General features: G+C 46.5%; 1 protein-coding gene across 1 annotated transcript; it reads left to right on the top strand.

Moving 5' to 3' along the window:
* Nucleotides 1-20160: 20160 nt before the first annotated feature.
* On the top strand, nt 20161-68611 carry DCTN6 (dynactin subunit 6). The gene is made up of 7 exons (XM_063919448.1): nt 20161-20266; nt 20701-20765; nt 31294-31399; nt 31703-31791; nt 52270-52317; nt 62742-62884; nt 68328-68611. Exons 1-7 carry the CDS (start codon nt 20229-20231, stop codon nt 68424-68426), a joined length of 588 nt encoding a protein of 195 aa, XP_063775518.1. The 5' UTR covers nt 20161-20228; the 3' UTR covers nt 68427-68611.
* The last annotated feature ends 3478 nt before the right edge of the window (nt 68612-72089 follow it).

Here is a 72089-nt window from a genome sequence, read left to right as displayed (position 1 = left end):
AAAAACCTAACTGAGGCTTGGAGGAGGGTCATAGGGGGAGGAGCCAGTGCACACCACCTGATCCTAAAGCTTTATTTTTGTGCCCTGTCTCCTGCGGAGCCGCTAATCCCCATGGTCCTGACGGAGTCCCCAGCATCCACTAGGACGTTAGAGAAAAAGGTATATATTGCTAAAGCACACTGCTTTATGCTGGCGGGGGTATGGGACACAGTGCCCAGGCACCGCAAATGCTTTTTATGCCAGCCGTTTTAAGAAATCAGTAACTTGCTGCCCAGGGCGCTCCCCCCCCAGCGCCCTGCACCCTGTGAGTGCCGTTGGTGTGTGGGAGCATGGAGCGCTGCGCTTACCTCCGTTACCGAAGTCTTCTGCCATCACTGAAGTCTTCTGTTCTTCACATACTCACCCGGCTTCTTTTTTCTGGCTTCTGTGAGGTGGGAGACGGCGCGGCTACGGGAACAAGCAGCTAGGCCAGGCTTTTTCAACCAGTGTGCCGTGGCACACTAGTGTGCCGCGACCAGTTGCAAGGTGTGCCGCGGAGTCAGAGACGCTTCCTGCACCTTCAGAGCAACCTGTTGGCCCGGGCTCTACTTAGAGGATTAATCGTGCCCCGGTCGTGACCTATGCCTTGAAGACGCGTCAGTGTGACATCATAGGTCACAGCCACCACGTCTCACCAGCCAGCCCACCCGCCTGCATACACATCTTCCAGTTCCCACCCGCATACAAAACTTTCCCTGCCCACCACATCCACTCCTGCCCGACCACCCGCTGCTCAGTATTTGCTCTCCACTACGAACAACTGAGGGAGAGGGAGGACAACAGCTGACTGACAGGGGCTAATATTAGTTATCTTATTTCTCCTGTGTGGAGCAATAGGATTTATGTGGGGAGCACAAAGTGAATAATTTAATAGGATTTATATGGGGAGCAGTGTGATATTTTTTTCTGTGTAGGCCAATGTATGTGTGGATTTTTTTTTTTACTGTGAGGGCCAATGTGTGTGTGTTTTTTTCCCCCATGGAGAACTGATGGTGCGCCTTGGCAATTTTAAAATATTGTTCGGTGTGCCGCGACTTAAAAAAGGTTGAAAATCACTGAGCTAGGCGAACCAAGTGATTGAACCCTCTGGAGCTAATGGTGTCCAGTAGCCTAAGAAGCAGAGCCCTTGAACTAAGAAGAAGTAGGTCTGACTTCTCTCCCCTCAGTCCCACGATGCAGGGAGTCTGTAGCCAGCAGGTCTCCCTGAAAATAAAAAACCTAACATAAAGTCTTTTAGAGAAACTCAGTAGAGCTCCCCTAGTGTGTGTCCAGTCACTCCTGGGCACAAAGTCTAACTGAGGTCTGGGGGAGGGGCATAGAGGGAGGAGCCAGTTCACACCCAGTCAAAGTCTTTTTAGTGTGCCCAAGCTCCTGCGGATCCCGTCTATACCCCATGGTCCTTACGGAGTACCCAGCATCCTCTAGGACGTTTGAGAAATTTGAATTGCACCTCCAGTGTTTAGAATTCAATAAACTCCAAAAAATAAGAATTTACTTACCGATAATTCTATTTCTCGTAGTCCGTAGTGGATGCTGGGGACTCCGTCAGGACCATGGGGTTTTAGCGGCTCCGCAGGAGACAGGGCACAATAATAAAAGCTTTAGGATCAGGTGGTGTGCACTGGCTCCTCCCCCTATGACCCTCCTCCAAGCCTCAGTTAGGATACTGTGCCCGGATGAGCGTGCATAATAAGGAAGGATATTGAATCCCGGGTAAGACTCATACCAGCCACACCAATCACACCGTACAACCTGTGATCTGAACCCAGTTAACAGTATGATAACAACGAAGGAGCCTCTGAAAAGATGGCTCACAACAAGAATAACCCGATTTTTGTAACAATAACTATGTACAAGTATTGCAGACAATCCGCACTTGGGATGGGCGCCCAGCATCCACTACGGACTACGAGAAATAGAATTATCGGTAAGTAAATTCTTATTTTCTCTAATGTCCTAAGTGGATGCTGGGGACTCCGTCAGGACCATGGGGATTATACCAAAGCTCCCAAACGGGCGGGAGAGTGCGGATGACTCTGCAGCACCGAATGAGAGAACTCCAGGTCCTCCTCAGTCAGGGTGTGCCCCTGACCAAGTAGCAGCTCGGCAAAGTTGTAAAGCCGAGACCCCTCGGGCAGCCGCCCAAGATGAGCCCACTTCCTTGTGGAATGGGCTTTTACTGATTTTGGCTGTGGCAAGCCTGCCACAGAATGTGCAAGCTGAATTGTACTACAAATCCAGCGAGTAATCGTCTGCTTAGAAGCAGGAACACCCATCTTGTTGGGTGCATACAGGCTAAACAGCGAGTCAGATTTTCTGACTCCAGTCGTCCTGGAAACATATATTTTCAGGGCCCTGACAACGTCAAGTAACTTGGAGTCCTCCAAGTCCCTAGTAGCCACAGGTACCACAATAGGTTGGTTCATGTGAAAAACAGAAAACACCTTAAGGAGAAATTGAGGACGAGTCCTCAATTCTGCCCTGTCAGAATGAAAAATTAAGTAAGGGCTTTTATATGATAAAGCCGCCCATTCTGACACACGCCTGGCTGAAGCCAGGGCTAATAGAATCTTCACCTTCCATGTGAAATATTTTAATTCCACAGTGGTGAGTGGATCAAACCAATGTGACTTTAGGAAACTCAAAACAACATTGAGATCCCAAGGTGCCACTGGGGGCACAAAAGGAGGCTGTATATGCAGTACCCCTTTTACAAACGTCTGAACTTCAGGCACTGAAGCCAGTTCTTTCTGGAAGAAATTCGACAGGGTCGAAATTTGAACCTTAATGGACCCTAATTTTTGGTCCATAGACAGTCCTGTTTTCAGGAAATGTAGGAAACGACCCAGTTGGAATTCCTCTGTAGGGACCTTCTTGGCCTCACACCACGCAACATATTTTCGCCAAATGCGGTGAAAATGTTTTGCGGTTACATCCTTCCTGGCTTCGACCAGGGTAGGGATGACTTCATCTGGAATGCCCTTTCAGGATCCGGCGTTCAACTGCCATGCCGTCAAACGCAGCCGCGGTAAGTCTTGGAACAGACAAGGCCCCTGCTGGAGCAGGTCCTCTCTTAAAGGTAGAGGCCACGGTTCTTCCGTGAGCATCTCTTGAAGTTCCGGGTACCAAGTCCTTCTTGACCCATCCGGAATCACGAGTATCATTCTTACTCATCTCCTTCTTATGATTCTCAGTACTTTTGGTATGAGATGCATAGGAGGGAACACATACCCTGACTGGTACACCCACAGTGTTACCAGAGCGTCCACCGCTATTGCCTGAGGGTCCCTTGACCTGGCGCAATATCTGTCTAGTTTTTTGTTCAGGCGGGACGCCATCATGTCCACCTTTGGTTTTTCCCAACGGTTTACAATCATGTGGAAGACTTCCCGCTGAAGTCCCCACTCTCCCGGGTGGAGGTTATGCCTGCTGAGGAAGTCTGCTTCCCAGTTTTCCACTCCCGGAATTAACACTGCTGAGAGTGTTATCACATGATTTTTCGCCCAGCGAAGAATCCTTGCAGTTTCTGCCATTTCCCTTCTGCTTCATGTGCCGCCCTGTCTGTTTACGTGGGCGACTGCCGTGATGTTGTCCCACTGGATCAATACCGGCTGACCTTGAAGCAGAGGTCTTGCTAAGCTTAGAGCCTTGTAAATTGCCCTTAGCTCCAGTATATTTATGTGGAGAGAAGTCTCCAGACTTGATCACACTCCCTGGAAATTTTTTTTCCTTGTGTGACTGCTCCCCAGCCACTCAGGCTGGCATCCGTGGTCACCAGGACCCAGTCCTGAATGTCGAATCTGCGGCCCTTTCATAGATGAGCACTCTGCAGCCACCGCAGAAGAAAACACCCTTGTCCTTGGAGACAGGGTTATCCGCTAATGCATCTGAAGATGCGATCCGGACCATTTTCCCAGCAGATTCCACTGAAAGGTTCTTGCGTGAAATCTACCGAATGGGATCGCTTTGTAAGAAACCACCATTTTTCACAGGACCCTTGTGCAATGATGCACTGATACTTTTCCTGGTTTTAGGAGGTTCCTGACTAGCTCGGATAACTCCCTGGCCTTCTTCTCCGGGAGAAAACATCCTTTTCTGGACTGTGTCCAGAATCATTCCTAGGAACATTAGACGTGTCGTCGGAAAAAGCTGCGATTTTGGAATATTTAGAATCCACTCGTGCTGTCGTAGAACTACTTGAGATAGTGCTACTCCGACCGCCAACTGTTCTCTGGACCTTGCCCTTATCAGGAAAGCGTCCATATTTCTTTTAGGAAGAATCATCATTTCGGCCATTACCATGGTAAAGACCCGGGGTGCCGTGGACAATCCAAACGGCAGCGTCTGAACTGATAGTGACAGTTCTGTACCACGAACCTGAGATACCCTTGGTGAGAAGGGCAAAATTTGGACATGTAGGTAAGCGTCCCTGATATCCAGTGACACCATATCGTCCTGGTTCGCTATCACTGCTCTGAGTGACTCCATCTTGATTTGAACCCTTGTATGTAATTGTTCAAATCTTTTAGATCTCACCGAGCCGTTTGGCTTCAGTACCACAATATAGTGTGGAATAATACCCCTTCCCTTGTTGTAGGAGGGGTACTTTGATTATCACCTGCTGGGAATACAGCCTGTGAATTTTTTCCCAATACTGCCTCCCTGTCGGAGGGAGACGTTGGTAAAGCAGACTTCAGGAACTTGTGAGGGGAAGACGTCTCGAATTTCCAATGTACACCTGGGATACTATGTGTAGGATCCAGGAGTCCACTTGCGAGTGAGCCCACTGCGTGCTGAAACTCTTGAGATGACCCCCCACCGCACCTGAGTCCGCTTGTATGGCCCCAGCGTCATGCTGCGGACTTGGCAGAAGCTGTGGAGGACTTCTGTTCCTGGGAATGGGCTGCCTGCTGCAGTCTTCTTCCCTTTCCTCTAACCCTGGGCAGATATGACTGGCCTTTTGCCCGCCTGCCTTTATGGGTACGAAAGGACTGAGACTGAAAAGACTGTGTCCTTTTCTGCTGAGATGTGACTTGGGGTAACAAAAGTGGATTTTCCAGCTGTTGCCATGGCCACCAGGTCCGATGGACCGCCCCTTTATACGGCAATACTTCCATGTGCCGTCTGGAATCTGCATCACCTGACCACTGTCGTGTCTATAAACATCGTCTGGCAGATATGGACATCACATCTACTCTTGATGCCAGAATGCAAATATCCCTCTGCGCATCTCGCATATATAGAAATGCATCCTTAAAATGCTCTATAGTCAATAAAATATTGTTCCTGTCAAGGGTATCAATATTTTCAGTCAGGAAATCCGACCAAGCCCCCCCAGCGCTGCACATCCAGGCTGAGGCGATTGCTGGTCGTAGTATAACACCAGTATGTGTGTATATACTTTTTAGGATATTTTTCAGCTTCCTATCAGCTGGCTCCTTGAGGGCGGCCGTATCTGGAGACGGTAACGCCACTTGTTTTTATAAGCGTGTGAGCGCCTTATCCACCCTAAGGTGTGTTTCCCAACTCGCCCTCACTTCTGGCGGGAAAGGGTATACCTCCAATAATTTTCTATCGGAGGAAACCCACGTATCATCACACACTTTAATTTATCTGATTCAGGAAAAACTACAAGTAGATTATTCCCACCCTACATAATACCCTTATTTGTGGTACTTGTAGTATCAGAAATATATAACACCTCCTTCATTGCCCTTAACATGTAACGTGTGGCCCTAAAGGAAAATACGTTTGTTTCTTCACCGTCGACACTGAAGTCAGTGTCTGTGTCTGTGTCGACCAACTGAGGTAAATGGGCGTTTTTACAAGCCCCTGACGGTGTCTGAGACGCCTGGACAGGTACTAATTTGTTTGCCGGCCGTCTCATGACGTCAACTGACCTTGCATCGTGTTGACATTATCACGTAATTCCTAAATAAGCCATCCATTCCGGTGTCGACTCCCTAGAGAGTGACATCACCAATACAGGCAATTTGCTCCGCCTCCTCACCAACATCGTCCTCCTACATGTCGACACACACGTACCGACACACAGCACACACACAGGGAATGCTCTGATAGAGGACAGGACCCCACTAGCCCTTTGGGGAGACAGAGGGAGAGTTTGCCAGCACACACCAAAAACGCTATAATTATACAGGGACAACCCCTTATACAAGTGTTTTCCCTTATAGCATTTTTATATATGTAATCATATCGCCAAATAAGTGCCCCCCCCTCTCTGTTTTAACCCTGTTTCTGTAGTGCAGTGCAGGGGAGAGCCTGGGAGCCTTCCTCACAGCAGAGCTGAGCAGGAAAATGGCGCCGTGTGCTGAGGAGAATAGGCCCCGCCCCCTTTTCGGCGGGCTCTTCTCCCAGAGTTTGTGAGATCTGGCAGGGGTTAAATACATCCATATAGCCTCAAGGGCTATATGTGATGTATTTTAGCCATAAAAAGGTATTATACATTGCTGCCCAGGGCGCCCCCCCCAGCGCCCTGCACCCTCAGTGACAGTTGGTGACTGTTGGTGAAGTGTGCTGACAACAATGGCGCACAGCTGCAGTGCTGTGCGCTACCTTATGAAGACTGAAAGTCTTCTGCCGCCTGTTTCTGGACCTCTGGACCTCTTCAACTTCGGCATCTGCAAGGGGGGTCGGCGGCACGGCTCCGGGACGAACCCCAGGGTGAGACCTGTGTTCCGACTCCCTCTGGAGCTAATGGTGTCCAGTAGCCTAAGAAGCAAATCCATCCTGCACGCAGGTGAGTTTACTTCTCTCCCCTAAGTCCCTCGTAGCAGTGAGCCTGTTGCCAGCAGGTCTCACTGAAAGAAAAAAACCTAACTTAAACTTTTATTCTAAGCAGCTCAGGAGAGCCACCTAGATTGCACCCTTCTCGGCCGGGCACAAAAATCTAACTGAGGCTTGGAGGAGGGTCATAGGGGGAGGAGCCAGTGCACACCACCTGATCCTAAAGCTTTTATTATTGTGCCCTGTCTCCTGCGGAGCCGCTAAAACCCCATGGTCCTGACGGAGTCCCCAGCATCCACTTAGGACGTTAGAGAAATGTTCCTGTTACTTTTTACCGTATCTGCTACGGGTGCTCCTCGATAATGCCCCAAAACATGGATTCATATTTAATATTTACTTATATTAGGACATCTCAAATTTACATCCCTCTCATTTATATAACACTCATTTATATGTACAACTGTGAAAATCAGAAACTCCCATGAGAAGAACAGGTAGAACAGCTAGTGTGTCTATATATATATATATATATATATATATATATATATGTAATAATCCTCACCACCAGGCTCCAACCGGGGCTATGATCAGGAAGAACCAGCACTCCATAATTCACAGAAGAAACTTTAATTGTCCTTATTCTTTTAAGACAAGTCACATATGCGTAAGCGTGAATAGTTACTTATCATTCTCAATATTCAGCATATTCAGCATAACCTGGGGAACATGATCCAAACCAGGAGTGGCTCCCAACAGCCGTTTCGGGCAAAGCCGTCATCAGGGGAGAATCCAAACATCTAATCACAGATATGTCCTTATCTACCCTACACAATTATCCCACACTGCGTTCACCTGTCGTATGGTACTTTCAAACATTCCCGCCACTCAGCTTACCTCTCACGTTCCACGAGAAGCCCGCATCCCCGGAGCACATCAAGATGACGTCCCAAAGTGCGCCGCTCCCGATGACAGCTGCGGGTTGCTAGGCAACACGTGGTGAGACACCAGTGTCCAGACGACGCCGCGCCCGCCGCCGCCGTCATCACGTTGTGACGCGGCCGCGATGGCAACCGCGTCGCTAGGCAATGGGCATACTCAACACAGAGAGGCACGTCACTAAAAGACACAGTGACGTTGAGGGTGTATTCCTCCCCGCTGCAAAGTAACAGGGCCAAATTCACCCTGGCTGATATGTGGAAAGGCTCGAAAGTCACAAATACCATTATATTTGGTTTTTATGGTGTTGGTTTGTTTAGTATTAGTGATCTGTCATGAATTGACAGGTAGGCTGCACACTGGAAGCTTAAAGCATTTCGAGAGATTTTTTATTATTATTATATTAATATTCCAGTGCATATCTACAGTTCAATTCCGACATGGCACACATATTTCGATCGGCGCTTGTGGCTGATTGGAAGAATAGTATATAAGCCCAAGTTCAGTACCGATCTGATTATATGTGAATTTTTATTGTGGTTATATAATGGTATTTGTGACTTTCGAGCCTTTCCACATATCAGCCAGGGTGAATTTGGCCCTGTTACTTTGCAGCGGGGAGGAATACACCCTCAACGTCACTGTGTCTTTCAGTGACGTGCCTCTCTGTGTTGAGTATGCCCGTTGCCTAGCGACGCGGTTGCCGTCGCGGCCGCGTCACAACGTGATGACGGCGGCGGCGGGCGCGGCGGCGTCTGGACACTGGTGTCTCACCACGTGTTGCCTAGCAACCCGCAGCTGTCATCGGGAGCGGCGCACTTTGGGACGTCATCTTGATGTGCTCCGGGGATGCGGGCTTCTCGTGGAACGTGAGAGGTAAGCTGAGTGGCGGGAATGTTTGAAAGTACCATACGACAGGTGAACGCAGTGTGGGATAATTGTGTAGGGTAGATAAGGACATATCTGTGATTAGATGTTTGGATTCTCCCCTGATGACGGCTTTGCCCGAAACGGCTGTTGGGAGCCACTCCTGGTTTGGATCATGTTCCCCAGGTTATGCTGAATATGCTGAATATTGAGAATGATAAGTAACTATTCACGCTTACGCATATGTGACTTGTCTTAAAAGAATAAGGACAATTAAAGTTTCTTCTGTGAATTATGGAGTGCTGGTTCTTCCTGATCATAGCCCCGGTTGGAGCCTGGTGGTGAGGATTATTACATATTCAATTACACTTACCGAGCACCCTTGGATTGATCTGAATGAACTTGGTGTTTGTGCGGTCTATTGACTTATATATATGTATATATATAAAATCTATCTATCTAGAGATATATGGGGGTAATTCCAAGTTGATCGCAGCAGGAATTTAGTTAGCAATTGGGCAAAACCATGTGCACTGCAGGGGAGGCAGATTTAACATGTGCAGAGAGAGTTAGATTTGGGTGTGTTATTTTATTTCTGTGCAGGGTAAATACTGACTGCTTTATTTTTACACTGCAAATTAGATTGCAGATTGAACACACCACACCCAAATCTAACTCTCTCTGCACATGTTAAATCTGCCTACCCTGCAGTGCACATGGTTTTGCCCAATTGCTAACTAAATTCCTGCTGCGATCAACTCAGAATTACCCCCTATATGTGTTGCATACTTTATCCCAGTAGTCATAATGCTGGTGGTCACATGATCAACTTTCTCTTAATTTATGATTTCCGCCACCTGTTTTAAACAGGTTAGTGCATAGGTTCTCAAACTCGGTACTCAGGACCCCACGCAGTGCATGTTTTGCATGTAACCCAGCTGGTGCACAGGTGTATTCATTACTCACTGACCCATTTTAAAAGATCCACAGGTGGAGCTAATGATTTCACTTGCGATTCTGTGAGGAGACCTGCAAAACATGCACTGTGTAGGGTCCTGAGGACCGAGTTTGAGAACCTGTGGGTTAGTGGATAAGAAAGGTGTTTCAGCACAGGTGTGTCAAAGTAAAAAAATATTACACAAAGAGAACATACAAAATACACACATTTAAGCTGCTATACTTGCAAATATGCGCAGCGAGCATAGCAATATATGGTAACACACGCATTTACGCGGACATGCCACAGAGATGGATTCGACACTTATTTCATACAGTACATAATTATAATAATATCAAGCGCCAGACATCATGGTCATTTAAAATCACCTAATGAATTAATGTCATGAATGTGTATTATTTGAACGGAACCAGATACACCTGTCATGTTTACTATTAAAACAAGCAGATTGGTGTGTAGATTAATTTGATACTTGTTATTAAGTTGTAGGACATTGCAGCGGATAATTATGATTGAATGTATAAAAGCTAAAATCATTTTGTTAGAACAATGAATGATACAGTGGACAGAGAATTCAGGCCAGCCCCTTTGGCAGTCTTCAGGGCTGAACCTGATCAGCATATACAAAGAGAATAGTGACTCAATCATGAATGAGAGAGACCCCTCCCCCAGGAACTAGTCACACAGGAAGGTAGTTCCTGTCTCTTGTGGGCTCAGAGTTAGTTGCTTTTGGTCTGAGAGGGAGATGGAGGACTTGCTGGCAGATCAGTTCCTGTATTTATTTACAGAGAGAGGGAGACATAAGCTACATTGGAGGGAATGGTAATTGTATTGCTGGCATGTAACTGAAATTGTATGTAATTGTATGTAACTATGTATTAACTGCTTACTGTATGAGTTGTAACTATAGGTATACTGTACTTTGTAATATATATTGAATCCATATCCTTTTTAATAACAAATATATACTCCAATGAGCTTTGGAACTCAGATAATGTGTGGGTGTATTGTTTTCTCTTATGGGATACAGTGTTGTGCGATGTACAGCGCACATTTATGGGATTTGGTAATAAGATGTGCAGGCATTTACAATATATATTAAAGCGGGCATTTTAAATATTTGTGAGAAATCAATTTGGCATTCTTAGATGGGGACTGGTCCGCGATATCACGTTCTTAATGATGCACTGTACATTATAAACGCGACACTGTGGTCGATCAGCTTGTGATGGACACATCATAAGAGCCGAGAAAATCATCATATCCGTGTGTATTGTCGTGTTATTAGTAAGCCGCTGGTATGAAATTCAAGGGACAATGCGTTTCTCATAATATTTAAGATGCTAAAATGTATTTTTATTGTTGCAAAACAACGTTCAAATAAGTCATATTGTGTTTGATTGGATTACTTATCTGTTAAGTAGGTTTAAAAGTACATTTAAAAGTTGCTGCATAGCATTGATATAGTTTTTATGTTTAACTCAGGCCTAAAATAACTTCAGGGGCTTGAATGATATGTGATTTCTTTGTGACAAAGGAAGCCGCATGGTCTGTCCTCCATTTTGGACTAAACACATGGCCTGTCCACCATTTTGTGTAACCCTCATGGATGTGGAATGGGGAGGAGCAGCGGCCATTTTGGAAGGTCATTTTTCTAAATGGCTGATTTTCACTGCACAGAATAATCAGCTTTCCTTGGTCACATGAAACACGATTTATGAGTTACCAATGCATTTATTAAACCCATGCCATAGTCAATTACAAATAGTTTCAGCTGGGCCTAGTGAAAGTTAATAGTGAGATGAATACTTGATGAATACTTGATGTAAGAATTACACACAGATATAAAAAAGGTTTGCTTTTTTTCCTTTACCTGTAGGATTCAATTAACTCTGCTTTCTATAAGAGCCATTGAAACGCAAATTAACCTGTGTAACTGTTTTTTCCTAGCAGTGAAAAACCACCTTTACAGACAGCCAAAAGCACATAGCATTCATATGCAAATTAGAAGCACTGAATGGGTAAATGGGTCTCAGGAGACCAGTGAATGGTACATATATATAATATTATAATTATGTGTGTGTTTATATCAATGTATGTTCTGCAAGATAGCTATCCAATCTGAATCATACCATTTAAATTATTGATTACTGCTAGAGTCATTATAGATCTGTGTGAAATAGGATACATTTGTTGCAATATAGGTAAATATATAGGTAAATTTGAAATAAAAGTATTTAAGGAAATAAGTGTAAGACACAAACGCAGTTCTGCATAAAGGTTTATACAGAAAGAAACTGTGTGGCGTGTTAAATGAGCAATTATAGTTAATATTGCTCCCATTTATAGATATTGTGTGAGTTGTTTTATTGCGTACGCACATTGGTACACGTGGTACGGAACGTGAGGACAGCGTACACAAAAACGCACACGTGGCACAGAGGTACGCACGGTTGCATAATTACCAAGCTTGTATAGCATTGTGTGCGCAGAATAAAACCATACAATAGTGTTGTTTAGTTCAAAGGTGGGATAGTAGACATTTAATACAATAGCACATAACTATCAGATTTCAAAAGCAGGTTACTCTAAATTTAGTTTAAAAAAAACTGTATTGCCTCTGGGGTAAAGCTGCCAACTTGAATGAATCTTAATTTTCTGTACAGAAAAGAAAAATAAAGTGTATTTGAGTGAGCGAATGCAGGACTGAGTGGATACTGAACCCAATAACTAGGTGGTCTAGGTGGTCGAAGCTAGGTGGTCTAGGTGGACACACTGGGTTAGTAGAGGCCCTGTGGCGTAGGGTTCCCTACCCTGTGTTACTAACTAAGTGGACTAGGTGGTCTTGGTGGACTGAGTGGTATCCCATACAACTCTAGGTGGTCTACTAGGTGGTCTACAGCAGTCGTAGGGCATATAGATAACTAGTATCTATAGGCTGTGCTATTGCATCACATGTCCGTTTGTTCTGCACAGAGCAACGTGATATTATTGTGTCACATGTGCTGTGGAAGAGCATACGCAGACGTGATTGTATAGACAAAGGGGTTTTTCTTTGATAAACTTCGGGAAATCTCCCTGGTGGGCTTCACTGGAAAGGGTGAAGGATAGTTATCTAATTTCTCTGTTTTTCACCCTACAAACAATTACAGTTGAAAGATACCGAAAAGGAAATTTTCACTACCTCTCAGGAAAATATTCCAAACAAAACTTCCACCGAAATAAATTACGGTGTTTTAAGGTCTGATAGGAGCCCTAAGTTGGGTACATTGCCTTCGCTATCAACAGTGTATGGTAGTACTGGCCAGCGTGGGTGCGAGCGAGTGGAAGGCGCTCAGGTATACTTCCACCGTCTACTTATATTGAGTATTTTGGTGTTTGCGGGAATTTTTTTAAAGATATTGGAAGAGACCCACAAATATGGGAGCCAGTTGCTCAAGTAAGAAACGTTTAGACAGGGTTCAGGCAGAATTGTGGCCAAAAGGCTCGGCAAGGTTTATCATGTGTGAAAAATATGGTTCACACACAGAAGTTTTATGCAATGAGTGGATATGTATGACTAACAAAGATAGGGTGAGCAGCTTTGAACCAGGGGTATTGCAGAACTTAAGGATAAGAATATGTTTGATAAAATCCAAGAAACAAAGGGTCAGACATACAAATTGTTTAAACCTGTGACAGCAAGAGGGGTTAGTGAGTTTGATCCTAAGGTATTGCAGGTGGTATGTTTAACCAAAGTCATATAAGACAAGAATGGAAATATAAGAACTGTTTGAACTTTTAGCAACAATAAATAGTAGGAAGAAAAAAAAAAACCAGAATGCAAGTACACCGCCTTATGTAGATGTGGAAGCAGTTTCGGCCAGCATACAAACTATAGAAAATAATAAAAATATTAAAAATATGACTGTAACCTATATATGTACTAATGAATGTTGAAGTTTTATTTAGGAGGAGAAGGTGACCTGATCGTTTTCAGCCATTTCTCATGCTATCAGAGGAGTATCCAACCGGTAAAAGAAGAGCAGTAGCCTGTGGGGGAAGTGGCTGAGACCAGTGGAACAGGTAAGTATGGTATCATTCGTGTACATATATAGTAAAACAAATAAATAAATAAAACTAAAACAAAATCAAGCAAGCAACGTCAGAAATGGAGAAGAAAAACCTGTCCGCACATTAGTATTTGCCAGTAGGAAAGCGGACAGAGACAAGGTAACCCCAGGGTATTTCTTTCAGTTACCACATAAGAAGTATGCATTCCTAGTAATGCCCCTAGTAAAAATGAGCTCGGAAATGTTTGTTGGACCACGTACAGTCCCTTAATACGGGATGAGAAGGATTGAATGAATACTTCGCATGACCTAAAAGCTTGTTAAACTTTTTTTTTGTTTTTGTCTCTTGCCGAAATAGAAAAACTCTCCATCATGATAAGACCACTGGTAAACACTAATTCGGCAAATGGGAGGTGGCTGTCTCTGTGCAAATGGACGTGCTCAATAAGGCATTGAGTGTCAGGGTGCAGACTTCTTTGCAAAATTGGAAAGGTCACAGTAGCTAATCTTAGATAGTGTGCTATTGAACATCACAAGAATAGTGTTAGGCGCAGAGATCAACAGGTGGTCAATAATATGTAACACTTGTAGGAAGGAAGGGCATTTTGCCAGAGATTGTAGGAGTAGTAGGACAGATAGTCAATATAGATACCCTAGACAGAAAACACAAGCCACATTAGTAAACACATAGACGGGACCAAGGGACATATAGTAAGGAATCATAAGCCATATAGAAAAAATAGATTCGGTTAATGGGAAGAACAGAATAACACTAATACTAATGTTACATTTCGCTGTTCTAGATGCATGTCCATCAAAGGTAGAGAAAAATTAACTCACAGATACCGGGTTCCCTATGAACTTAGGATGGACAGGACACTGGATTGATGGCTGGGATAGTCCCAGTAGAGATAAGACACACAGAATTTTTTTTTAAGGAGTAGACCAAGTAGAGAATCATTTCCCCGTAGTGCCCAATCCAGTTGTTAAATTTTAATAAAATCTTTGGCGACCCAGGTGGGACTTGAACCCACAATCCCTGTGTCACCAACCTCTATTCTGTTTCTCTACAGTTTCCTCTTCACCTTTTGCGTTCACACAGGGTGGTACAATACATGGACCCAAGTACAGTTCAAACTCCACATGCCTAGGTCCTTCAGAGTTCTGCCCAAACCCAGTATATCTCAACAGCTTGATGACACCAGTATTACTGCAGTGTGCCTTGTCATGCACAAAGGGTGGAGAATGGGAATACTGGTGAAGAGAAATTTTGTGTAGATACTGATATGCCTGTTGGTGAATGGCAAACCTGACATTTTCTTTTCCATTTTCTTCTTCCTTCTCTCCTCTAGAGATGTTTCTTTTTTTTTTTTTCTTTTTGAGTTATGCTCATGGTACTCTACATTGCAAACACACGATAGTTAAATTAGGATACAAAAATTTGTGTTCCCTGCAGGAAGAGGCAGTCTGGAGGACAAAGGGGTGTGGCCAGGAATCCTCAGGACTGTGGGCAGGTGGACACGGTAAGCCAGTAGCCCTCAGAGCATACCTTCCAAGTCTAGCTGAGGTGGCACATGGTCTGACTCATCTAGGCAAAGAGGGTAGGTACAGGCTGATGAGAGCCTACTGGTGTGCGCCAGGATTCTATTCTCATGCAGGTAAGAGAGCAATGACCTGTCTTATTTGCTTGAGGAAGAATATTGGTAAAGCAATACCAACAGAGCCATCCCATATCCCTCCTGCAGACAGATCTTTTCAGGAAATACAAATCGACTTCGTACAGTCAACACCCTTTAGGAATTATTGTTATGTATTGGTGTGCACTGATGTTTTCTCAAACTGGGTAGAGGCATTTCCTGCCGCCACGGATGCTGCTGTGTTTACCGCAAAGAAAAATTGTGCAGAAATTTGTATGTAGATAATGGTACCCCTAAAGGTTTAGCAAAGCTTGAAATTGTACTATTGTGATCATAGATACTGCCACTAGTATTATGTAGCTTCAGAACCACTCTCAGATCTTCACTCGACGAATCACCCTCTTCGAAATTTGTTTTTGTTTTGGTATTTGTGTCTTTTTGGGTTGTTTTTGGAAGACAACCTCATGTCATGATTGATCCGCACAATGATCAGAAATACACCAATGAGGTGACCGTACAGTACCTTGTTGAGATGAGCCAGCATTTGAGAACTTGACAAAAGAACTTGAAACTGTTGATTGCTGGTATGCCAAATGCTAACTGTATTGATTATGAACCAAGAGACTGTGTGATTGCTCTTACGCTCAGGTTGCCTAATAGACAGGTGGGAAGGACCATACCAAGATTTGTTGACAGCACTAAAGGTCGCCAAAAGAAAGACTTGGGTCCACTCGTCCCACTGCAAGAAGGTCGCTGATCCGGAGAGAACTCGTGACAAAGTAGTTTATTGCTCACATTCATCGAGTTTGTGAACTGTGTGTTTGAAGTGAACTGTGTGTTCCAAGTGAACTGTGTGTTCAAAGAGCAAGGCGGAGAGCAAAGTGAACTGTGTGTTCCAAGTGAACTGTGTTTTCAAAGAGCAAGGCAAAGAGAACCTCGTATCACCAGAGACTCTGTTCCGTGAAGACTGAGAGGCGGCACTGTTGGACACTACCTGAGCGTACTAAAGGATTACGGAAAGACCAGTCATTGTAATTGATTTGTTATGAACAAGAGTTGTTTTGTTCTATTTCTCTTTTCTCTCTTTCCCGCTGACAAACATTTTCTTTCAGGATATTCTATGTTTGCGAGTGTGGTACTGGAACTGGTTCTGTAGGAAGGAGTGATTTCTTAAAATCAGAGAAAAATCAAAGGTCTAGTAGTTATGGAGTTCAGCGGTAATCAGGAACAGTCAGACAATGGCTATTCACACATTGCAGATAAAGAGCTCATTAATATATGTGGAAGAAAGGTTTATGAGTGGCTCTCCCCGAACTCCGAAGGGTTACGTTATTTAGGAAGGACACTACTTATAACCCTTGCTCAATGATTAAACAGACCTAGCATACGTTCCAGAAATGGAAACAATGTTCAGAAAATGATAGGAATATGTAGATCACGAAAATTTTATATGTCACTTTCACAATTTGTTTGTGTCTTCTTCACCTACCCAGCAGAACCTCAATTGAATCCAAACATCAGTGTACAAAGACGTAGGTACATGTATGTGTGAAATGTTCGTTGCAAATCAGACATTATAGGCCAAAGCACTGTCCCAGCATACTCTATAGGTTGAATGTTGTCCCACACCCAACCAGTGGTCCCGTGACCGCCGAGTGCATATAGAGGATGTCTCGTCCTCCTCCCTGTCTTCCCCAAATATAGTCAAGTGTCTGATTTGCGAAATGCATACATACTTGTGTCTAGGTCACCGATTATGGTATGAAATATTTTTTCTTATGTTAATAATTGATGGCAGTTGTTGTTTACTGCCAAAGGGTGGACTGTCAAAGTAAAAAAATATTACATAAAAAGAACATACAAAATACACACATTTAAGCCGCTATACTTGCAAATATGCGCAGCGAGCACAGCAATATATGGTAACACACGCATTTACACGGACATGCCACAGAGATGGATTCGACACTTATTTCATACAGTACATAATTATAATAATATCAAGCGCCAGACATCATGGTCATTTAAAATCACCTAATGAATTAATGTCATGAATGTGTATTATTTGAACGGAACCAGATACACCTGTCATGTTTACTATTAAAACAAGCAGATTGGCGTGTAGATTAATTTGATACTTGTTATTAAGTTGTAGGACATTGCAGCGGATAATTATGATTGAATGTATAAAAGCTAAAATCACTTTGTTAGAACAATGAATGATACAGTGGACAGAGAATTCAGGCCAGCCCCTTTGGCAGTCTTCAGGGCTGAACCTGATCAGCATATACAAAGAGAATAGTGACTCAATCATGAATGAGAGAGAGACCCCTCCCCAGGAACTAGTCACACAGGAAGGTAGTTCCTGTCTCTTGTGGGATCAGAGTCAGTTGCTTTTGGTCTGAGAGGGAGATGGAGGACTCGCTGGCAGATCAGTTCCTGTATTTATTTACAGAGAGAGGGAGACATAAGCTACACTGGAGGGAATGGTAATTGTATCGCTGGCATGTAACTGAAATTGCATGTAATTGTATGTAACTATGTATTAACTGCTTACTGCAGGCTTTTTCAACCAGTGTGCCGTGGCACACTAGTGTGCCGCGACCAGTTGCAAGGTGTGCCGCGGAGTCAGAGCAGCTTCCTGCTGCTTCAGAGTGAACTGTTGGCCCGGGCTCTTCTTAGAGAATCAGTCATGCTCCGGCCGTGACGTATGCCTTGAAGACGCGGAGGTGTGATATCATAGGTCACGCCGCTGCGTCTCACCACCCAGCCAGCTCACCCACCTGCATACACATCTTCCAGTTCCTGCCTGCATACACAGCTTTCCTTGCCCACCCACTTCCACACCTGCCCGACCACCCGCTGTTCAGTATTCGCAGCACTCCACTATGAACAACCCCCGCCACTGAGGGACAGAGAGGAGGACAGCTGACCGGTAGGGGCTAATATTTGTTGTTATTTTTTTCTCCTGTGGTGAACAAAAGGATTCATGTGGGGAGAATAAGGATTTATGGATTTATGAGGGGAACAATGTGAATAATTCATGTGGGGAGCAATGTGATTTTTTTTCTGTGTAGGCCAATGTGTGTTTTTTGTTTTTTTTCTGTGGGGAACTGATGGTGTGCCTTGGCAATTTTAAAATACTGTTCGGTGTGCCGTGAGTTAAAAAAGGTTGAAAATCACTGGCTTACTGTATGAGTTGTAACTATAGGTATACTGTTACTTTGTAATATATATTGAATCCATATCCTTTTTAATAACAAATATATACTTCAATGAGCTTTGGAACTCAGACAATGTGTGGGTGTATTGTTTTCTCTTATGGGATGCAGTGTTGTGCGATGTACAGCGCATATTTATGGGATTTGGTAATAAGATGTGCAGGCATTTACAATATATATTAAAGCGGGCATTTTAAATATATGTGAGAAATCAAATTGGCATTCTTAGGTGATGGCAATCATAAATTAAGAGGGAAGTCCAGGAGCAGAGCATTGTGTTCCCAGTAGTGGATCTTGCCACGGGCAAGCAGGACTTTTGCCCGGGCGCCGCCTTCCGGAGGGCGCCGCACCATGGCAAGATCCGCTACTGCCCCAGCTGCCAAGGTAGTTTCCCTTCGTGGAGAGGACCTTTACTGTGCGGTGCGTGATGACGTCATCGCGCACCGCACAGCAAAGGTCCTCTCCACGAAGGGAAACTAGACGCTACGCGTCTAGTTTTCCTTCATGGAGAGGACCTTTGTTTTGCGATGCGCGATGACGTCATCGCGCACCGCACAGCATTTCTACGGCGCTACTCTACTCAACAGGGGGCGTAACTGACCACACCCCCTGCATGAAGCCACACCCCTATCTCCCGCCCGGGGCGCAAAAAGCGCTGGAACTGGCCCTGTGTGTGCCTCCTGGAGAGGGTCATGTTGGGAGGTATGCATTGCAGGCCAATGTACAGCCATGTCAATTCTGATTAAAGAAAAAACAAAACGCGTAAAAAGCATATAATGTGCGCAATAAAATGCACACTGAAAATGAAAACATTCTCTCATCTTTATACATATCTCCCAACATAACCCTCTCCAGGAGGGACAGAATGCTCTGCCCCTGGACTACCCTTCTAATTTATGGTTGCCATCACCTGTGCTGGAACACCTTTCTTATCCACTAACCCACAGGTTCTCAAACTCAGTCCTCAGGACCCCACACAGTGCATGTTTTGCAAGTCTCCTCACAGAATAATTTACTCCACCTGTGGACCTTTTAAAATGTGTCAGTGAATAATGAATACACCTGTGCACCTGCTGGGTTACCTGCAAAACATGTACTGTGTGGGGTCCTGAGGACCGAGTTTGAGAACCACTGCACTAACCTGTTCAAAAGAAGTGCTTGCAATCATAAATTAAATGAAAAGTCCAGGATCAGAGCATTATGTCCCTCCTGAAGACTGGGGCACGGGAGGTATAGTTAGAGAGACTCCATAAAAAAAAACTGTTCAACAAATGTATGCACATTTTCCATCAGGAATGATAACATGGTAACTTTCTAGTGTTCTAATTCTTTAGTAGCATGTACAAAACGGGACAATGAGTCAAAATTATGTGGGAAAAAGCCAGTTATTGTTCCCTAACTCACTTATTAAAATTAAATTATAGTGTATATAAAAAGAAGACAACACTGTACCAAGCGGGGGGGAAATAATTTACTTTAGGAACAATAAAGGTTCCTCCACATAGGAAAGATTTCAAATGTAAACTGAGCGCTGTTTCCATGTTAACGACCGGCGTCACTCACTCAGCTTAGCTGTCCCGTTCACTGCTTCTAGTCGCAGCGCTGATTACGTACATCGGCCATTCGTCTTTTTGGCGTTCCATCATTCTTCTTCCGCGTTCCACCTTTCTTTTTCCGCGTTTCAAACGATTTATCTTGCCTTTCCTTTTGGCTATAGGATCTTGATTAGGACACTCAATCGATTTCCGAGCCATCGTTCATTCCCCTAAAAATGGCGGATCTGATCAAACAGGCACAGCTGCAAAAGAGGTGACACATGACTATAAACACACAAACACCTACAGTATAACATTTTGTATTCATATACACTGTAGTTTGGCTAACACTGGGGAAAGAGCGGCACCGTGTGTTATATATACTGTACAGGCATAGATGCGTTTATCTGGCAATCATTGTACCTGTCCGGTGACACGCCAGTGACCTAATCCTATTTATAATTGGTTATTCAAACCATAATCAATTGGCATGTGATTGTTTATATAACTAACATCACTAGGGGCAAATGTACTAAGCACTGGAGAAAGATAAAGTACCAGCCAATCAGCTCCTGTCATTTTTAAACACAGCCTGTAACATGGCAGTTAGAAGCTGATTGGCTGTTACTTTATCTCTCTCACAAGGGGGTTAGTACATCTCCCCCCTATGAATCTTGATGGTGATGATTTACATTATTTTTTTTTCAGTGTGAAAATCGCTCCAGGAGCAGTGGTCTGTGCTGAAAGTGAAATCAAAGGGGATGTCACAATAGGTCAGTATACAATAATTGTTGTATAACTGTGCCCTTGCTGGTTCTTAAGGGGTGAATAAGACCTGATCGTAGATGTGCTGAATTTAGCACATCTACGATAAGTTTTTCTGACATACGGGTGGATGCCTAGCATAGGGCTAGTCTGACCAGCATGTCAGGGCCTACCCCCCTGCACAGGTGCAAAAGCATCGCACGGCGGCAATGCTTTCGCATCCCTCCAAGTAGCTCCCTAGCTGCGCTGGCAGGCGGCTACCCGCTGCGTTCTTGGTTGCAGAAGCTGCATGTGATGTAATGTGCCGCCGCGTCCCACCCCTGCAATGGTCCAGAAACACCTGCGTTGCCTGGACCACTACCTACCAACTACATACCAACTTTTTACGCCGTTGGCATTTTCCCGCCTCTGCCTGTCAATCAGACAGAGGCGATTGCAGCAAGGTGCGCATGTGCAGATCACCCACTGCGCGTGCGCACTCCCCAAAGGTCATCAATCTACAATAGCTGCCGCTGCAGCGATCGGGTATGAATAGGCCCATAGTTCACATTCCAACATCTGTAACTATTGTTACTCCAGTCTTATACTCAAATAGTATTGCTGATGGTGACTTCGGAAATGGGTTAAATCTCACAAAATTAAAATAATCTATTGTAGTGTTTGGCCATTTGATTATATTATTTCCCTGTCTCCAGCATGCTTCCTATTTCCTCACGTGTAATACAGAGGAGAGAGATTGCTAATGATTGTTGGAGAGGAAGGTACTGTGTGAGCAGAGCATACACAGGCAGTGCTGCCTAGGTGTCATCCTTGACTCTGATCTGTCCTGTGTTCCCCACATTCAATCTGTCTCAAAATCATGTTACATACACCTAAAATATATATCCAAAATACGACCATATCTTACACAAGACACTGCTAAAACTCTAATCCACGCTCTCATTATCTCCCGCATTGATTATTGCAATAGTCTCCTAACTGGTCTTCCCAAACATAGGCTCTCCACTACAGTCCATTCTGAATGCAGCTGCAAAGCTAATCTTCCTTGCTAGACGTTCATCATCTGCAGATCCACTCTGTCAGTCCCTCCATTGGTTACCTGTACTCCACCGCATTCAGTATAAAATACTTTTACTCACACACAAGGCCATTAACCAAACTACACCAACGTACATCACTTCGCTTATCTTATAATATCTCCCAACCTGACCTCTTCACTCTTCACAAGATCTGTGTCACTCATTACTCGCTCCCACTCACGATTGCAGGACAGTATTCAGGCTGCACCCACTCTGGGGAATGCCCTACCACGCACAATAAGACTCTCCTCTAGTCTCCAAACCTTCAAGCGTTCCCTGAAAACTCACCTTTTCAGGCAAGCGTATCAAATTCCAGAACCGCCCACATAACTTTCATAAACCTTCCTATCAAATTGCATCCACTCTGTACAGTCCACACATATCCTCACATGTCTTCTCATTCTTCACTTTCCCTTTCTCCCGACCCGGTTCATCATTGCTGTATGACCATATCATACAGCCCACCAAGAACTTTTGCAATCTGGAGGACAACTATGCAATAGATAGCACCAATCCCTGTGTATCAATGCATATTTCCCTATAGATTGTAGGCTTGCGAGCAGGGCCTTGCTACCTCTATGACTGTTTGTTATTACTCAGTTTTGTTATACAGGTTGAGTATCCCTTATCCAAAATGCTTGGGACCAGAGGTATTTTGGATACTGGATTTTTCCGTGTTTTGGAATAATTGCATACCATAATGAGATATCATGGTGATGGGACCTAAATCTAAGCACAGAATGCATTTATGTTACATATACACCTTATACACACAGCCTGAAGGTAATTTTAGGAAATATTTTGTGTAACTTTGTGCGTTAAACAAAGTGTGTCGGGGCGTGGCCACGGCAGCACAGGAGTAGGAAGCAGATCCCGGGAGCTCCCTGGATTAAACATCCTCCTGTAATATCCTGGCCCCTTTGGTGTGCCTGAATACCCTGCTTTTCCTCCCTACGCTGCAGGGCACCGGCAGGCGATTTCCCCGCTCTCCCCGGGGTCTGTACGGCCGAGGAGACATACTTCCGGATTTGCGGCCTATATCTCCTCCGGATCCCCGGCCTCAATTTTGGAGATTCCCGGCCCCACTGCTCTGGACTGCTGCTTCCAGTCATAGAGGGAACACTCTCACTTAAAGGCTGACTGATATGTAACTGGTGAGTAACTTCTACCTCCTGGGATCAAATTACACTTTGACTTCAGTTGCTGTCTTATTTTACATACTAAATAACTGCATCGCTCCTGCTCTTACCTATATTCTGGGACGCTGCCAGTACTTTTTTTTACATTTGCCTACTACTTTGGAGACCAGCTGCGGATGTGTTTCTGCTTATTACAACCCTAAAATTCACTCATTGCTGAAGTCTCCTTCTACGCTTTTGACCTGAGATTATACCGGAGTGTCTGTTACTACCTATTGTCCGTCATGGTTCGGGACGGCCAGCGCACGGCTGCGGCGAAGCTGGAGAAATTTGCCAGACAACCTAACCCACTAAACCAACGGGCCTCGCAGGCCGCTTCGCAGGGGGCCTCTCCGTCCCACTCCTACTCCCCATCTGCAACAGCTGCTGAATCCCCTAACACACCCGCAGCTCCATCTCTTCAACAAGTGCTGGAGGCAATAGCTGGATCGGAACAGCGTCTTTCAGATAAGATGGAGAAAGTGCAGTGTGATCTCTCACTGCTTCGGCAGGACGTCCAGCGCATACGAGAGAGAGTGGGAGAGGTAGAAACCCGTGTCTCGAATCTGGAGGATATGTGCGATCCTATGAAACAATCTATTTCCACGGTAACCCAGCAAGTAACATCCCTTCAATCCAAATTACTAGACATGGAGGGTCGGCTGCGTAGAAATAATGTGCGATTTGTGGGCCTGCCGGAGAAGGAGGAGGGCTCCCAGCCTGAGGTCTTCCTGGAGTCATGGCTTAAGGAACTGTACGGCGCTGAATCCTTCACGGCACAGTTTACGGTGGAGCGTGCACACCGGATACCATCTCGTCCTCTACCTCCTGGCGCCCCTCCGCGCACCTTTATCGCCAAATTTCTGCATTATAAGGACCGTGACTCGGTCCTCCGGTTGGGACGCACAAAAGGCCCCCTTACCAGAAACGGGGTTACCGTGTCTGCTTTTCCTGATTTTGCCGCGGAAGTCCAGAAGGATCGAGCCCAGTTTATGCCTATCAAGAGGCGCCTCAGAGACCTGAACGTCTCCTACTCTATGCTATTCCCCTCCCGACTCCGGGTGGTAGCGGACGGGGAAACCAAATTCTTCAATTCCTCTAGAGAGGCGGCCCAATGGCTGGACAGATATGCTCCGGGAGCGCGCCAGATGGCCCCGGATTGAGGCCCTGCACTGTCTAATGATCGGTTGGGACCACCAGAGGCATCTACCCATTGTCCAGGGAGCCCCCCCTTGGCGTTGGTGGCTCAGGACTTTTCTTTCTCTTGATCGCTTGACTTTGGTTAAGGGTTTTGTTTAGTATTTAGCCCTTGAGAGATAGAAACGATAGTTTGGGATTTAAGTATGCCGAAGTTAGGGGTGGTATACGGGGAGGGGGGGAGAGTTCAGCGAACAGCTTGTTGCTGTGCCTTACACAAGTTTTTTTCTTTCTATAGTTTGTTATTTTTCTCATGCTTAAATTTGTTTTGGAGTACATTCATTTTGATGTGGGAAGTATGTCTGATGCATTGGATACTGTCGATTAAGAATCAGGGATTGAGTAGTATAGCACTGTTATTACCCTCACTAACAATTTCCAGGAATATTCGCTGGACTGTATCTTTAGGTTACTACATAGAATATTACCAGATCTATGGCTAATTTGAAATTTCTGACATGGAATGTTCGAGGTTTAAATAATAAGATAAAGCGTTCCTTAGTATTAACTACACTTCGGAAATATGGCCCGGATGTTGCATGTCTCTGCGAGACTCACTTGGAGGGGAATAGGTTACTGTCACTTAGAAGACCCTGGGTGGGCTGGGCCTATCACGCTTCTCACTCCTCTTCCTCCAGGGGTGTGTCAATCCTGATAAAGAAATCGGTCCAATTTGAGCTGGTATCGGTCAAGACTGACAAATACGGTCGATTTGTGTTCCTTGAATGTAGACTAAGTTCCCAACCCTACTACATACTGGCGGTTTATATCCCCCCCCCCATTCTCGTACGATGTACTACAGCAAGCCGCTTCATTCATAGCCTCCTCTCCGGACACCCCGGTAATCTGCTTGGGTGACTTTAACAATGTCATGAATTTAGCTTTAGACAGATGGCGCTCTCCGCAGGCTGCTGGGGTCCGCTCTAGTCCTACTAAATTTGCTGATTTTCTGAATAATTTGCAGTGGGTGGATGTGTGGAGAGCTCGGCACCCTACGACTAGACAGTTTTCATGCTTCTCTGGCGCGCATGGTTCGTTCTCCAGGATCGATCTGACCCTACTCTCCCCCGTTCTTCTCCCTAGGGTGGTTGACGTCCAATACGAGGCCCGGGGTATATCTGATCACTCCCCTATGGTGCTGACTCTCGCTATGGTGAGCCAGAGGGGTCAATCTTATTGGAAACTGCATCCTTCCTGGCTACTGCAAATAGGTGACTGCTCTGACCAGGTGACTCAGTGGGAGGGATACTTTACTGACAATGTAGGCTCGGCCCCCGGAACAGTGGTTTGGGATTCATTTAAGGCATTCCTAAGGGGAACGTATATTAGACGTATTTCTGCCCTCAAAATGTCCTGCAGGGAGAGAGAGAGAGCCCTTGAGAGTGACGCCAGGGATTTGGAATCCAGATACTTGGTGGATGGCACCCCTGCGCTGAAGGTACGCTGGCTGGCGGCCCAGTCGGCATGGGTGGCTCATCTGTCTGATAAAAACTCGCGCTCGCTTCTATTTCAGGCTACTAATATTTACATGCAGGGCGATAGGCCAGGTGGCCTGTTGGCTCGATTGGTGCACAGTGACCGCCCAGGTTCTACAATTGCTCAGATGACCGGTAGCGATGGCGCCCTTGTGAACACCACGCCGGAAATTGCGCAGCTATTCCGCTCCTACTATGCTGAGGTCTACAGTTCACAACTGGTAGACTCGACATCAGACCTCTCCGCTTATTTAAGTAATATTCCCCTACCCACACTCCCCCCGGAGGCCTCTGAGATGCTGGAGGCACCCTTAACTCTGGAAGAGGTAACGGCGGCTATTGGCTTGTCTCCCAGCGGCAAGGCACCGGGCTATGACGGCATCCCCTCAGAGGTATACAAGACCCACATTGATTTCTTCGGTCCTAGGCTTCACGCCCTGTATTCTGATATTTTTGTTAATGATCAACTTCCCCCCTCTATGGCGGAGGCGATTATTATAGTGATCCCGAAGCCCGGAAAAGACCCTAGATCCCCAGAATCCTATAGACCGATATCATTGATTCCCACTGACGCTAAGATCCTGGCAAAGATTTTAGCAGTTCGACTCAACACCGTAATTACTTCCATTATCCACTCCGACCAGACCGGCTTTATGCCAGGGATGTCAACTTCTATTAACCTACGTAGATTATATACCATTTTACAAATCCCATATGACTTCCCCTCTGACTCGGTAGTGGTCTCACTGGATGCCGCCAAGGCATTTGACAGTATCGAGTGGTCCTATCTATGGGAGGTCATGACAGCTATGGGTTTCGGGCCTAATTTTATAAAATGGATTAAATTGCTTTATCAGCACCCGACTGCCAGGATCTCAGTGAATGGCTATATCTCTCCCTCGTTCCGCCTGTTTCGCGGGACCAGGCAGGGATGTCCTCTGTCCCCAACCTTGTTTGCCCTGGCCATCGAACCCTTGGCCTGTCTAATAAGGTCCCACCCAGGCGTGGTGGGCATTCATACCGGCCCTCGTGAGGATAGGATTGCCCTTTACGCTGACGACATGCTGTTGTTTCTGCAGGATTACACCAGGTCTATGCCTACAGTGTTGCAATTGATTGAGGAGTTCGGTGTATATTCAGGCCTTCATATTAACTGGTCTAAGTCCTCTATTATGCCTGTGATTGCCCCCCCCCCCCCCCTGCTCCTAAAATCTCCCTACCGCTATGTTGGACGGCGAAATTTAAATATCTTGGGATTCAGGTAACCAATGACCCCTCTGACTTTACACCTTTGAACCTTGATCCGATCATGCAACAAATTACTCGTAAATCCAAGACTTGGTGTAAGCTTCCATTGACTGTATCTGGCAGGGTCAGCCTCGTAAAAATGATAATACTACCTAAGATTCTATATGTGGTTCTGCAATCCCCTGTATATATTCATCCATCCTTCTTTAGAAAATTGAATAGTGTCCTGTCTTCTTTAATATGGGCTAGCAAACGTCCTAGAATACAACTGAACACTCTCACCAGGCTGCGCAGCGACGGAGGTCTGGCCTTGCCAAACTTTCAGATGTACTACTATGCCGCTCAGCTGTCTCATATTAGTGCATGGGTGCAGGATACTGGTGTCACTTCTCTACACTGGGTATTTGTCCAATGCTACTTCCCCGACTTATCCCCCCTGCAGGTGTTGCTGAGTGGGAGCTTGGCCCGGTTCCTCCCTCCTCTTATATACCAAGCCATGAAGGTGTGGCAGGCACTAAAAATTATTTTGAAATTTGATGGATTGGACCCGGACACCCCCCTCTGGTATTCTAAATGGCTCCCTGAACTGTATGCGCTCGAGGGGAGGGAAGTTTGGGCCCCTAAATCAGTGATTTCCATAAATCACCTTTATACGGATAATACGCTCAAATCCTTCCAACAACTAAAAGATGAGTTTAATTTGCCTAACTCCTATTTTTTTAGATACCTTCAGCTCAGACATGCCTTGCAGTCCCAATTCGCCAATTCCCCCCCTAAAATTATACCATTTCCCATTAAGACCTTTGTAAGTATGCTGGGTCGAGTTAAGATGATTTCCCATGCTTATGGTTATCTACTCGCCAAACTCCATATAGATCCTTTGACACGTCTCCGTGTCAAATGGGAGCAGGATCTGGGCCCCATAGATGAAGAGAACTGGGCCCTTGCTTTGGAAACTCCGTGCACGGTTACCAAATCCATCAGGTATCAACAGATATAATACTTCCTTTTGCATAGAATATATATGACCCCGGCCAGACTGGCCAAATTCGGGACGGGTCGTGTGGGTGACTGCCCTAAGTGTGGGATGACTGCAGGTACTTTTTGGCACCTCATTTGGGATTGTCCGGTGCTGCGGGCTTTCTGGGCGGGGGTCGGATCGATTCTGGGGAACACAGGGGTGGACGAGGCCATGCTTACTCCGCAATTTTGCATCCTGGGAATGGGTAGCTCTGAGTTTGTGTCTGGTCCAGAGGGCCTATATGCTCGCAACATATGTGCAATGGCGAAGGTGAGCATTGCGAGGCTATGGATGGCCCCTAAGGGCCCTACACTCCCCGCTCTTAAGGCACTAATAAACGACACTGTTTTTAAGGAACGATACATTTATATGAAACACAATGCCTCCGCTAAATTTGAAAGAATTTGGTCTCCATGGCTGGAATCCATATACTCCGTCCCAGACCCTACAACTTAATGGTGATAGGGTTACTAACAGGTCCTGGATTTGCCAAGTTATGATCTTCTAGGGCCATAGGCTTCCCTCTCACCCAATGGGTTGTGAATGAGAGAGTGGCTCTGTGCCCATCTGGACAGGGTAGGATTTAGAGTGCTAGTATCCCCCAATGCGTCCTCTTCCCCATAATGTTTTTTGTCTCTTTGTTTTTTTTTGTTTTTTTATATCTGGGGTTCTCTGTGTTTGGTTTCTGATTGTTTTCTTCTCTTTTAAAGGGTTTTACTCGGACGGATTGTCCGTAAGAGTTATATTTGAGGGGGGGGGGGGGGAAACAAAACAAAGTATAATGTGATTTCATGAATACTAGAGTGTACGGATAATGCAAAATAATGGTATATATAACTGTACATTCCTATGCGCCTATGAGCAAATGACATAGTTTGAAATTAAGTCGAAAGTGAATGCTGTTCCCCGATGAGGACATGTCATTACGTGTTTAATGTGTTCCTGTTATGCAATGTCTGTATGCAAACTACTCTCCTTCGAAATAAAAATAACTTTATTTAAAAAAAAAAACAAAGTGTGTCTACATTCACACAATTAATTTATGTTTCATATACACCTTATACACACAGCCTGAAGGTCATTTAATACAATATTTTTAATAACTTTGTGTATTAAACAAAGTTTGTGTACATTGAGCCATCAAAAAACAAAGGTTTCACTATCTCACTCTCACTCAAAAAAGTCCATATTTCGGAATATTCCGTATTTCGGAATATTTGGATATGGGATACTCAACCTGTATCATTGTTATTTCCAGTTGTAAAGCACAACAGAATTTGCTGCGCTATATAAGAAACTGTTAATAAATAAGTAAATGATCCACAGCTCACACATCTATGTAGTGTAAGAATGCTAATGAAGTCACTGATGGGCAGAGCCTGAAAGCGGAAATATGCACATTTCTGTGCAAAAGGAAAGGCGAATACACATAAGGTCCCACAGACCCACACATCTCAATACGAGTTAGGTTTCTTTTGTCGGCATTAATCATGTTTACATTCAATATGTCGATATAATAATGTCGACATACAGCCTGTGACATTGGCCATGTTGACACTAATGAAATGTCAATATGATTAGAACAGGTCCAGCGGTCATCTGATCCAGTGGTGGTGGGTAACGTAAACCCTAATCCTAACCTACCTGTCCTGTATCCTAACCCTAACATTCCGCTCCCTGTGGAATGTCAACATTTCACATGTTTACATTCTGCAGATCGACGTGTTCCATGTCAGCAATTAGACAGTGTTGGTAGATAAGAAGGCGTTCACTCTAAATTTTAAATATGCAATCAATAGGAATTATTTTTCTGTTTCAGGATTACGGGGGTACCCTATTAATTACGGCCATTTTTTGCATAGAAAAAATAGGCTTTTTGCCCAATTGTCATTACCGGGCTAACCAATTATAGCCCGTTTGTTCTGTGAGAAAAATTACCTGATTTCGGTGGTCATTCCGAGTTGTTCGCTCGTTGCCGATTTCGCTATGCTGCGATTTGTTGCTAAATGCGCATGGTACGCAGAGCGCATGCGCTAAGTTATTTTACTAAAAACTTAGCAGTTTTGCTGTTGTTTGTGCAGCGCTTTTCAGTCGCACTGCTGATCGATGAGTGATTGACAGGAAAGGGGCGTTTCTGGGTGGTAACTGAGCGTTTTCCGGGAGTGTGCTAAAAAACGCAGGCGTGTCAGGGAAAAATATGGGAGTGTCTGGAGAAACGGGGGTGTGGCTGGCCGAACGCAGGGCGTGTTTGTGACGTCAAACCAGGAACTAAACGGACCGAGCTGATCGCAATCTAGGAGCAGGTCTGGATCTACTCAGAAACTGCAAGAAAATATTTAGTAGCAATTCTGCTACTTTTTCGTTCGCTATTCTGCTAAGCTAAGATACACTCCCAGAGGGCGGCGGCCTAGCGTTTGCAATGCTGCTAAAAGCAGCTAACGAGCGAACAACTCGGAATGAGGGCCTTCGTGCAATAACATATGGGATCCGCGAAAAGCTGAATACCTCTGTGTTTTTGCAGCAGTAATAACAGAAGAAATGCATTCTTATCTCAAGCAGGCGAACAAAATCCCCAAAAAGTGCCGGCATTGGTGCTAATAGGATGCTGCCTCGCATCTCAGCTGTCAAAAAATCATGTTAATTTGTTAATATAAATTAATTTATAAATTAATATAATATTAATATAAATTAATTTATATCACAGTTGATAAGGGCATGTTGCTTGGATATTTTTTTCTTATCGAGAATAGATATGCCTCTGTACCTCCTTACATCCAGGACATACATAGGGGTCGATTCAATTATATGCAAATTGAATAGCCCTGGGAGGGAACTCTCAGAACTATTCAATTCAGCGCAATGTTATATCGGAGTTGAAGATTTCTTCTTGCAAAACTCATGGCACGATGCTGTTTCCTGCCCTTAGTGTGTCACAAACAGCATCGCGCCTGGCACTTAAGTTGGAGAATGCCGGTTCTGGCAACTAAACACTATGTTTAAGGTGCGAGAACTGGCATTCTTTGACTTACCATCGCTCTGAATTGAATAGCTCTGGGAGCTCCCTCCCGCTGCTATTCATTTTGCGTTGAATTGAATCAACCCCCATAGTTTGTGCTGGATTTTCCACCAAAAACAGTTTGGTAGATATGCACCTCTGTGTGGGAGAAGACATTGGTAATTTTCATGTAATTTTAGAATATTTTGGTTAAAAAAATCCAGATTATGGAATAAAAAACACTCATCTGGAAATTCCAAAGCCCAAGCAATCTGATAAATAGATCCTATACCTGTAATCCGTTATTTTCTGTGTTTTTTTTCAAAGTTTTGCTGTTTTTCAGGACCAAGGACTGTAGTTCACCCCAAAGTTCGCATTTATGCAGAAGCAGGCCCGATCATTATTGGTGAAGGCAACTTGATAGAGGAGCAGGCATTTATAAGAAACAGGTAATGAACTATACATGGGATATGGGAAAAATTAGCAGTGACTGTGTGTGGGGTCTGTGTTGTAACCCATAACATTGTATTGTATTGGTGTATGCTGTGCCAGATTAATCAGATAATTGTGTTTTGTGTAATTTGATGGGGTTTGCCATTATCTGTGATGATCATTTTTGAAATTTGTTGCTTTACCAGCTGGACCCCAGCTCCTTGTTCCTTTATTAGTATGTATTCATTGGAGGGCTATATTTTTGTTCCTAGCTGGTAACAACTCAATCTGAGAATAGACTTTATTAATGTCATTTGCAGTTTACCTGAAAACATTGCACCCGATTCAGAAGATATGGAGCCGAAAGCCATGATCATTGGTACCAACAATGTGTTTGAAGTTGGAAGCTGTATCCTTCTTTTATTATACACAGGCCTTAAGAAGTGCATTAAAAATCTAATGGCTGTTCTAGCTCAATATGCTGCAGCTTTTATATTTAATGGGTTAATCCAAAGGGTGTTGTTTTACATCTGTTTTAGCACAATAATGATACTACAAGTTATAGAGGGGGAATTTAGCCTGCACACCCTAATTTAAAAAAGAGGTTTTACCATGCTAAGGCTTCTAGTACCATACAGGAAAAAGAAAAATGCAGATGCACAGTCTAAGCACTAAAGCCGGGTACACACTGGGCGACCTCCCCTAGTTAGCAATCAGCGCTGTATCGATGATTGCTAATTAGGGGAGATCGCCAGTACATACACACTGAACTATATCGTTCAGTGACATCATACCCCCTCACTCTCCAAACATGCAGCTCAACGATATAGTTAACATTGAGCTGCATGTTCGATAGATCATGGACGAACGAGAACGACCCACGGGTGCGCGCATCATTCATCGTTCATCCATGCACACTGAACAATATGGGCTGTATTCAATTCTTTCCACCATTCTTTCCGTTCTGTTTCTGTTGACGGGTGTGGTATCATTTCAGCTTGGTACTCCTGGAGTAGCTAAACTTGATTACTATGGGCGCGATATGCGCAATAATATTGATCACTTTAGAAAGGAGATTGGGCGTGATATATCATTTGAATACCGCCCTATGAACGATAGATCTTGCAAAAATGAATGTTATCGTTCATAAAGTCCTGTGTTGCTGCTCAGTGTGTACGGGGCTTATAACTACTGGTAGTCAAAATAATTTAAAAAAACTCTACCAATTAATACGGAGTAAACTCTACCAACTAACATGGAGTATAAGTGAAGATCAAGGCACATTTGGCCAAAAATGTGGGCCCATCCACCATGTCCAAGTAAACTTCATCCAATGGGTCCTTAACAATCCTATTTCTCTAACGTCCTAGGGGTTACCGATATGGATTAGTACCATGGGGTATAGATCGGGTCCATTGGAGCCTGGCACTTTAAGAAATGTTCAGTGTGTGTGCTGGCTCCTCCCCTCTATGCCCCTCCACCAGACTCTGTTTAGAAAAATGTGCCCAAGGAGCCGGGTGCATTCTCTGGAGCTCCAGAGAGTTTTCCTCAGAAATGTCTTTGTTTTTTTTTTTTCATGCAGCACTAGCTGGCACCAGTCTGCCTGCGTCGTGGGACTTGGGGAAGGGGGGCTGAACCAACCTCCTATAGGGTTAATGTCTCGTATCCCCGCTGACAGGACGTTAGGCCCTGAGGCGCAGTTTCACATACCCCCTAGGGTGTGCGCACACGCCGGCAGCATACCGCCATCCCTAACAGATGCCGAAGGTGCGGTGAGTACTACCACCGGTGTCCCGGTGACAATGGCGGCATAAGGTCGCGGCGGGCAGCATACCGCCATCCCTAACAGATGCCGAAGGTGCGGTGAGTACTACCACCGGTGTCCCGGTGACAATGGCGGCATAAGGTCGCGGCGGGCGGCATAAGGTCGCGGCGGGCTGCTGTGGACACCCACACTGGCGCTGGTGTAATAAGGGGGCTTAACTCCATTTTACACAAATTCTGACACAAAGCCAGTATAAACTCATAAGAGGCAGCGCACGCCATTATGGGGGCGGGGCTTCCCGGAGAGCAGGATCAGAGGCGCTATTTCCAGCTGCTGCTGACATCCAGGCTGCATGCACAGCGCTGCTCCTCCACAGACCCTGCTAAATCACCTTGAACTGGTACCAGGGGGCTTTATAGAAAGAGGGGAGCATATAGGCTACAATAAACGCCAGCTGCCTTATCTAGGGCTCTGGTTTATGCCCCGCGGAGCACTGTCTCATTCCTCTCTGTATTTCTCCATTAAGGACTGTCTGGGACTCTGTGTCATTTTTACTGTTTTGTGTTATTTCACTGCACTGTGTTGTTTCTCAAATTCTGTGTGTGATTCTGCTTTGTTAGAATGTCTGGCAAGAAGGCTGTGTGTCCCTCCTGCAACACAAAGTTTTCCCCTTCACCGGGGGGATCTCTCCTATGTACTCAGTGTTCTCTTTCCTCACAGGGTAGTAGTGTACATGAGCCAGAGTGATTGGAATCATTCAAAGGAATGATTACTAATATTAATACGGAGTTGACTACTGCCAGGCAAGAAAGGTAGACCCTTAAGAAATCTGTTGATTTTTTTTTTTGATCAAGTCTCTTGACCACAGGCAGGCTCCTCAGTCCCCCCTGCCGGCCTCTCATAAACGCACACTCCCACATGTACTCCAATCTGACTCTGATAATGACATGCCAGATCTGGATGAAGGGGAGGTGGACATGGAGGGTGACAATACTTTGTCTCATGGTGTGGAGACCCTAATTTATTATATTAGGGAAGTCCTCAACATACCGGATAAGGAGACAGAACCTGAGGAAGATTTGTTTTTTTTAATGTAAAACCAAAATCTTCTGCCACTTTTCCTGTCTACGAGGAAATAAACTAATTCTTTAAAGAGGCGTGGGTCAATCCTGACAAAAAATTTCAAACCCTTAAACGGTTGCTACATTTTTTCCCTTTCCCACCGGAGGATAGGAAGGTATGGGAGAACCCCGTCACTTAAGATTGTACTACCTGTACCTGGTGCTATGTCTCTCAAAGACCCAGCTGACCGTAAAATTGAGACTACACTCAAATCAACAAATTTCACGAGTGAGGCGATCAAAGAAATAGGCTTCATCAATGCCCGTGCCACTGCGATGCCAGTTTCGGCTCACAGAGCTCTGTGGCTGCGACAATGCTCAGTGGATGCTGATTTCAAGAAGAGTGTGGAAAATCTTCCCTTTTATAGGGGATGCCTTGTTTGGGGAAGAACTAAACAAGTGTATTTCTCACGCGACGGCGGGTAAGACGTCCCTATCCTTTCGTGTGGCCATATTTAGAGGCAGAGCCAGGGGTGCCTCAAATGCAGCTAGAGGAAACAGAGGTAAACCCGTAAACCAGCGGCTGCTGGGTCTCTGGACCAGGCCTCCAGATCCTCATCCGCTAAGCCCTCCGCGTGACAATTGGCCCCAGCTGCAGGGGGACTTTCAAATGGGTGCTCGGCTTCAACACTTCGCCCGCGTGTGGGCGGAATCATGCCGGGACTCTTGGGTGAGGGACCTCATCCCAGTGTTACCGGTTGGAATTCCAAGCACTCCCTCCTCACAGATTCTTCAGGTCAGGCTAACCAGCTTCACCTGTAGCAAGAGTTGCCTTGTAGGACGCCATTCAAGAACTACTACAAACAAAAGTTATTGTTCCGGTACCTCCTCTGTTGCACAACAGGGGATTTTATTCAAGTCTATTTGTGGTACCGAAATCGGATGGTTCAGTATGGCCGATCTTGAACCTCAAGTCTCTGAACCCGTGTCTTCGGGTGTTCAGGTTCAAGATGTAATCTCTAAGGGCAGTGGTCTCAGGTCTGGAAGAATGGGAGTTCCTGGTATGGCCCCCTCATCAGGCTTATCTCAGATTCGCTATACTGGACCACCACTTCCAGTTTCAGGCCTTGCCCTTTAGCCTTTCCACAGCTCCAAGGGTAATCACAAAAGTCATGGCAAAGATGATGCTGCAACTCCGCATGATGGGAGTGAACATAGTCCCCTACTTGGACGATCTCCTGAAAAAGGCGGTGTCCAGGGAGAGTATGCTGAACTGCATCGACTTCTCTACTCGCATTCTTACAGAAAATGGGTGGATCCTAAATTTCCAGAAGTCTCACCGTCACAGAGAATTCAGTTTCTGGGAATGATACTGAACACGGTGTCTCAGAAGGTTTCATCCCCATGGACAAGGTATTGACTATACAGGCTATGGTCCGCTCGGTGCTCAGAACCCGCACGGTCTCAGTTCACCTTTGCATCCGCCGACTGGGAAAGATGGTGGCCTCCTACGAGGCAGTCCAGTACGGCAGATTCCATGCCCGTCTATTCCAGCTAGATCTGCTGGACAAGTGGTCTGGGTCTCACCTGCACATGCTCTGTCACCGAAAGCACGGATTTCCTTGTTATGGTGGCTACAAGTCTCTCATCTTTTAGAGGGTCGGAGTTTCGGTGCCCAGTCTTGGACTCTGCTGACAAATGATGCCAGTCTCCAGGGCTGGGGGGCAGTGACCCAAGGGGCTCAGTTCCAGGAATGTGGTTGAGTCAGGAATCCTCGCTCCCGATAAACGTTCTGGAACTCGGGGCAATTTACAATGCTCCTCTACAGGCCTCCTATCTTCTCCGAAATCAGGCCATACAAGTACAGTCTGATAACGCCACGGCGGTGGCATACATAAACCGACAGGGAGGACCAAGAAGCAGGGCCGCAATGCGAGAGGTGTCAAGGATACTCCTCTGGGCGGAAACCAATGCAAGGGCCATCTCGGCCATATTCATTCCAGGAGTGAACAACTGGGAAGCGGACTTCCTCAACAGGCACGACCTCCAATGGAAGAATGGGGCCTTCACCCTCAGGTATTTCAACAGCTGGTTTCAACGGTGGGGCTGTCCGCAGATAGACCTGATGGCTTCTCGTCTCAACAAGAAGCTGCGTCGCTACTTTTCCAGGATAAGGGATCCGCAGGCGGCAGCAGTGGACTCTCTGATGTCCCCATGGACTTACCAGTTCGTATACCTGTTTCCTCCATTCCCGCTCATTCCCAGAGTTCTAAAATGACTCAAAAGGGAAAACATTCAGGCAATTCTAATTGCCCCGGATTAGCCTCGACAGGCCTGGTTTGCGGACCTCCTAACCATGTCTCTTGAGGAGCTTTGGCCTCTACCGCTACTGAAGGATCTTCAACAAGGCCCATTCGTCTATCCAGACTTACTGCAGTTTCGTTTGACGGCTTGGAAGTTGATTCTAGACAGGAAAGAGCTTCCCTCCAGGGTTATTGCGACTATGGTCCAAGCCCGGAAGGTGGTGACGTCTAAGCATTACCACTGCATCTGGAAGAAATATGTTTTGTAGTGTGAGAGTAGAAAATATTCTACTATGGATCTTCAACTTGGCCATTTTCTGCTCTTCCCGCAAGCAAGCGTGGCTATGGACCTACGGTTGGGCTCCATCAAAGTTCAGATTTCGTTCCTCTCCATATTCTTCCAGAGGCAACTTGCTGTCCTTCCGGAGGTGCAGACATTCTTGAAGGGTGTCTTCGCATGCAACTACTTTGTCCCTCCCACTGCTCCATGGGATCTTAATCTGGTTCTGACCTTTCTTCAGTCGGACTGGTTTGAACCTTTGCACAGGGTGGACTTGAAATATCTTACTTGAAAGACTGTGATGTTATTGGCTTTAGCCTCTGCAAGACGAATGTCGGAATTGGGGGCCTTATCCTGTAAGAGCCCTTATTTGATATTTCACAAGGATAGAGCGGAGCTTAGGACTCGCCCACAGTTTTTTCCTAAAGTGGTATCTGCTTTTCACATTAATCAACCAATGGTGGTTCCGGTAATGTCTGACATATCGGTTGCTCCAAAGTCCTTGGACATGGTTTGGGCTTTGAGGATTTACGTCAAGAGGACTGCTCGTCACAGAAAGACTGAATCACTCTTTGTCCTCTACGACGCTACGAAGATTGGATGTCCTGCCTCTGCGCAGTCCATTGCTCGTTGGATCCGTCTAACTATCCAACAGGCTTACTCTTCGGCAGCATTGCCACTGTCGAGTTCTATTCAGGCACACTCCACAAGGTCAGTGGGTTCCTCCTGGATGGCTGCCCCGGGCGTCTCTGCCTTTCAATTATGCCAAGCGGCTACTTGGTCTGGTTCGAACACGTTCGTGAAGTTCGATACCTTGGCCGGTGATTACCTTCAGTTTGGGAGCTTTGGGACTTCCCCGTGGTACTAATCCATTCCGGTATCCCCTAGGACGTTAGAGAAAATAGAAATTTAATACCTACCGGTAATTCCTTTTCTCGTAGTCCGTAGGGATACTGGGTGCCCGCTTCAGTGCTTTGCGTTTCCTGCTTACCTGGTTGTAAGTTATTGTTTTGGTCTGCTGTTGCTGTCCCTATTACTGTTCTTGTTAGTGTTGCTATCCTTGGTTTGGTTAGTGTGGCTATCCTTTGTTCTGGTTAGCGCGGCTATCCTGCGTTACTGTTGTGTGTTGGTTCATTACCTCACCGCTGTGGTTATCGGTTTTCCTTCTCTCAAAGTATGTCCGTCTCCTCCGGCACAGTTTCCTAAACTGAGTCTGGTGGAGGGGCATAGATGGGAGGAGCCAGCACACACTGAACATTTCTTAAAGTGCCAGTCTCCAATGGACCCGATCTACACCCCATAGTACTAATTCATCCCAGTATCCCCTACGAACTATGGGAAAAGTAATTACTGGTAGGTATCAAATTCCTATTGTTAAACAGGTCTTACATTTAAATTGTGCCCATTCTAATATGTAGAGCACAATGTATGAACCTGCACGCTACTTAAAGAGTTGTGTATTTTTCGATCACTCTGTCTTAATATAACCCCATTGTAGAAAATAGCCTGCCAATCCCATGGAATACCCCTGTAACTTAAAGGAAAGTGAGTACAGCGTCCAGTCCCTACAATCTGTACTGGATTAATTGAATCCTCCTGACCCATCACCTGTGGTTTAACTGGTACACACCTTCAGCTCTTCTGGGGTTTTATGTAGAGGAAGGGTTTTTTATATTTTTTTATATACATATATATATATATATATATATATATTGCAGCTGTATTTAGATATACATTCATAATGTGTTGAGAGTGGAGGTTTTGAAACCACTGGACCAAAGCGTCGACCTTTCGGTTGTTGAATACATGTGCTGATTAAGTGTGTCATTACCTGCACTATTATTATTATGATGCTTTATTTATATGGCACAGCAAGGGTTTTTTGGCACCTAAGTAAAGAAGGCTGGTGAATGCCATCTGTTTTAAAATATTGTGGGATTGATTAAATTAGTTGCAAGGTTTCTCTATCATCCATAAGGTATACTGGGGACACTTAGTATGATTGGGTATAGATGGGGTCCAAAGGAGTTGGTGCACTTTAAATTTCTTCAACGGGGTGTATTCGCTCCTCCCCTCTATGCCCTCCCTCACAGCTCAGTTTAGAAAAATGTGCCCTCAGGAGAGGATGCACACTCTGGAGCCCCAGAGAGGTTTTCTTCAGTTTATTAATGTTTGTTATTTTCAGGTAAGCTACTGGGCAACAGCTTACCTGCACCGAGGGACACTGGAGGTGGACCGACACCGGCCTTCTGGAGGTGCTGAGTCGCATCCCGCTGACAGAACAGCGGTCCTGGGGGTCAGTGTACCACAGGCATTGCGCTCTCACGCACACCCAGAGTACAGAGCCTGAAGGTCAGTAGAGTGGTGATTGACAACCGGGACCCCGCTTGCGGTGGCTCCGGTTCTGTGTGCTGCATGATCGCGGGCCGAGCATACGGACTCCCCTTGGGGTAATCCCATAGCCCCCCCTGCGTAGACTGGCCAGCGGTTGTTAAAATAGGTGTTGGTGCCTCATTTTACACACATTGGGGACTTTTGCCAGTATAAATATACATGTAGCTCCAGCGCCATTGCAAGGGGATTACCTTAGAGCGGAACCAGCGGCTTCCTGGCGCCATTTCCTGCACTCTCAGCATTGCTGCAGGACTGTCAGCTCCTCCAAGTGATTTTCCACGGTCAGACACTGGTACAGGGGTGTAGTTAAGGGGGAGAGCCTGCTGTGGGACCCTTGTATTAGGCTCCTCCCGCACTTTACACAAATTGCCTCTCTTCTAACTGTACAATTGTTAGTTTCAGGCTGTGTGCTGGTCCCTCCTCTCTGAGTCACTTCACACATACTGGGCTAGGCAGGCTTGCTTGTACCTGTGTCTCTGTGTGTGTGAATGTAAATGTCCTCTGCCAGCATGGTGAAAAAGTTGTGTGCACTGTTTGTCACACCAGATTTCCCCCCTCCCCTGCAGATTCTCTCATGTGTGAATAATGCAGTCAGCCTTCACAAGGTGGGGGTGATTTGCAGGAGCCAGCTTGGCTCAGCTGTATTAAAACTATGATGGCTGACATGTCCAATGAATTGACTGCTGCCAGACAGGAAAGGGAGCAGTTACAACAGTCTATGGCTACTCTGACAAAAGATAGGGCAGACAGCAGACGTGTTTCCCCTCTACCAATTCCATTACCACAAAATAGGGGGTTACCTGATAGCCTCTCGGAATCCGAGGAGGAGGTGCCAGAGGCTGAAGAGGGGGAGGAGCTGGAATCTAATACTGAGTTAAATGATTCCTCTGCTGCACAGGGTGTAGACTCGCTTATCATTGCAATAAGGGATGTCCTAAATATTCCTGGGAATGAGACCGATGTGCAGCAATCCTTTTTCTGCTGCGGGGTACACTGGGCTCCACAAGGATTGGACAATGGGGGTGTAGAGTAGGATCTTGATCCGAGGCACCAACAGGCTCAAAGCTTTGACTGTTCCCAGAATGCACAGCGCCGCCTCCTCTATAACCCCGCCTCCCTGCACAGGAGCTCAGTTTTGTAAGTTGGTGCTGCAGTAAGCAGGCACTGAACAGAGGGGCTGCTCCAGGCAGCCCTAAGAAAAGCTTTTTATAAGGTAAAAAGTGAAGACTTTAAGGGCAGCAGCGGTGGTAAATGTCTTGTGACATTCACTGCTGCAGCTCCAGCTCTCCCCAGCGGCGCTGTACATTCCCGAGCCCTGGTTGCCGGGTACCTACTGCGGAGGCTCCGGTTTTCTTCACGTTAGACACACATGGCTGGGACTCTCCAGGATCGCGTGGCCGCGCTTCGGGAGGTGGTAAGTGGGTCCCTCTTGCGGGACCCGGCGCGGTCAGTGGGAGGGGGGCCGCGCGCGCTGGTGGTGGACACTGTGGATACAGGCGATCCCACTAGATCACCAGGGCATGGGTGCAGGTCAGGTTTTCTCTCTAAACCAATTCTTATATCGCCCACAGTACCCGGTGGTTTTGCCAGCAGAGGGGATAAGGCTTAGACCTGAATCCCCTCCTCCAGCCCCAGGGCGCCATTTCTAGCAAGTGTTCCCGCCCTGGAGCTGCATATCTGTCTTTTCCTCACTCCCTGTCAGTGTCTGCGGTGCCATTATCCCTCAGCTCACTGTTCCTGGGACTGCTTGGGCAAATCCTCTTATGTAAAGCCACCTGGTTGTCAGTGCTGTGACTTTACATGACACTTAAGTATTCTACCTGCCTTTTTTAGTCAGTGTTAGTAAGAAAGAGTGCATTTAGTCAGGGTTTTCTAGTACAATTACCCTGTGATATACATCCAGTTCTTACTGTGTACTGTTATATCATTTGTTATATAGCTGTGTAAGCTAGTCCAGTGCAGTATTATTGTCAGTAATAACCTCTGCATTGTACAAACTGTGACTATCTGTGTGTGCATTTGATAGCTGAGTGGTGTCCATTTCGTGTCTTTCACTCAACCTGCTATCCCTATATTCTATAACCTGAGGGGGCTTGGTGCGTCAGGTTTTATCTAATATAGGATTTTCACAAAGATATACAGGTTGAGTATCCCTTATCCAAAATGCTTGGGACCAGAAGTATTTTGGATATGGGATTTTTACGTATTTTGGAATAATTGCATACCATAATGAGATATCATGGTGATGGGACCCAAGTCTAAGCACAGAATGCATTTATGTTTCATATACACCTTATACACACAGCCTGAAGGTAATTTTAGCCAATATTTTTTATAACTTTGTGCATTAAACAAAGTGCGTCTACATTCACACAATTAATTTATGTTTCATATACACCTTATACACACAGCCTGAAGGTCATTTAATACAATATTTTTAATAACTTTGAGTATTAAACAAAGTTTGTGTACATTGAGCCATCAAAAAACAATGGTTTCACTATGTCACTCTAACTCAAAAAAGTCCGTATTTCGGAATATTCCGTATTTCGGAATATTTGGATATGGGATACTCAACCTGTACTGTATTACGTATTTTTCTCTGTGATTTAGTCACCATATCTCTCCTTTATCTCTGCTGGTGCTGACTAAACTGCGCAGGGGTTTGGGTTTGGGATATAGTGCTGCTGATAATTGTACTGTGTTACCTCATACTGCAAGTTATATCATGTCTGCTTCTGAGGGTAACGGTTCTGGGGCTGAACACTCTGCCCGTGTTGCTGAAGCCACAGACCCATATGAGGAGAATATAGCAGCTGTGGGCTCTGGTTCTGGGGGCTCCTTGCCCCCCAGTGGGACTGTGGCAACGGAGGCACATACTGACCCACCGTGCGCCGCTTTTTCCACACTTCTGCATACGCTAGTTCATAAACTAACACCCCCTATGGGACCCCCTATGCCGGTACAACCGTATGGGGTCCCTGCAGCTAACCCGCCGTGGGCGGACGATTTATCTGCTCAGTTAAAGAAGTTGAACCAGTCCCTGACTACTAAAAAGTCTGACCATCGCTCGCCTAAGTCCAAGAGGTTCTCTAGGCGAGCGCTTGTCTCCTCACACTCCACTGCTGTCACTGACACCTCGTCTGATGAAGACGGCACGTATACTGACCCCACAGGTTCTGACTCGGATACGGCTGATGGGGAAGGTAGTTCACATGTGGATGTTCCTGATCTTTTGGAGGCTATTAAGTTAATTCTACAGATTACGGATGATCCCGAGTGATCCGTCCCTCCTAAGAAACCAGATAGGTTCAAGCGTCAGAAGGTGGTTAAACAAGTTTTACCTCACTCTGATCACCTAGTGGATATACGTCAGGAACCCTGGGAAAACCCGGGTAAGAAGTTTGTGCCTCACAAGAAGATGCTGGCTCGCTATCCCCTCGCGCCAGAGCTGTCTTAAGAATTGGGAAACGCCTCCTCCAGTGGACTCACATGTGGCCAGGATGGTGGTTTCCTCAGCTCTGCCTGTCACTACCGTCACGTCTCTAAAAGAGCCTACGGATAAGCTTGTGGAGGGTTGTCTGAAAGCGATTTACACCCTCACGGGTGCTGCGCAAAGGCCCACTATTGCAGCTACATGGGCTGCCGAGGCTATTGTAGCGTAGGCCTTGGAGTTAGATACTGAAATCTCCTCTGACCATGCTAGACAATGCTTGTCATATATTGTCACAGCTTCTCGCTATATTAAAGAGGCGGTATCCTAGCAGCCAAGGCCTCTACTACGTCAGTCCTGGCTCGCCGGATATTGTGGCTGAGATCCTGGTCTGTGGATCTGGACTCTAGAAAAACCCTTGAGGTACCCCCTTTCAAGGGAGATATTCTGTTTAGGGAGGACTTAAATAAGATAGTGGCTGACTTGGCTACTGCCAAAACTGCCTGTCTACCAAATACCGCTCCTTCTGTGTCGAAGGCTAAAGGTACGTCCTTTCACCCTTCAGGTAAAGCAAAAGGTCAGGCGTACCACAAGCAGGCCCGCACTTCCAAACCTGGTAAGCCGAAGCCCAAAAGAGCCCGTCAGCCAACTTCCAAGACCGATAAGCCTGCCGCATGACTGGGCGGGCCTCCCCCTGGGGGATCACATGGTGGGGGGCCGGCTTCTAGGGTATACCCGGGAATGGTTGAAGACCACTTCAGATGCCTGGGTACGGGAAGTCGTCACTCGAGGTTACGCCATAGCCTTCAAAAACCGTCCCCCTCATCGATTTTGCCAGACAGATGTCCCGTCGGACCAGACAAAGGCAAACACTCTGCATTAGGTGGTACAGACCCTCCTGGATACAGGAGTTGTAGTACAGGTGCCTCTTGCTCAGAGGGGCCGGGGGTACTATTCTCCGCTGTTTCTAGTCCTGAAACCGAATGGGTCCTCCCGGCCCATTCTCAACCTCAAGGCATTGAACAGGTTTGTGAAGGTTTCCAAGTTCCGTATGGAAACCCTTCGCTCTATAGTTCTGGCCTTGGAACCTGGGGACTACATGGTCTCCCTGGATATACAGGATGCTTACCTGCATATTCCTATAGCAGCGTCACATCAGCAATACCTGAGGTTCGCTATTGGCAACCTTCATTACCAGTTTCGGGCGTTACCTTTTGGTTTAACAACGGCTCCATCGAGTTTTCGCCAAAGTAATGGCGGTGATGACGGTGGTACTCCGCCGTCAAGGGGTCAGGATACTGCCGTACCTGGACGACTTGTTAATCCTGGCAAATTCCCCAGAACTTCTGTGTCATCTGGATATGACGGTCCGGTTTCTACAAGCCCACGGGTGGCTCATCAACTGGAAGAAATCCTCCTTGGTCCCTGCTCAGAGCATGGTGCACCTGGGAGCGCTATTGGACACTCACAACCAGCGGTTGTTCTTGTCTCAGGAGAAAGTCCTGAAGCTTCAGGACAGGATTCGTTGCTTCCTTACTTGTCCGCAAGTGTCTATACATTCGGCGGTGCAGGTGCTGGGCCTCATGGTCTCAGCATTCGACATGGTGGAGTATGCTCAATTCCATTCTCGCCCCCTCCAGAGGCTGATTCTAGCCAAGTGGGACGGCCTGCTTCACCGGATCAGGTCTCACATGATCTCATTGACTCCGGAGTTCCGTCTGTCGCTACTTTGGTGGCTCCGGGACCAACAGTTGTGCAGGGGCCGTCCCTTCTGGATATCCAACTGGGTCCTGTTGACGACAGATGCCAGTCTAAGAGGTTGGGGCGCGGGGCTGGAGCAACACTCCTTTCAGGGTCGGTGGACCAAGGAGGAATCTCTTCTCTCGATCAACATTCTGGAATTGCGGGTGGTGTTCAATGCGTTGAACCTGGCCCAGCATTTAATTTAAAACCGTCCTGTTCAAATACAGTCGGACATAAATCATCAAGGCGGCACTCAAAGCCGTTTGGCAATGAAGGAAGTCTCACGGATTCTGCGTTGGGCGGAACGCCATCTACCAGCCATATCGGCAATATTCATTCCGGGAGTCCTGAATTGGAAAGTGGACTTTCTCAGTCGTCAGGACGTGCATGTCGGCGAGTGGAGCCTCCATCCAGAAGTGTTTCAACTCCTAGTGGAAAAGTTAGGTCTTCCAGATGTAGATTTGATGGCGTCTCGACACAATCACAAGGTTCCGGTCTTCAGAGCAAGGACAAGGGATCCTCAAGCAGCATTCGTGGATGCGCTGGCAGTGCCGTGGAGGTTTCGGCTGCCGTACGTGTTCCCTCCGGTGTCACTCCTGCCCAGGGTAATTCGGAAGTTCGAGCAAGAAAAAGGAAATCTGCTTCTCATAGCTCCGGCGTGGCCCAGATGGCCCTGGTTCTCAGACCTGCAAGGCCTATTGTCAGAGCGTCCACTTCTGCTTCCACAACGCCCAGACCTCCTCGTTCAGGGCCCCTGTGTCTACCAGGACCTAGCCCGGCTGTCTTTGACGGCGTGGCTCTTGAAGCTTCCATCTTGAGGGCTAAGGGTTTTTCTGAAGAGGTCATTAAAACTATGTTGTGTGCCCGGAAACCGGCTTCTGCTCGGATTTACTATAGGGTCTGGCATTCCTACTTTGTTTGGTGCGCATCTAATAATTATGACGCTTCCAAGTTTAGTACAGCCAAACTTTTGGCTTTTCTGCAGCAGGGCCTAGATTTAGGCCTGCGTCTGGCCTCCCTCAAGGTTCATATTTCGGCCTTGTCGGTGTGGTTTCAGAGAAAAATTGCGACTTTACCTGATGTTCATACTTTCACTCAGAGTGTGTTGCGTATCCAACCTCCCTATGTCCCGCCTGTGGCTCCTTGGGACTTGTCGTGGTTTTGGAGGCGTTGCAGGAGCCTCCGTTTGAACCCCTGGGTTCAGCTGACCTTAAGTGGCTTTCCCTTAAGGTGGTGTTCTTGCTGGCTATTGCCTCTGCTAGAAGAGTGTCGGATCTGGGTGCCTTGTCTTGTAGTTCCCCATATCTGATTTTTCACCGTGACCGGGCGGTTCTTAGGACTCGTCCCGGATATTTACCTAAGGTGGTTTCTTCGTTCCACCTTAATCAGGAGATTGTGGTTCCGGCCTTTGTCTCTCCTGATTTGTCTCCCAAAGAGCGGTCTTTGGATGTGGTACGGGCTCTCCGTATCTACGTGAAGAGAACTGCTTCTATTCGAAAATCTGATTCTCTCTTTGTTTTGTTTGGATTTCACAAACGTGGCTGGCCTGCTCACAAGCAGATCCTGGCCAGATGGATTAGAATGGTGATTGCACATGCTTATGTGAAGGCTGGTCTGTCAGCTCCTGCTCACATTACGGCCCATTCTACTCGGTCTATTGGACCTTCTTGGGCGGCCCAACGTGGTGCGACCCTTGAACAATTGTGCAAGGCGGCTACGTGGTCCTCCGGGAACACGTTCATAAGGTTCTATGCCTTCGATACTACCGCTTCCCAGGATGCTTCCTTTGGACTCCGGGTTCTTGTGCCCGCTACAGTGCGTCCCCTCCTATAAGGAACTGCTTTAGGACATCCCCATTGTCCAATCCTTGTGGAGCCCAGTGTACCCCGCAGCAGAAAATGAGATTTATGGTAAGAACTTTCCTTTGTTAAATCTCTTTCTGCTAGGTATACTGGACTCCACAAGGTGCCCACCCTGACGCACTTAGCTTCTTTGGGTTGGTATGGCATTAGCCGCTGACACTTCTCTTGTCGTGAGAGTGTGGTGTATGTGGCTACTAACCGTTGTTGTCTCTTTTCCTGCTACTGCATTGGGCTGGTTAACTAAAAACTGAGCTCCTGTGCAGGGAGGCGGGTTTATAGAGGAGGCGGCGCTGTGCATTCTGGAACAGTCAAAGCTTTGAGCCTGTTGGTGCCTTGGATCAAGATCCTACTCTACACCCCCATTGTCCAATCCTTGTGGAGCCCAGTGTACCTCGCAGAAATAGATTTAACAAAGGTAAGTTATTACCATAAATCTCGTTTTCTCTGCACAGGAAAAAGGTGCAGATCACATTTCCTGACTAAATGGAACTGGGTCATCTTTTCAGGGAGCCATGGGCTACTCCTGACAAGAAATTCCAAGTGTCAAAAAAAATGGGTGACCGCCTTTCCTTTTGTTCATGAGGGGCGAAAGGTCTGGGAAACTCCCCTTGCTGTTGATGCATCAGTATCACACCTGTCAAAAAAGACAGTACTGCCGGTTCCAGGAGCTACGGCCTTAAAGGAACCCACGGAAAGGAAAATAGGGACAACCTTAAAATCTATTTATGTTGCAGCAGGGGCCTCCCAAAGGCCTGTTATTGCAGGTTGTTAATTGACTCACGCCATACATACTTGGGCAGGTAACCTTCAGGACGACCTCCCTGGGGTTAAGTCCCTGGCTGATATGGTGATGCTGATTCAGCACATCCAAGAATCTGCCCGCTTCCACTGTGATACCATCAAAGGAATTTTCATTATAAATGCCCGTACCTCTACCATGGCGGTTTCTGCACGCAGAGCATTGTGGTTGCGTCAGTGGGTGGCGGACACGGAGTCTAAAAGGAGTGTGGAATCCTTGCCTTTCACAGGTGATTGGCTGTTTGGAGGTGAATTAGATACCAGGATTTTGAAAGCTACTGCTGGAAAGTCCACATACCTCCCCTCTGCTGCTCCAACAGCTAGACATTCTTACACTGGGCCTTCACTGTAGTCCTTTCGGACAGCGCACTTTAAGGGTAAGGCAAGAGGTGCTTCAAATGCGGCACGAGGCTTCAGAGATAAGTCACATAAACCTGCCACCACTTGGTCTCAGGACCAGAGCGTCTGCTCTTGCTCCTCAAAACCCTCAAAACCCTCCGCATGACGGTGTCCTTCCGCTCCATGGGGATCTTAGGAGCGTGTTTGAGATTGTTCAGCTCCATTTGGAACAGCTCCTGCCAGTATGCCTGGGTAAAAGACCTGATCTCCCAGGGCTACAAACTGGAGTTCGAAACTTCTCAGCCTCACAGGTTTTTTAAGTTGCGTTTACCGTCTTCAGAAATCATGCGCCTCACGCTACGGGAGGCCATTCAAAAGTTATCTCAGAACCAGGTTATTGTTCCTGTGCCACTTCAGCAACAAGGCAAGGGATACTATTCTAGCCTTTTTGTGATACAAAAACCGGATGGTTCAGTGAGGCCCATTTTGAACCTCTAATCGTTAAACCCATAGATAGATAATTCTATTTCTCATAGTCCGTAGTGGATGCTGGGCGCCCATCCCAAGTGCGGATTGTCTGCAATACTTGTACATAGTTATTGTTACAAAAATCGGGTTATTATTATTGTTGTGAGCCATCTTTTCAGAGGCTACTTTGTTTGTTATCATACTGTTAACTGGGTTCAGATCACAAGTTGTACAGTGTGATTGGTGTGGCTGGTATGAGTCTTACCCGGGATTCAAGATCCTTCCTTATTGTGTACGCTCGTCCGGGCACAGTACCTAACTGAGGCTTGGAGGAGGGTCATAGGGGGAGGAGCCAGTACACACCATGTGATCCTAAAAGTTTTCTTTAGATGTGCCCTGTCTCCTGCGGAGCCGCTATTCCCCATGGTCCTGACGGAGTCCCCAGCATCCACTAGGACGTTAGAGAAAATAAGAATTTACTTACCGATAATTCTATTTCTCATAGTCCGTAGTGGATGCTGGGCGCCCATCCCAAGTGCGGATTGTCTGCAATACTTGTACATAGTTATTGTTACAAAAATCGGGTTATTATTATTGTTGTGAGCCATCTTTTCAGAGGCTACTTTGTTTGTTATCATACTGTTAACTGGGTTCAGATCACAAGTTGTACAGTGTGATTGGTGTGGCTGGTATGAGTCTTACCCGGGATTCAAGATCCTTCCTTATTGTGTACGCTCGTCCGGGCACAGTACCTAACTGAGGCTTGGAGGAGGGTCATAGGGGGAGGAGCCAGTACACACCATGTGATCCTAAAAGTTTTCTTTAGATGTGCCCTGTCTCCTGCGGAGCCGCTATTCCCCATGGTCCTGACGGAGTCCCCAGCATCCACTACGGACTATGAGAAATAGAATTATCGGTAAGTAAATTCTTATTATCTGCGGGTTTTCCAGTTCAAAATGGAGTCTATGAGAGCAGTGATCTCAGGTCTGGAGGAGGGGGGGGGGGGTGGGGTTCTTGGTCTCTGTAGACATAAAGGACTTATCTCCATATTCCGATATGGCCGCCTCATCAGGCCTACCTCAGGTTTTCTCTGTTGGAGGAACACTACCAGTTCCAGGCGCTACCCTTCGGCCTATCCACGGCCCCAAGGGTCTTCTCCAAAGTGATGGCGGAAATTATGTTCCAACTCAGGATTCAGGGCGTGAACATTGTCCCCTACCTAGACGATCTGCTGATCAAAGCAAGATCAATGGAACTACTGCTGGACAGCATCTGCCGCACGACATCCCTGTTGTCACACATGGTTGGATTCTGAATTTTCAAAAATCCCACCTGGAGCCAACCCAGCGTCTCCAGTTCCTCAGAATGATCATAGACACAGTGGCTCAGGGGGTCTTCCTTCCTGGAGACAAGGCGAAGGCACTTCAGGAGTTGGTTCGGGCAGTTCTGCAGCCAAACAGGGGGTCTGTACATCTTTGCACCCGTCTGTTGGAAAATATGGTGGCCTGCTTCAAGGCCATTCAATTTGGCAGATTCCATGCAAGGACATTCCAACTGGATCTCCTAAAGAAGTGGTCGGGTTCGCATCTGCAGATGCACAAGGTCATATGTCTCATACCGCAGGCCAGGATTTCTCTCCTGTGGTGGTTGCAACCCTCCAACCTCTTGGAGGGGCGGAGCATCGGGATCCAGGATTGGATTGTCTTGACCACGGACACGAGTCTTCGGGGCTGGGGAGCTGTTAACCATGGGGCACAGTTTCAGGGCAGGTGGTCAAGCCTCAAAGCCTGCCTTCCTATAAACATACTGGAACTCAGAGCAATATTCAATGCTCTGCTGCAGGCTTCTCATCTGCTCCAAGGTCAAGCCATTCAAGTTCAATCAGGCAATGCCACGGCAGTGGCTTACGTCAAATCGGCAAGGAGGGACGAAGAGCAGGGCCTGCAATGGGAGGTATCCAAGATTCTCCTCTGGGTCGAAAGGAATGCAAGGGCGGTATCAGCCATATTCATTCCAGGAGTAGACAACTGGGAGGCGGACTTCCTAAGTCGTCACGACCTAAACCCTGGAGAGTGGGGTCTCCACCCGCAGGTATTTTGACTGAAAACAGATCGGTGGGGCTGTCCGCATATCGATCTGATGGCCTCTCGGCTCAACAGCAAGCTTCAGTGCTATTGTTCCAGGATGAGGGACCCTCTGACAGCGGCAATGGACGCGCTGACAACACCATAGGTTTACCGGCTGGTGTACCTGTTTCCTCCGATTTCGTTGCTTCCCAGGGTTCTAAAAATAATCAGAAGAGAGGAAGTTCAGGCAATTCTCATTGCCCCTTACTGGCCTCGAAGGGGTTGGTACGCGGATCTTCTGGCCACTTCGGGATGATCTTCTTCTGCAAGGACCGTTAGTCTACCCGGACTTACGGCGGCTTTGTTTAACGGCATGGCGGTTGAGCTGAACCTTCTAGCTGAGAAGGGAATTCCAGGTAAGGTTATTGCCACCATGAATCAAGCCAGGAAAGCTGTCACATCGAAGCATTACCACCATATCTGGAAAAGATACGTCTCCTGTTGTGAGGGCCGAAATATCCACCTGCGGATTTCAACCTGGGGCGCTTTTTGTGTTTCATACAGGATATGGACCTAAGGTTGGGCTTTATTAAGGTTCAGATCTCGGCCTTGTCCATTTTCTTTCAGAAGAAATTGGCTGCTTTGCCTGAGGTACAGATGTTTCTGCAGGGTGTCCTTCACATCCAGCCTCCTTTTTTTTGCCACCCACGGCACCTTGGGATCTACACGTGGTTCTGGCCTTTCTACGGTCCTCTTGGTTTGAACCTCTGATGTCAGTAGAGGACAAGTACCTTACGTGGAAGACGGTCATGCTCCTTGCCTTGACTTCCGCTAGGTGCGTTTCAGAACTTGGTGCTTTGTCCTGTATGAGTCCTTACCTGGTCTTTCATGAGAATAGAGCGGAACTCAGGACTCGACAACAGTTCCTGCCTAAGGTGGTTTCTGCATTCCAGCTAAAGCAGCCTATTGTGGTTCCGTCAGCTTCGACCACTTCCTCAATTCCTGAGTCCTTGGATGTGGTGCGAGCCCTGTGGATTTACGTCAAGAGGACTGCTGCTTTCAGAAAATCGGATTCCCTCTTTGTGCTGTATAATGCTTACAAAAAGGGTTGTCCTGCTTCAAGCAGTCTGTTGCCCGTTGGATTAGGCTTACTATTCAACAGGCCTATGCTTTGCGGGCCTTGCCTATTCTTTGGTCTGTCAAGGCCCACTTTACCAGGTCTGTGGGCTCTTCCTGGGCGGCTGCCCGTGGTGTCTTGGCCTTGCAACTGTGGCGGGCTGCTACCTGGTCAGGGACAAACACATTTGTCAAATTTTACAGGTTTGATACCCTGGCTACTGAGGATGTCCAGTTTGGACATCCGGTGCTCCAGGCGTCTCAGCATGTTCCCACCCATTCTGGGAGCTATGGGACGTCCCCATTAAGTGTCCCCAGTATCCATTCTCTTAGTCCATAAGGGATACTGGGCGCCTACCTCTGTGCTTCGCCTTCCTGCAAGTTATTGTTCTGGTTACACAGCTATTGCTGTTTTCTGGTTTCACTAGCTGTTGCTAGTATGTTTGTTCTGCTGTGTGCTGGTTCATTAATCTCTCCACTAGTTGTCTTGTTATGTTTCCTCCTCTTAAGTATGTCCATTTCCTTCGTGCACAGTTTTCCTAGACTGAGCTGTGAGGGAGGGCATAGAGGGGAGGAGCCAGCACACCCTGTTGAAGAAATTTAAAGTGCACCGGCTCCTTTGGACCCCATCTATACCCCATCGTACTAAGTGTCCCCAGTATCCCTAATGGACTACGAGAAAAGGATTTACCGGTAGGTAATTAAAATCCTCTTTTTAGCTTGAAAGTTAAGTGCCGGAGCTATGAAATTACTGCCAACAACTAGCCCCAGAAGCACTAGTTAACATGGATTTCTGTTGGCACCTCAGGAGGGTCTGAGCAGAAATCCGCATTAAGTGCAATTCACGATGCTAGTTGTGGACTCTAATGAAATAGCTCCTGGCACTTAACCTGGAAGCTAAAACCCTGCGGTAAGCCCCATGGCTAATTGAATTCTTCGTATATATGTGTAAAGATAAATAAGATAGGCTATACAATATTCACTTATTGTGCTACTGCTTGGCTTCATAGGGTTGATCTCTTTGGTCATGGGCAATCTGTGACTTCCCGCCATTAAGATTGGTTAACATGGGTGTTTGTTACATGGGGTTCAGTATTCACTGCTCAGTTTCCAAAACATGCTGATTGGGGTGCTGAGTTATATGCTTGGAACTTTTTTCTGAAGACCTCCAATCATCAAAGTTTTTATCTTCTTTAGAAATGTTATCTTTGAATATCTTGGAAGATTTATATGACATAGACCTTAATGGCCTTACCTAGATTCCCAGGCAATGAAGATGGGGGACAATAATGTTATTGAATCCAAAGGTAAGCTATTACTTTCTTGTATATCTGTGCGTCTCCTTTTATTTTTTCCACACCTCTGGTAAAATAAGATCATTTCCTCAGTACATTACAGCTTCAATAGCAATGTTTAAAACAAAATTAGTGTTGATAATTTTACTTTTAGACTGTATTTCATCCCATAGTAACTTTATAAGTGTAAGCTATATTTTCTGTTGCTGTTAGAATATAACAGCTGGGTAGTGTTTACGGTACAATTGATATCACTTTTCTTCCCAAGTCCCGGGTCTGACCCGAGATTTCTAAAACTATTCGAAACCGGGTAAGATCTGGGACTGACCCATTCCTTGGTGACTCTGAATTGGATTATTCCCGTGTCGGAGCCGTTTACACTGTACATGGGTGCAGTAGCGCCAAAGTCTCTCGGCAGTATAAAATTTGAAGAGCGGGAAGACAGCGCTATTAAGGGGGCGGAGCTTCTCAGAGCAGACCCAGCAGCGTTCCAGCGCCATTTTCCTGCCTGCACAGCGCTGGATGGAAGAACAGGTCCCTCCACAGCAGCTCCATCTGTCTGTATACGGTACCAGGGGGTTGTAAAAGGGAGGGGAGGCTGTAAAATTACTGTGTCTCCTATTAAGGGACACAGTCTGCGCTGGTAAGGGGTTGCCTTTTACTAAAAGCGCTGTTTTGTGGGTTGGCTCCGATCTCTGTGTCTCTCTTGCCTTTCTTGGGGGGAAACTCTGTTTGCCCCCACGTGTGTGTGTGTGTGTGTGTGTGTGTGTGTGTGTGTGTGTGTGTGTGTGTGTGTGTGTGTGTGTGTGTGGAGTGTTTGGTGGTCTCCTTTAGCTATGTCCAGGGACACTGTGTCATATGCTGCAGAGGGTTTATCCTCCCAGGATGATCCTGATTACATGTAATCAGGTTAGCACTGATTTAGCACAGATACCAGCAAGGGAACCAGAGTGGTTTTCCTCTATCAAAACATGGATTTCTCAGATTTCTGACAGGGTTGCTAGTAGTGATGTGCGGATTCGGTTTTACTCGGTTCTCAAAACGGCATCTTATTGGCTCACGGATGTCACGTGTTTTGGATAGCCAATAAGATGCCGTATTGAGAACCGAGTAAAACCATGGCTGCGGGAATTTCTTCCATGTCTGTTTCAGCTCGTCGGGGACTATGGCTGCGCCAGTGGTCGGCCGACGCGGAATCCAGAGGAAGTGTGGAGTCACTACCCTATACAGGTCAGGCTCTCTTTGGGGAAGCTCTAGACGCGTGGATATCCACCGCTACAGTAAGTCTCCGTTTCTTCCCTCAGCAGCACCTTCTCCGAAGAAATCGTTCTCTTCAACTGCACCGCAGTCCTCTCGGCCTAACAAGCCTATAAAGGCCAGAACATCCAATACCTTCTTTAGGGGAGGTCGGGTTAAGTCCAAGAAACCTGCCGCTGCAGGTTCCCAGGAACAAAAGCCTGCTACGGGTACCCCAAAGTCCTCTGCATGACGGTGGACTGCACGCAACGGTGGTGGGGCCAGTGGGAGCGAGACTCAGACATTTCAGTCATGTCTGGGTATCGTCCGGCCTGGATCCCTGGGTGGTAGATATTGGGGGTAATTCTGAGTTGATCGCAGCAGGATTTTTGTTAGCAGTTGGGTAAAACCATGTGCACTGCAGGGGAGGCAGATATAACGTGCAGAGAGAGTTAGATTTGGGTGGGTTATTTTGTTTCTGTGCAGGGTAAATACTGGCTGCTTTATTTTGCACTGCAATTTAGATTGCAGATTGAACACACCACACCCAAATCTAACTCTCTCTGCATATGTTATATCTGCCTCCCCTGCAGTGCACATGGTTTTGCCCAACTGCTAACAAAGATCCTGCTGCGATCAACTCAGAATTACCCCCATTGTGTCTCAGGGATACAGGCTGGAATTTCAAAGTTTCCCTCCTCATCGCTTTTTCAAGTCAGGCTTACCAACTCTGTTGGAGGACAGCACAGTACTTCAAGCTGGTAGAGGCACAGGTCATTGTGCCGGTACCACCTCACATGCTGAACAAAGGTTACTATTCCAACCTTTTCGTGGTACCGAAACTGGATGGTTCGGTCAGGCCAATTCTAAACCTAAAATCACTGAACCCTTTTCTGAAGGAGTTTAAGGTCAAGATGGAGTCTCTCAGGGTGGTGATATCAGGTCTGGTAGAAGTGGAATTCCTGGTATCACTGGATATCAAGGATGCGTACCTTCACATTCCGATCTGGCTGCCGCATCAGTCTTATCTCCGCTTCGCATTGCTGGACTGTCATTTTCAGTTCCAGGCTCTGCCATTCGGCCTCTCCACAGCACCGAGGCTGTTTACCAAGGTGATGGCGGAAATGATGATACTCCTCCGCAAGCAGGGTGTGAACATCATTCCATATCTGGACGATCTACTGATAAAAGCATCGTCCAAGGACAAGCTGCTGCAATCCATTGTTCTTACAACAAGCCTCCTCAGGAGTCATGGTTGGGTTTTGAAACTTCCAAAGTCACATTTGGAACCAACCCAGAGATTGTCATTTCTGGGAATGATCCTGGATACGGAAGTGCAGCGGGTGTTTCATCCGCAGGAAAAGGCGTTGGTGATACAAGCCATGGTCAAAGATGTCCTGAAGCCACCCCGGGTGTCGGTTCATCAATGCATTTGCCTATTAGGAAAGATGGTGGCCCCTTACGAGGCTCTCCAGTACGGGAGTGTTCAAGTCAAATTACTTTCTAATAAATATTTAAAATTCCAGCTCTAATATATACTGCGGACGCCAGGCGCATCTTATTACCATGTGCTATGAATATGCGCTGTACGTCACAAAACACTACATCCCAAAAAGAAAACAATACACCCACACATTATCTGAGTTCCAAAGCTCATTGATGTATATATTTGTTATTTAAAGGATATGTATACAATATATCACATGTACAGTATATATATATATATATATATATATATATATATAATATATATATATATATATATATATATTTACATGGTTACAATTTACACAGTAAGCAGTTATTACAAACTAATTCATTACAGACACGGCCAGCATACAATTACCATCTCTCTCAATGTACTTTATGCACTAATCGCTCCAGTTCTTCCATCTTTAGCTCTGCCTCAACACCAGCTAACATCAGAGTATCACCAACACACCATCTCGCTCTGGACCCAGGAGAGAAACAGGAAACTCTTCTGTGTGGGATCAGCTATACATGAGTTTTTTGGAGGCGTACAGATCTCTGTTATTGGTCTAGGAAAGGGAACTTTCTCATTCATGAGTCATTGGTCAGTGTGAGGGCTTTTGTTCAAGGTTGCTGGCCTTTGGTTTCCTATCCACACATGCTCCTTTGAATATATTCTTTTGTTCCAGTAAAAGTGACTTCATATTCCTACATTTAATCATATCTACTCATGGCAATGTGCTACAACTTATTCACAGGCATCAAATGAATCCACACATTAATCTGGTTATTTTGAGACCAAGCACGACATGTCCATCTTGCTCCGCTCCAACAATACACATACGTGACGTTATATTCCATTATATAATTTTAAAACATGATGTCTGGTGCTTGATATGTTTAAATTTATGTGCTGTATGAAATGTGTGTTGAATATATCTTTGTGGCATGTCTATGTAAATGCGTGTTACTATATATTGCTGTGCGTATTCGCAAGCATGGCGACTCATAATGTATGGGGTTTGTATGTTCTCTCTATGTAATATTTTTGACTTCGACCTTCCAACTGGATCTCCTGGACAAGTGGTCTGGATCTCGCCTCCACATGCACCAGAGAATTCGTCTGTCGCCAAAGGCGAGGATTTCACTCCTTTGGTGGCTCCAATTGCCTCACCTACTGGAAGGCCGCAGGTTTGGGATTCAGGACTGGGTCCTTCTAAGAACGGATGTGAGCCTCAGGGGCTGGGGAGCAGTCATTCAAGTAGTAACCTTCCAAGGACGGTGGTCAAGCCTGGAAGCCGGTCTGCCCATCAACATTCTGGAACTAAGAGCCGTATACAACGGTCTTCTTCAGGCGGCCCCTCTTCTGAGAAATCGGGCCATTCAAGTGCAGTCGGACAATGTAACAACAGTGGCTTACATAAACCGACAAGGCAGAACGAAGAGCAGAGCGGCAATGTCAGAGGTGACAAGAATACTCCTCTGGACAGAAAAGCACACGTTAGCGCTGTCATCTTCATTCCGGGAGTAGACAACTGGGAAGCAGACTTCCTCAGCAGACACGATCTCCATCCAGGAGAGTGGGGCCTCCATCCGGAGGTGTTCAAGGAAATAACAGACCTTTGGGGTTTACCCCAAATAGACATGATGGCCTCTCGTCTCAACAAGAAGCTTCGGCGTTATTGTTCCAGGTCGAGGGACCCACAGCAGTGGCAGTGGACGCCCTGGTGTCTCCGTGGGTGTTCCAGTCAGTGTACGTGTTTCCACCACTCCCATTCATCCCAAGAATCCTGAAGCTCATAAGGAGGTCAAGGGTTTAAGTGATCCTCATTGCCCCAGACTGGCCAAGAAGGGCTTGGTACGCGGACCTTCTGGATCTACTGCATAAGGAGCCGAGGCCTCTTCCTCTTTGGGAGGACCTACTGCAGCAGGGGCCGTTCGCCTATCAAGACTTACTGCGGCTACGTTTGACGGCATGGAAGTTGAGCGCCTGATTCTTGCTCGGAAGGGCATTCCGAAGAAGGTTATTCCTACCCTCATACAGGCTAGGAAGAGGGTAACGTCTAAACATTACCATTGTATTTGGAAGAAATATGTCTCTTGGTGTGAGTCCAAGAAGTTTCCTACGGTGGAGTTTCAACTGGGACGTTTCCTCCTCTTCCAGCAAGCAGGAGTGGATATGGGTCTGAGGTTGGGATCTGTGAAGGTCCGGATTTCAGCCCTATCCATTTTCTTTCAGAAACAATTGGCTGCCCTCCCTGGGGTTCAGATCTTTTTGAAGGGAGTTCTGCATATCCAACCTCATTTTGTACCGCCCACGGCGCTTTGGGACCTTAACGTGGTGTTGCAGTTCCTCCAGTCGGATTGGTTTGAGCCTCTACAGAAGGTGGAGGTCAAATTTCTTACATGGAAGACGGTCACTTTGTTGACCTTAGCTTCTGCTAGACGTGTGTCCGAGCTGGGGGCTATATCCTGTAAAAGCCCTTACTTGATCTTCCACGAAGATAGAGCTGAGCTCAGGACATGTCAGCAGTTTCTTCCGACGGTTGTGTTGGCATTTCATATTAACCAACCTATTGTGGTGCCAATGGCTACTGACTCCTCAATTACATCAAAGTCCTTGGATGTTGTAAGGGCTCTGAAGATATATGTGAACTTCTCATCACAGAAAGTCGGACTCTCTATTTGTCCTATATGATCCCAAGAAAATTGGGTGTCCTGCTTCTAAGCAGACGATCTCTCGCTGGATCAGGTTCACTATCCAGGCACGCTTATTCTATGGCAGGACTGCCATGTCCAAAATCTGTTAAGGCCTACTCTACTCGTAAGGTGGGGTCTTCCTGGGCGGCTGCCCGGGGTGTCTCGGCAGTACAACTTTGCCAAGCTGCAACTTTGGTCTGGGTCGAACATGTTTGAAAAGTTTTACAAGTTCGATACTTTGGATTCTGATGATCTGAAGTTCAGTCAATCAGTTCTGCAGGTGCCTCCGCGCTCTCCCTCCCATTCTGGGAGCTTTGGTACATCCCCATGATACTAATGTGGACCCCAGCACCCTCCAGGACGAAAGAGAAAATAGGATTTTGGTACCTACCGGTAAATCCTTTTCTCGTAGTCCGTAGAGGATGCTGGGCGCCCGCCCAGCGCTTCGTTTTCCTGCAGGTGTTATTTTGTTCAGTACAACTTCGTTTTAGTTGAGTACTGTATTGTTACTTGGTAAGTAATGTTTCAGCTGTTGCTGAGTAGTTCAAGCTAGTTGGCTTGACGTGCCTTGTATGTGTGAGCTGGTATGAATCTCACCTCTATCTGTGTATTATCCTTCTCTAGAAGTATGTCGTCTCCTCGGGCACAGTTTCTAGACTGAGTCTGGTAGGAGGGGCATAGAGGGAGGAGCCAGCCCACATTCTCAAACTCTTAAAGTGCAAATGGCTCCTAGTGGACCCGTCTATACCCCATGGTACTAATGTGGACCCCAGCATCCTCTACGGACTACGAGAAAAGGATTTACTGGTAGGTAACCAAAATCCTATTTTGAACAAAAGGCTGGAAGCTTGGGAAAGTGCATTTTAGCATCTAATTGCCATCATCACAAAGCTGGGACGGAAAGGAAATTCCTGTGCTATAATTGGCCAATACACATTATGGTTTAGACACCTAAACACAAGAGGAAGAAAGATAATGAATAATCCTCATATGTACAGTTAAAGAAAATGTAGAACTTCAGGAAAATATTTGTCTGTTATGATTTTATATATGGGTAACAAATGCACATACTTTATTAATATTGTGGATCAAGGAAAAACATCCTAGTTTTTGTTTATTCTATGCATAGTTCATATAAGTCATTGTGCACAATGGCCCTCATTCAAATGTGGTTGCAGGGGCTATCGCTGCTGCTTACATAGATAGCACTAATATGGTAATGCAACAAGGGGAGCAAAGCCGGCTCTGGGGCTCTGTGCGCCCCGGGCGGAAATAGGGGCGTGGCTTCGTACAGGGGGCGTGGTCATTTACGCCCCCTGTACAGACTACTGTAGCGCTCTGAAATGTGCGGTGCGCGATGACATCATCGCGCACCGCACAGTAAAGGACCTCTCCACGAAGGGAAACTAGATGCGTAGCGTCTAGTTTCCCTTCACAGCGGCAGCAGGGGCAGTGTGCAGCACAGCAGCAGCGGATTTTGCCCTGGTGCGGTGCCCTCCGGATGGCGCCCTGCGCCCTCCGGGAGGCGGCGCCCCGGGCAAAAGTCCTGCTTGCCCGTGGCAAGATCCGCTACTGAAGGGGAGTCACGCCTCCTGCTGCATTACTGATCCCATCTGATCTCCCCCGGCACCATCGGCCGGCTGTGTGTCCCATGGGGTAGCACAAGCCGGCTGCCGCAAGTCCTACCTAGAGGCCAAAAATCTCCTTCCTCTGACTGAGATCCTGGCCTCGTTCCTCACCTGTAACGCCTCTGTTTAGAGAAACTGAGGTCGTTGCCGCCCCCAAACAGCATCAGACTGTTGGTCACTGACAGTCTGATGCCATAGTGCAGCCAACCTTGCAGTACGTGTCTGATGCATGCATAAAGTACCGATCATTGGTACTTTGCTGCATGAGCCACTACTCCATCCACATCTGAATGAGGGCCAATGAACTGTATTTCTCTCTATATGTGTCTTTAGAAAAGTATTTGTGCTGATTATAATAACAAATCCTTGTTGGAATACAGAAAATACATAGGGGTATATGCAATTGCGGGCGAATCGCGGCAAATTATCGCCGTTTTTTTAATTCGACACAATTCGACAGGTGAATTCCGGCAGGTGGCTGCCGGAATTCACCATATTCAATGAAAAACAGATTCGACATTCCCGCGGGCGAAAAACGACCGATTTGCCGGATTATGCGGCGAATTAAAAAAACGGGAAAAACCCGGAAAAAAATGGCGTGGGGTCCCCCCTCCAAAGCATAACCAGCCTCGGGCTCTTCGAGCTGGTCCTGGTTCTAAAAATGCGGGGGGGAAATTGACAGGGGATCCCCCGTATTTTTAAAACCAGCACCGGGCTCTGCACCTGGTGCTGGTGCAAAAAATACGGGGGACAAAAAGAGTTAGGGGTCCCCCGTATTTTTTACACCAGCATCGGGCTCCACTAGCTGGACAGATAATGCCACAGCCGGGGGTCACTTTTATACAGTGCCCTGCGGCCGTGGCATTAAATATCCAACTAGTCACCCCTGGCCGGGGTACCCTGGGAGAGTGGGGACCCCTTCAATCAAGGGGTCCCCCCCCCAGCCACCCAAGGGCCAGGGGTGAAGCCCGAGTCTGTCCCCCCCATCCAAGGGCTGCGGATGGGAGGCTGATAGCCTTGAGAAAAATGTCAGAATATTGTTTTTTCCAGTAGTACTACAAGTCCCAGCAAGCCTCCCCCGCAAGCTGGTACTTGGAGAACCACAAGTACCAGCATGCGGGAGAAAAACGGGCCCGCTGGTACCTGTAGTACTACTGGGGAAAAATACCCAAATAAAAACGACACACACACCGTGACAAGTACAACTTTATTACATACTGCCGACACACACATACTTACCTATGTTGACACGCCGACTGCCACAGTCTCCGACGATCCGAGGGTACCTGTGAAAAAATTATACTCACCTTCCAGCGTCCAGAGATAAATCCACGTCCAGAGTATAATCCAGGTACTTGGCAAAATAACAAAACGCAAAAACCCGAGCCAGCGGACTGAAAGGGGTCCCATATTGACACATGAGACCCCTTACACCGAATGTGCCGGGACCCCACGTGACTCCTGTCACTGAGGTCCCTTCAGCCAATCAGGAAGCGCTACTACGTGGCGCTCACCTGATTGGCTGTGCGCTGTCTGTGCTGTGACAGCGCATCGCAAAGCCTCTCCATTACTTTCAATGGTGGGAACTTTGCCGTCAGCGGGGGGGTTACCCGCGGTCAGCCGCTGACCGGCGGGTGACCCCACCGCTAACCGCAAGGTTCCCACCATTGAATATAATGGAGAGGCTTTGCGATGCGCTGTCTGAGCTCAGACGCGCAGAGCCAATCAGCAGAGTGCAAGGACGTTGCACTCGCTGATTGGCTGAAGAGACCTTTCAGTGACAGCTGTCACGGAGAGGTCTCTGCATTCGGGGAAAGGGGTCTCATGTGTCAATATGGGAACCCTTTCAGTCCGCTGGCACGGGTTTTTGCGTTTTGTTATTTTGCCAAGTACCTGGATTATACTCTGGACGTGGATTTATCTCTGGACGCTGGAAGGTGAGTATAATTTTTTTACAGGTACCCTCGGATCGTCGGAGACTGTGGCAGTCGGCGTGTCAACATAGGTAAGTATGTGTGTGTCGGCAGTATGTAATTAAGTTGTACTTGTCACGGTGTGTGTGTCCTGTTTTTATTTGGGTATTTTTTTCCCAGTAGTACTACAGGTACCAGCGGGCCTGTTTTTCTCCCGCATGCTGGTACTTGTGGTTCTCCAAGTACCAGCTTGCGGGGGAGGCTTGCTGGGACTTGTAGTACTACTGGAAAAAACAATATTCTGACATTTTTCTCAAGGCTATCAGCCTCCCATCCGCAGCCCTTGGATGGGGGGGACAGCCTCGGGCTTCACCCCTGGCCCTTGGGTGGCTGGGGGGGGGACCCCTTGATTGAAGGGGTCCCCACTCCCCCAGGGTACCCCGGCCAGGGGTGACTAGTTGGATATTTCATGCCACGGCCGCAAGGCACTGTATAAAAGTGACCCCCGGCTGTGGCATTATCTGTCCAGCTAGTGGAGCCCGATGCTGGTGTATAAAATACGGGGGACCCCTACTCTTTTTGTCCCCCGTATTTTTTGCGCCAGCACCAGGCGCAGAGCCCGGTGTTGGTTTTAAAGATACGGGGGATCCCCTGTCAAATTTTCCCCCGCATTTTTAGAACCAGGACCAGCTCGAAGAGCCCGAGGCTGGTTATGCTTTGGAGGGGGGACCCCACGCCATTTTTTTCCTTGATTTTACCGTTCCAGCTATAAAAAAAAAAAAAAAAAAAAAAAAAAATTTTAAATATATAAATAATACTTGTGCCTCCAAAAAAGACAAACCAAGTACCTAATCCCTTCTAATATAAATAGATATGCTGTTACCAAAAAAAAAAACTCCAAAAAAAACATGTTTTAAATTTTTTTTATTGGTTTCACCCTCCAAAGTGTGGCGGATTGAAAATGACGAATTTACTGTCTAAAAGCACTGTTGTCGAATTTCCAAACTTGAATTGAATACACTTTGGTCGAATTGCAGCACTTGTATCATTGCAGAAAAGTCGAATTTGACAAAAGTCGAATTTCAAAAAGTCGAATTTTGAAAGTCCGTTTTTTTGACGGAAAGCACTGAATTGCATTGACGATTTTTTTTTTTTGGCGAAAAATTCCCGAAATTCGACAATTTCGGGAATTCGACCGCAATTGCATATACCCCATAAACTTATTAACACCAAAGGTGTGTCAGGTTGTGTTGCATATAAATACCCTATATTTGGCATATATATATATTTATATATATATATTTATACGGAAATGTAAAAAAATATACAGTGTATATACCAGTAAATGCTCAAATCATTATTTAGACTCTACTTTGTGTTTTGTGTTTATAAGGCAAAGTTAAGGTATATTGGCATATTAAAATATGCTTATTTGTTATAACATGTACAAGTTTGTTAACCTGACATCTACCTATATTTATTTTGCTAGCATTTGTGGGCAGGAATGTCATTCTGACTAGTGGCTGCATAATTGGTGCTTGCTGCCAAGTGGAAACGTGTGAAGTAATCCCAGAGAACACTGTCATATATGGGTCTGAGTGTCTACGTCGTGTGCAGACAGAGCGTCCACAGGTCGGTACAGATGTCAGAACATTATTTCTGTATTCTTTATATGTATGTAAAGAACTGAATGCTTAGAGGTAAATTCACTAAAGGGCAGGATTGCTGGTGTATTAAACCTGCTGTCCCATCACCGGGGATGTTTCACCTCCAGTCCTCCAGATTTACTAATCTACAGATTGGATTCTGCATTTAAACCACTGGCATAACCTGCCACAAAACCACCGCATCTACATAGCCCTCAGAGCGTGAGGACTCCCTGTACAATTTATTGAAGGCAATCATTATGTCTTAATTAAGGAGGAAAATAATATTAGTAATTTTGTTATTGGGGTAATATTATTTTATATATAAATGCGAAAGCCCTCACTCACTGACTGACTGGCTCATCACTAATTTTCTTCCTTCCCGATATGTTAGGAAGCTGAAATGTAACATAGGTATTCTGCATGTGGGACATAGGAAAACTACGTAATTAGAATTTTAATAATGAAAAGGGGGTTGACATAATGACATCATTACCGATGTTTGGCTTGCGTTGCGTGGACGATAACGCCCAAACGTACAATCTGATCAAAATTTGGATTGCACCTCCAGTGTGTAGAATTTAATATGCTACAGAAATGGTCCTGTCACTTTTTACCATATCTTCTACGGGTGCTCCTCAGGTAACGCCAACAACCATGGATTCATATTTACTTACATTAAGACGTCTCAAATTTACATCTCTATAGGTTTAACACATTTTGTACACTAATCTATATGTACAAACGTGAAAATCAGAAACTCATGTGCAAAGAACTAGTAGAACAGCTAGTTATGAATAAAACTTGGTGATTTTCTTTTAATTTGTTGAAAAGAGCAATATTTATTTTATTTTATTTTATTTTATTAAAGAAGCAATATTGTTAATTGGCTAAAAAATATATATTTTATTGCAGGAGGGGGGGGTTATTTTATGATGTGGGCACCATTTATAGCACCATAAAATAATAACTGTTGCTCCCATCATAATTATTTTTTTCTTACCAATTATTCAAATTTATGTTTGCACCCAATTCTATGTTATTTTCCTCCTGCATAAATACATAATGACTGCCTTCATTGGGCCAACACTGCTAGAGAAATCTAACGGTTTTTAGTCTATACTAATAAAAATATTGTATGGTGATGTGTCTGATGACGGTTTCTACATTTTCTTGTTTCTGGCGGTTTTTGACAGACAGCCCTTTAGTAAATTTCCCCCTTTGAGAATTGTTATCCTCCACTAAAGCTATGATAAGCCAAATCATACACAACATAGAATCAATTGTCCCTTTTAACCAACATGCGTTGAATTTGATGCTAATGTGTAAATTGTGTATTTGAGGCTTTTGAACAAATTGTTAAGAAAAATAATAGGCAAACTGTGGCTACACTTTTGATCCGATTGTCTATTTGGGCGTTACACGCGACAAGCCACGCATCGGTAATTATGTCATTATGTCAGCCCCCTTTTCATCCTCTTAGAGGAGGTTTATTACAATTACATCTAAATGCGTAATTTTCCTATTTCACACCTGAAGAATACCTGTGTTACATTCCAGCTTCCCAACATATCGGGAAGTAAGAGAATTAGTGATCAGTCAGTCAGTGAGTTAGGGCTTCCGCATTTATGTATATTATATTTAATTCTCTCTCACTCTCTCTCTATATATATATATATATATATATATATATAAAATTTCATTTTTCCACAGCATTTATGCATGTCACAATTTGAAATGTATATGGTATAGTGTCCTGTACAGAATTAAGGTTGGTACACACACTGCAGATATATCTGTAGATGTTATGCACTGACCAACCACCATTGCTATCTGCAGATCTGTTGTTGAGGACATTGGCCATCTTTCCTGTTTGCACACTGGCAGATCGTCATGAAATGTGCAAAATATTCCTGCAATTTACATAATGGGCTGGCCTTCTACAGAGCACACAGGAAAAGGAAATAGGCCTTTCTTTTACCAGTTTTTTCTCCCACGGTCTCTATTGCTCCCTCTGCTCTCTCGCTTCCTTCATCTCACACTGTCTCTCTCATTCCCTTCATCTCCCACTGTCTCGCTTCATCTGTCTCCTGCAATCCTTCGTATATGTGAGGAGAAAATATACTGCATCTCCTATATAATTGCCCTGATTTGTCACTCTGTGACTGTGTGGATAACGCTGGGCGTGTCTAGGAGCTAGCAGGCTGGGTTAGCAGCAGGTCTATCACATCCAGTCCACAGCTGATTGGGTGAGAAACGCCCTCCCACATAGGTTACATCCAATGGGAGGCTCTGCCCTTTGGCTGCTGTGTGTTCTCAGAGCAGGACTAACAATGGGGCTGATGGAGCTGCAGCTCCAGGTCCAAACCCCAAACTAGGCCCACTGCATCTGCAGCAACATACCCTCCAACAATTTACACACAAAAATCGAGACAAATTCGAAAAGGGGGCGTGACCACGGGTACAGTGGCGTGCCCACGCCCCTTTCCCTAAACTTTCAATGGAAGTTTGGACAGCCAAAAACAAGTACAAACCATAAAAAAAAGGTACTGTACCTGCCAAAAAGGTACACTTGGAGGGTTTGCCACTGCATCTGCAGCAAGTCTCTATGCTGGAGATAGGGGGGGGAGAAAAAATATTTTACTGCAGCATCCTATGGGGATCATTCTGACCTGATCGCTCGCTGCAGTTCAGCGCAGCGATCAGGTCAGAACTGTGCATGCGCCGTCACCACAGTGCGCCAGCACATGGCTGATGGCTGTCGTTGCCTAGCGATCGCCTCTGCCTGATTGACACGCAGAGGCAGTCACTGGCCAGGAGGGGGAGCCGCCATTTTGTGGGCATAGTCCGGCCAACGCAGCCACTGCGACCAGGGCCCTGTCGCTGTGCGATGCTTTTGTACTTGTGCGGGGGAAGAGGGGGCCAGCCTGAAATGCTGGGCGTCCCCCCACATGTCAGTGTAAGTGATCGTGCTTTGCTAAATTTAGCACCGCTATGATCAGGTCAGAATGACCCTATGTCCTGCTGCCAGTCCGCCTGCCCCCTCCAGCATCAACAATCCCCACTCCCTAACCGCGGCGCAGGTGGAACAAAAGCTGCGGCCACCGGCATAGATGTGTATGAAAGCGGAGCAGCGGAAGGCTTTCATAGCCCTCCCTGCGCCGCATACTCTTGAGCCCCGGAGCCTCCTCTGCGCGTGATGTCACAGAAGTGACTCCCTGCCACAGCTGTGCTAAGATTCCCAGAGGCCCTGACTCCACAACACAGCACCTGGGCTGCCGGCCTGGAAGCCCTGAGATGACTAATGGAACATATAGAGTGGGTGATATCGCAGTGGGTAATGTCTGGACGCTGAATCAATGTAAAAGGTGACAGTGCTGTGCAGTGCAGTGGATGTGCAGTGTCACTGACACTGCACAGCACTCTCACCTTTTACATTGATTCAGTGAGTCAGTCAGTTCTGCCAGCCAGTCACTATTGTTAGCGCCGGTGTCTCAACGCGCCGCATTACAGGGAAGTAGACGCACTAAATAAACTACAGCTCCCAGCAGCCCTTAGCGCCGAAGCGTTCCGGTGCTAAGGCCTGCTGGAAGCTGTAGTTTATTGAGTTCATCATCTTCCCTGTAATGCGGCGCGTTGAGACACGACACCGGAGCTAACAGTAGTGATTGGCTGCTGTGCAAGTCTCGAGGAGAGCCACTGCCAAAGGGAGGACAGCAGCCTAGTTGCTTCCAGGAGAAGAAGCAGGAGAAGCATTACCCACCACTCCCCCACTCGCAGTACCTCCGGGCCCCATCCTCTGCACCCGCACACACCCCGTCCACCACCCACGGTTGCTCCGGCCCCCCTCCCCCATCCGCAGCAACACCCCCAAATCCCACCACCACAGTAGGGGTGACCATCGATGGAGAAATGTTATGTGTCCACAATATTCAATAGATGACCATCGATGGTTACACGACCTGTACTTTCTGTGTTTGGCCCATCTTGTTCTCCGCCATCGATAGCAAAAGTATTGAACATTGACCATAAACCATTGAGGATTTTGAATCATTGATGGTTGCTGGCCATTCCTACACCACAGAACATGGCAGAGGCACAGGGGGGTACTGAGGTATAATGCACACAGGGGTATACACGGTACTCACTGGGTGATAAGAAAGTCCTTGGAGGGTTCTCAGTGCCCTCCTGACCCAGACAACACTGCCCCTGGACCAGCAGAACCCAGGTCTCCAGCCAGCCCTTGAAGTACTCCTACAACACAGGCCAGAACAGCCTCCTTTTCCAAAAGCGACTTGCATTAGCAGCCTGGAAGTCCTGGAAGATGTGGCTGTCCCTTTCCCTCTCCCTCTTCTCTCCCATGCCATCCATTCTGCACAGGGTCAGGGATGCAGAGGCCAGATGGAGCACCCTGTCCCGGGACATGCGGCAATCACATGGGACATTGCCACCCACAGTTCAATGCTGTTATATGTAGTACGCACAGCCCCGGCACTCCCAGCCCACCCTGTCTGGCCAGCAAGCTCACCACCCGTCCGGCACAGCTACGGCCAGCAAACGCACCCTCCTCCCCGCACAGGTGGCAGTTCTAGCTAGCAAACACCCTCCCGCACTGCACCAGTTACAGCTGTGGAAGAATAACGCACCCCTCCCGCACAGTTGACACGGGTACACGCAACTCCTCCCCCACCCCTCCTCCTTACAAAACTCACTTTAACCTGGGATCCAAGGCCTCCCAGCTGCTGATGCTGTTCCCACAGGAAGTGGATTTGAATAACACACTGAATGGTGCACCAATATATTTGCAGTTGGGCAAAACCATGTGCACTGCAGGGGGGGGGGGGGGGGGGGGCAGATATAACATGTGCAGAGAGAGTTAGATTTGGGTGGGGTGTGTTCTAACTGAAATCTAAATTGCAGTGTAAAAATAAAGCAGCCAGTATTTACCCTGCACAGAAACAAAATAACCCACCCAAATCTAACGCTCTCTGCACATGTTACATCTGCCCCCCCTGCAGTGGACATGGTTTTGCCCAACTGCTAACAAATTTGCTTCTGCGATCAAGTCTGAATTACCCCCCAAGTCTGTGCAGTATAGCTGACGTGATATGTCTGTAAACAATGTAGTTCACAGACATATCGTTTATACACACCCACCGATCAATTGATTGGGCAATTTATCTGCCAGTGTGTACCCAACATTACTTATATATGTAGTACTGATCATTTCTAAGGAAATAAACTACATTTATTTGAAAGTTCTGTATTCACTGTCAAACACTCCGTGTTAGGTAGTAGAACCTTTCACAGCAGACAGCCAATGTCAGAAATATTTGGAATTGATTGAAATGTAATTGGCAGTTATAGTTTGTACGGTGTTTGCAGTTATGTATGTATATTGTTTTCTTTTTTTCTTTGGTACAATACAGCCACAAACACTACAGCTGGACTTCCTGATGAAGATTCTCCCGAACTATCATCACCTCAAGAAAACAACAAAAATTAGCTCTACTCCAATGAAAAACTAGCCACTCACTGTCCTCGCGTGCTTCCAGCTGTGCTGTCTTTACACTATGCATTTAGTCTAATGAGCTTTGTTTTTTACTGCTATTTATTTATGTTTTTTCTGTCTAATGTGCTACATTATAAAGGAAACATAGCACAAAGGTTTTCTGCTGTAATCTCCTTATTATTAAATGTCCTAACAAAATAATCTTGTGACAGCGATTCTTATTTGCCCATACTATAACACATGGTGGATTTCATAGGCAGCATTCCGAAACAGAAATATTCTTGTCCACACACTCTGCATTTATCTTGCAAATGTTAAAGTGTTCTAATTGCATTTTGTGACTACGGGGTAAATTTACTAAGATGGGTGTTCTATTTAAGATGGGATGTTGCTATAGCAACCAATCAGATTCTAGTTTTAATTTATCTAGCACCTTCTAGAAGATAATACCTGAAATCTGATTGTTTGCTATGGGCAACATCCCATCTTAAATAGAACTCCCATCTTAGTAAAGTTACCCCTATGTTTCTCTAACGTCCTAGAGGATGCTGAGGACTCCGTAAGGACCATGGAGAATAGACGGGCTCCGCAGGAGATAGGGCACTTTAAGAAAGCTTTGGATTCTGGGTGTGCACTGGCTCCTCCCTCTATGTCCCTCCTCCAGACCTCAGTTTTACACTGTGCCCAGAGGATGAAGGGCGCACTGCAGGGAGCTCTCTTGAGTTCTTTGCTACAGAAAGCATTTTTGTTTGGATTTTTACTTTTTCACAGGGAGCACTGCTGGCAACAGGCTCCATGCATCGAGGGACTGAGGAGAGAGGGGCAGACCTACTTAACTGATAGGATCTGCTTCTTCGGCTACTGGACACCATTAGCTTCAGAGGGGGTGAACACAGGTTCGTCCTGGGCGTCCACCCCTGGAGCCACGCCGCCGTTCTCCTCACAGAGCCAGAAGAACAGAAGCAAGAAGACGTCTCGGGCCGCAGAAGCCTTCAGCTTCACAGAGGTAACGCACAGCACTGCAGCTGTGCGTCATTGCTCCACGTCACCTCACACACTCCGGTCACTGTATGGGTGCAGGGCGCAGGGGGGGGTGCCCTGGGTAGCAATAATAACACCTCTTAGATGGCAAATAGGTATATACTGTACATGTACAGCTGGGCACTGTACATGTATATAATTGAGCCCCCGCCATTTTACACGATTTTGAGCGGGACAGAAGCCCGCCGCCGAGGGGGCGGGGCTTCACCCTCAGCACTCACCAGCGCCATTTCTCTCTCCACAGAACGCTGAGAGGAAGCTCCCCGGACTCTCCCCTGCTTACACACAGTGAAGGGAGTTTAAAAAGAGAGGGGGGGGGGCACATAATTGGCGGATAAAGTATAATACAGCGCTGCTGGGGAAAAGCATTCTGTGTTGGTCTCCAGGTTGTTGCGCTGGGGTGTGTGCTGGCATACTCTTTCTCTGTCTCTCCAAAGGGTCTTCAGAAAAAGTTTCCCTGGGTGTGTGCAGTGTGTCGGTACGTGTGTGTCGAGATGTTTGATGAGGAAGGCTCGCTTAATGTGGAGGGGGAGTGCTTGAATGTCAGGTCGGCAACGCCGACACCGGACTGGGTGGATATGCTGAATGTCTTGAATGCAAATGTAAATCTCCTGCATAAAAGATTAGACAAGGCTGAAGCTAGGGATCAGTCAGGTAGCCAGTCCGTGCCTGTCCCTGTGGTGCCAGGACCTTCAGGGTCTCAAAAGTGCCCCATATCCCAGGTCGCTGACACAGATACCGACACAGATACTGACTCTAGTGTCGACTATGAGGATGCAAAATTACAGCCGAAGGTGGCAAAAGGTATTAGGGACATGATTATTGCCATAAAAGAGGTTTTGCATATCCCTGACACGAGGGTTCACATGTATAAAGGGAAAAAGCCTGAGGTCACGTTTCCGTCCTCATTTGAGCTAAGCGAATTATGCGAAAAGGCTTGGGAATCTCCGGATAGGAGACTCCATGTTCCCAAAAGGATTCTCATGGCGTATCCTTTTCCACAGAAGGATCGGATACGATGGTAATCTGCACCTAAAGTAGACAAGGCGCTGACACGCTTATCCAAGAAGGTGGCACTGCCTTCTCCGGATACTGCTTCCCTCAAGGATCCTGCTGATCGCAAGCAGGAAATTACCATGAAGCACATTTACACACATTCAGGAACTATAGTTAGGCCAGCCATGGCGTCGGCCTGGGTTTGTAGTGCTGTGATCCATGTCTAAGAAGCTTTTTTACTTATTTTATAACATTGATTGTTAATAAAACGGACATATTTTCATAAGTCCTTCTCCTCTGTGGTTTTTATGGATCCCGTGGTCCCGACGAGAACACCATAGAGAAGAAGTAAGAAGCTGCCCCCCCAAAGAAACCTTGATGTGATTTGATAACATCTACAGAACGTGAGTTCGGGGTACGCCTCATCTTTCCGTTATTCTGTTCCTTTGAAAGATACCTTTATAAGAGTACTTTTATCTGTTTTTATGTGAGTACGGTACGTCCTCCACGAGAAAAAGGATTAACATCACTTCAGTTTTCCTACATCTATTTTTCTCTGACGTCCTAAGTGGATGCTGGGACTCCGTAAGGACCATGGGGAATAGCGGCTCCGCAGGAGACTGGGCACAACTAAAGAAAGCTTTAGGACTACCTGGTGTGCACTGGCTCCTCCCACTATGACCCTCCTCCAGACCTCAGTTAGAATCTTGTGCCCGGCTGAGCTGGATGCACACTAGGGGCTCTCCTGAGCTCCTAGAAAGAAAGTATATTTTAGGTTTTTTATTTTACAGTGAGATCTGCTGGCAACAGACTCACTGCAGCGAGGGACTAAGGGGAGAAGAAGCGAACCTACCTAACTGGTGGTAGTTTGGGCTTCTTAGTCTACTGGACACCATTAGCTCCAGAGGGATCGACCGCAGGACCCGACCTTGGTGTTCGTTCCCGGAGCTGCGCCGCCGGCCCCCTTACAGAGCCAGAAGCAAGAAGTGTTCCTGAAAATCGGCGGCAGAAGACTTCAGTCTTCAACAAGGTAGCGCACAGCACTGCAGCTATGCGCCATTGCTCCTCATGCACACCTCACACTCCGGTCACTGATGGGTGCAGGGCGCTGGGGGGGGGCGCCCTGAGGGCAATATAAACACCTTGGCTGGCAAATCATCACAATATATAGTCCCAGGGCTATATATGTGATAAATTACCCCTGCCAGAATCCATGAAAAAAGCGGGAGAAAAGTCAGCCGAAAAAGGGGCGGGGCTATCTCCCTCAGCACACTGGCGCCATTTTTTCTTCACAGTGCAGCTGGAAGACAGCTCCCCAGGCTCTCCCCTGTAGTTTTCAGGCTCAAAGGGTTAAAAAGAGAGGGGGGGCACCAAATTTAGGCGCAATTATGTGTATACAAGCAGCTATTGTGGGAAAAAATCACTCAGTTATAGTGTTAATCCCTGCATTATATAGCGCTCTGGTGTGTGCTGGCATACTCTCTCTCTGTCTCCCCAAAGGACTTTGTGGGGTCCTGTCCTCAGTCAGAGCATTCCCTGTGTGTGTGCGGTGTGTCGGTACGGCTGTGTCGACATGTTGGATGAGGAAGGTTACGTGGAGGCGGAGCAGAGGCCGAAAAATGGGATGTCGTCCCCTGTGGGG

The sequence above is a fragment of the Pseudophryne corroboree genome, chromosome 1, assembly GCF_028390025.1.
Source record: "Pseudophryne corroboree isolate aPseCor3 chromosome 1, aPseCor3.hap2, whole genome shotgun sequence".
NCBI lineage: Eukaryota > Metazoa > Chordata > Amphibia > Anura > Myobatrachidae > Pseudophryne > Pseudophryne corroboree.
The sequence above is the reverse complement of the archived record's forward strand: the minus strand, read 5'-3'. Positions and strand labels throughout refer to the sequence as shown.

Bases quoted from the DNA above. Each gene is read 5' to 3' on its own strand.
- DCTN6 (XM_063919448.1), top strand. From the start codon at position 20,229: ATGGCGGATCTGATCAAACAGGCACAGCTGCAAAAGAG. The intron at 20,267-20,700 runs GTGACACATGAC...TTTTTTTTTCAG, and splicing joins CAGGCACAGCTGCAAAAGAG to TGTGAAAATCGCTCCAGGAG. The intron at 20,766-31,293 runs GTCAGTATACAA...GCTGTTTTTCAG, and splicing joins CAAAGGGGATGTCACAATAG to GACCAAGGACTGTAGTTCAC.